At 45.5% G+C, this 72,089-nt stretch overlaps 2 protein-coding genes across 3 annotated transcripts; one reads left to right on the top strand and one right to left on the bottom strand.

Moving 5' to 3' along the window:
• Positions 1-30,945: 30,945 nt before the first annotated feature.
• On the top strand, positions 30,946-49,191 carry LOC122540568 (uncharacterized). 2 transcript variants are annotated; one of them, XM_043676440.2, is made up of 3 exons: positions 30,946-31,077; positions 39,691-39,784; positions 48,086-49,191. In XM_043676440.2, exons 1-3 carry the CDS (start codon positions 31,014-31,016, stop codon positions 48,933-48,935), a joined length of 1,008 nt encoding a protein of 335 aa, XP_043532375.2. In that variant the 5' UTR covers positions 30,946-31,013; the 3' UTR covers positions 48,936-49,191. The 2 variants fall into 2 exon arrangements, with proteins under 2 accessions (XP_043532375.2, XP_043532374.2); XM_043676439.2 differs by lacking the exon at positions 30,946-31,077 and adding an exon at positions 31,901-31,999.
• A 17,173-nt stretch (positions 49,192-66,364) lies between these two features.
• LOC122547750 (uncharacterized) lies at positions 66,365-70,504 on the bottom strand. Its single transcript, XM_043686331.2, has 4 exons — positions 70,351-70,504; positions 69,937-70,036; positions 68,337-68,463; positions 66,365-67,488 (listed from the first exon to the last, which is right to left on the bottom strand). Exons 2-4 carry the CDS (start codon positions 69,983-69,985, stop codon positions 66,582-66,584), a joined length of 1,083 nt encoding a protein of 360 aa, XP_043542266.1. The 5' UTR covers positions 69,986-70,036; positions 70,351-70,504; the 3' UTR covers positions 66,365-66,581.
• Positions 70,505-72,089: the final 1,585 nt, after the last annotated feature.

Below are 72,089 nucleotides of genomic sequence, written 5' to 3'. Positions count from 1 at the left end.
GTCACACAATGATATTTCATGTTATGTGAGGGTACGCTATGTCACACAGTGATATTTCTTGTTATTTGAGGATTTGCCATTCACACAGTGATATTTCCTTTTGTGTGAGTGTACACTGTGTGACTCAGTGATATTTCTTGTTATGTGAGGGTATGCTATGTCACACAGTGATATTTCCTGTTATATGAGGATCCGCTATGTCACACAGTGATATTTCCTGTTATGTGAGTGTACCCTATGTCACACTGTGATATTTCCTGTTATATGAGTGTACGCTATGTCACACAGTGATATTTCCTGTTCTGTGAGGGAGCCCTATGTCACACCGAGATATTTCCTGTTATATGAGTGTACGCTATGTCACACAGTGATATTTCCTGTTATGTGAGGATCCGCTATGTCACACAGTGATATTTCCTGTTATGTTTGGGTACGGTATGTCACACAGTGATATTTCCTGTTTTGTGAGTGTACACTGTGTCACACAGTGATATTTCCAGTTATGTGACGGTACGCTATGTCACACAGTGATATTTCCTGTTATATGAGTGTACGCTGTGTCACACAATGATATTTCATGTTATGTGAGTGTACGCTATGTCACAGAGTGATATTTCCTGTTATATGAGGATATGCTATGTCACATCGTAATATTTCCTGTTATGTGAGATACACTATAACACACAGTGATATTTACTGTTTTGTAAGTGTATGCTATGTCAGACTGTGATATTTCCTGATATGTGAGGGTACGCTATGTCACACAGTGATATTTCCTGTTATATGAGGATATGCTATGTCACATCGTAATATTTCCTGTTATGTGAGGGTACACTATGTCACACAGTGATATTTCTTGTTATTTGAGGATTCACCATGTCACACAGTGATATTTCCTGTTGTGTGAGCGTACGCTATGTCACACACTTATATTTCCTGCTAAGTGAGGGTGCGCTATGTCACACAGTGATATTTTCTGTTATGTGAGGGTACGATATGTCACACAGTGATATTTCCTGTTATGTGAGTGTACGCTGTGTCACACAATGATATTTCCTGTTATGTGAGTGCACGCTGTGTCACACAATGATATTTCATGTTAAGTGAGGATACGCTATGTCACACAGTGATATTTCCTGTTATGTGAGGGTACGAAATGTCACACAGTGATATTTCCTGTTATGTGAGTGCATGCTGTGTCACACAATGATATTTCATGTTATGTGAGGGTACGCTATGTCACACAGTGATATTTCTTGTTATTTGAGGATTTGCCATTCACACAGTGATATTTCCTTTTGTGTGAGTGTACACTGTGTGACTCAGTGATATTTCTTGTTATGTGAGGGTATGCTATGTCACACAGTGATATTTCCTGTTATATGAGGATCCGCTATGTCACACAGTGATATTTCCTGTTATGTGAGTGTACCCTATGTCACACTGTGATATTTCCTGTTATATGAGTGTACGCTATGTCACACAGTGATATTTCCTGTTCTGTGAGGGTGCCCTATGTCACACCGAGATATTTCCTGTTATATGAGTGTACGCTATGTCACACAGTGATATTTCCTGTTATGTGAGGATCCGCTATGTCACACAGTGATATTTCCTGTTATATGGGTGTACTCTGTGTCACACAGTGATATTTCCTGTTATGTTTGGGTACGGTATGTCACACAGTGATATTTCCTGTTTTGTGAGTGTACACTGTGTCACACAGTGATATTTCCAGTTATGTGAGGGTACGCTATGTCACACAGTGATATTTCCTGTTATATGAGTGTACGCTGTGTCACACAATGATATTTCATGTTATGTGAGTGTACGCTATGTCACAGAGTGATATTTCCTGTTATATGAGGATATGCTATGTCACATCGTAATATTTCCTGTTATGTGAGATACACTATAACACACAGTGATATTTACTGTTTTGTAAGTGTATGCTATGTCAGACTGTGATATTTCCTGATATGTGAGGGTACGCTATGTCACACAGTGATATTTCCTGTTATATGAGGATATGCTATGTCACATCGTAATATTTCCTGTTATGTGAGGGTACACTATGTCACACAGTGATATTTCTTGTTATTTGAGGATTCACCATGTCATACAGTGATATTTCCTGTTGTGTGAGCGTACGCTATGTCACACACTTATATTTCCTGCTAAGTGAGGGTGCGCTATGTCACACAGTGATATTTTCTGTTATGTGAGGGTACGATATGTCACACAGTGATATTTCCTGTTATGTGAGTGTACGCTGTGTCACACAATGATATTTCCTGTTATGTGAGTGCACGCTGTGTCACACAATGATATTTCATGTTAAGTGAGGATACGCTATGTCACACAGTGATATTTCCTGTTATGTGAGGGTACGAAATGTCACACAGTGATATTTCCTGTTATGTGAGTGCATGCTGTGTCACACAATGATATTTCATGTTATGTGAGGGTACGCTATGTCACACAGTGATATTTCTTGTTATTTGAGGATTTGCCATTCACACAGTGATATTTCCTTTTGTGTGAGTGTACACTGTGTGACTCAGTGATATTTCTTGTTATGTGAGGGTATGCTATGTCACACAGTGATATTTCCTGTTATATGAGGATCCGCTATGTCACACAGTGATATTTCCTGTTTTGTGAGTGTACCCTATGTCACACTGTGATATTTCCTGTTATATGAGTGTACGCTATGTCACACAGTGATATTTCCTGTTCTGTGAGGGTGCCCTATGTCACACCGAGATATTTCCTGTTATATGAGTGTACGCTATGTCACACAGTGATATTTCCTGTTATATGGGTGTACTCTGTGTCACACAGTGATATTTCCTGTTATGTGTGGGTACGGTATGTCACACAGTGATATTTCCTGTTTTGTGAGTGTACACTGTGTCACACAGTGATATTTCTAGTTATGTGACGGTACGCTATGTCACACAGTGATATTTCCTGTTATATGAGTGTACGCTGTGTCACACAATGATATTTCATGTTATGTGAGTGTATGCTATGTCACAGAGTGATATTTCCTGTTATATGAGGATATGCTATGTCACATCGTAATATTTCCTGTTATGTGAGATACACTATAACACACAGTGATATTTACTGTTTTGTAAGTGTACGCTATGTCAGACTGTGATATTTCCTGTTATGTGAGGGTACGCTATGTCACACAGTGATATTTCCTGTTCTGTGAGGGTGCCCTATGTCACACCGAGATATTTCCTGTTATATGAGTGTACGCTCTGTCACACAGTGATATTTCCTGTTATGTGAGTGTACGCTATGTCACACAGTGATATTTCCTGTTATATGAGGATATGCTATGTCACATCGTAATATTTCCTGTTATGTGGGATGCACTATAACACACAGTGATATTTACTGTTTTGTAACTGTATGCTATGTCACACAGTGATATTTCCTGTTATGTGAGGGTACGCTATGTCACACAGTGATATTTCCTGTTATATGAGGATATGCTATGTCACATCGTAATATTTCCTGTTATGTGAGGGTACACTATGTCACACAGTGATATTTCTTGTTATTTGAGGATTCACCATGTCACACAGTGATATTTCCTGTTGTGTGAGCGTACGCTATGTCACACACATATATTTCCTGCTAAGTGAGGGTGCGCTATGTCACACAGTGATATTTCTTGTTATGTGAGGGTACGATATGTCACACAGTGATATTTCCTGTTATGTGAGTGTACGCTGTGTCACACAATGATATTACATGTTATGTGTGGGTGCGCTATGTCACACAGTGTTATTTCCTGTTATGTGAGGGTACGATATGTCACACATTGATATTTCCTGTTATGTGAGTGCACGCTGTGTCACACAATGATATTTCATGTTAAGTGAGGATACGCTATGTCACACAGTGATATTTCCTGTTATGTGAGGGTACGATATGTCACACAGTGATATTTCCTGTTATGTGAGTGCACGCTGTGTCACACAATGATATTTCATGTTATGTGAGGGTACGCTATGTCACACAGTGATATTTCTTGTTATTTGAGGATTTGCCATTCACACAGTGATATTTCCTTTTGTGTGAGTGTACACTGTGTGACTCAGTGATATTTCTTGTTATGTGAGGGTATGCTATGTCACACAGTGATATTTCCTGTTATATGAGGATCCGCTATGTCACACAGTGATATTTCCTGTTATGTGAGTGTACCCTATGTCACACTGTGATATTTCCTGTTATATGAGTGTACGCTATGTCACACAGTGATATTTCCTGTTCTGTGAGGGTGCCCTATGTCACACCGAGATATTTCCTGTTATATGAGTGTACGCTCTGTCACACAGTGATATTTCCTGTTATGTGAGGGTACATTATGTCACACAGTGATATTTCCTGTTATATGTGGATACACTATGTCACACAGTGATATTTCCTGTTATATGAGGGTGCGCTATGTCACACAGTGATATTTCCTGTTATATGAGTGTACGCTATGTCGCACAGGATATTTCCTGTTATGTGAGGGTACATTATGTCACACAGTGATATTTCCTGTTATATGAGTGTACGCTATGTCTCACAGTGATACTTTCTGTTCTGTGAGGGTATGCTATGTCACACAGTGATATTTCTTGTTATGTGAGGGTACGCTATGTCACGCAGTGATATTTCCTGTTATGTGACGATACGCTATGTCACACAGTGATATTTCCTGTTATATGAGGATACGATATGTCACACAGTGATATTTCATGTTATATGAGTGTGCGCTGTGTCACACAATGATATTTCCTGTTATATGAGTGTACGCTATGTCACACAGTGATATTTCCTGTTCTGTGAGGGTGCGCTATGTCACACAGTACTATTTCCTGTTATGTGAGGGTACGCTATGTCACACAGTTATATTTCCTGTTCTGTGAGGGTACACTATGTCACACAGTGATTTTTCCTGTTATATGAGGATACACTATGTCACACAGTGATATTTCCTGTTCTGTGAGGGTACACTATGTCACACAGTGATATTTCCTGTTATATGTGGATACACTATGTCACACAGTGATATTTCCTGTTATATGAGGGTGCGCTATGTCACACAGTGATATTTCCTGTTATATGAATGTACGCTATGTCACACAGTGATATCTCCTGTTATTTAAGGATTCACCATGTCACACAGTGATATTTCCTGTTGTGTGAGTGTACACTGTGTCACTCTGTGATATTTCCTGTTATGTGTGGGTACGCTATGTCACACAGTGATATTTCCTGTTATATGAGGGTACACTATGTCACACAGTGATATTTCCTGTTATATGAGTGTACGCTGTGTCACACAATGATATTTCATGTTATGTGAGTGTATGCTATGTCACAGAGTGATATTACTGTTATATGAGGATATGCTATGTCACATCGTAATATTTCCTGTTATGTGAGATACACTATAACACACAGTGATATTTACTGTTTTGTAAGTGTACGCTATGTCAGACTGTGATATTTCCTGTTATGTGAGGTTACGCTATGTCACACAATGATATTTTCTGTTATGTGAGGATACGCTATGTCACACAGTGATATTTCCTGTTATGTGAGAGTACGATATGTCACACAGTGATATTTCCTGTTATGTGAGTGTACGCTGTGTCACACAGTGATATTTCATGTTATGTGAGGGTACGCTATGTCACACAGTGATATTTCCTGTTATATGAGGATATGCTATGTCACATCGTAATATTTCCTGTTATGTGAGATACACTATAACACACAGTGATATTAACTGTTTTGTAAGTGTACGCTATGTCAGACTGTGATATTTCCTGTTATATGAGGATACGCTATGTCACACAGAGATATTTCCTGTTATGTGAGTGTACTCCAAGTCACACTGTGATATTTCCTGTTATATGAGTGTACGCTATGTCACACAGTGATATTTTCTGTTATGTGAGGATACGCTATGTCACACAATTATATTTCCTGTTAAGTGAGGGTGCGCTATGTCACACAGTGATATTTTCTGTTATGTGAGGATACGCTATGTCACACAGTGATATTTCCTGTTATGTGAGGGTACGATATGTCACACAGTGATATTTCCTGTTATGTGAGGGTACGATATGTCACACAGTGATATTTCCTGTTATGTGAGGGTACGATATGTCACACAGTGATATTTCCTGTTATGTGAGTGCACGCTGTGTCACACAATGATATTTCATGTTATGTGAGGGTACGCTATGTCACACAGTGATATTTCTTGTTATTTGAGGATTCGCCATGTCACACAGTGATATTTCCTGTTGTGTGAGTGTACACTGTGTGACTCAGTGATATTTCTTGTTATGTGAGGGTACGTTATGTCACACAGTGATATTTCCTGTTATATGAGGATACGCTATGTCACACAGTGATATTTCCTGTTATGTGAGTGTACTCCAAGTCACACTGTGATATTTCCTGTTATATGAGTGTACGCTATGTCACACAGTGATATTTCCTGTTCTGTGAGGGTGCCCTATGTCACACTGTGATATTTCCTGTTATATGAGTGTACGCTCTGTCACACAGTGATATTTCCTGTTATGTGAGGGTACATTATGTCACACAGTGATATTTCCTGTTATATGAGTGTACGCTATGTCTCACAGTGATATTTTCTTTTCTGTGAGGGTACGCTATGTCACACAGTGATATTTCTTGTTATGTGAGGGTACGCTATGTCATGCAGTGATATTTCCTGTTATGTGACGATACGCTATGTCACACAGTGATATTTCCTGTTATATGAGGATACGATATGTCACACAGTGATATTTCATGTTATATGAGTGTGCGCTGTGTCACACAATGATATTTCATGTTATGTGAGTTTACACTATGTCACACAGTGATATTTCCTGTTATATGAGGATACACTATGTCACACAGTTATATTTCCTGTTCTGTGAGGGCGCACTATGTCACACAGTTATATTTCCTGTTATATGGGTGTACTCTGTGTCACAAAGTGATATTTCCTGTTATGTGTGGGTACGGTATGTCACACAGTGATATTTCCTGTTTTGTGAGTGTACACTGTGTCACACAATGATATTTCCAGTTATGTGAGGGTACGCTATGTCACACAGTGATATTTCCTGTTATATGTGTGTACTCCGTGTCACACACTGATATTTCCTGTCATGTGAGAGTTCATTATGTCACACAGTGATATTTCCTGTTATGTGAGGGTAGACTATGTCACACAGTGATATTTCCTGTTATATGAGTGTACGCTATGTCTCACAGTGATATTTTCTGTTCCGTGAGGGTTCGCTATGTCACACAGTGATATTTCCTGTTATGTGAGGGTACGATATGTCACACAGTGATATTTCCTGTTATGTGAGGGTACGATATGTCACACAGTGATATTTCCTGTTATGTGAGGGTACGATATGTCACACAGTGATATTTCCTGTTATGTGAGTGCACGCTGTGTCACACAATGATATTTCATGTTATGTGAGGGTACGCTATGTCACACAGTGATATTTCTTGTTATTTGAGGATTCGCCATGTCACACAGTGATATTTCCTGTTGTGTGAGTGTACACTGTGTGACTCAGTGATATTTCTTGTTATGTGAGGGTACGTTATGTCACACAGTGATATTTCCTGTTATATGAGGATACGCTATGTCACACAGTGATATTTCCTGTTATGTGAGTGTACTCCAAGTCACACTGTGATATTTCCTGTTATATGAGTGTACGCTATGTCACACAGTGATATTTCCTGTTCTGTGAGGGTGCCCTATGTCACACTGTGATATTTCCTGTTATATGAGTGTACGCTCTGTCACACAGTGATATTTCCTGTTATGTGAGGGTACATTATGTCACACAGTGATATTTCCTGTTATATGAGTGTACGCTATGTCTCACAGTGATATTTTCTTTTCTGTGAGGGTACGCTATGTCACACAGTGATATTTCTTGTTATGTGAGGGTACGCTATGTCATGCAGTGATATTTCCTGTTATGTGACGATACGCTATGTCACACAGTGATATTTCCTGTTATATGAGGATACGATATGTCACACAGTGATATTTCATGTTATATGAGTGTGCGCTGTGTCACACAATGATATTTCATGTTATGTGAGTTTACACTATGTCACACAGTGATATTTCCTGTTATATGAGGATACACTATGTCACACAGTTATATTTCCTGTTCTGTGAGGGCGCACTATGTCACACAGTTATATTTCCTGTTATATGGGTGTACTCTGTGTCACAAAGTGATATTTCCTGTTATGTGTGGGTACGGTATGTCACACAGTGATATTTCCTGTTTTGTGAGTGTACACTGTGTCACACAATGATATTTCCAGTTATGTGAGGGTACGCTATGTCACACAGTGATATTTCCTGTTATATGTGTGTACTCCGTGTCACACACTGATATTTCCTGTCATGTGAGAGTTCATTATGTCACACAGTGATATTTCCTGTTATGTGAGGGTAGACTATGTCACACAGTGATATTTCCTGTTATATGAGTGTACGCTATGTCTCACAGTGATATTTTCTGTTCCGTGAGGGTTCGCTATGTCACACAGTGATATTTCCTGTTATGTGAGGGTACGATATGTCACACAGTGATATTTCCTGTTATGTGAGGGTACGATATGTCACACAGTGATATTTCCTGTTATGTGAGGGTACGATATGTCACACAGTGATATTTCCTGTTATGTGAGTGCACGCTGTGTCACACAATGATATTTCATGTTATGTGAGGGTACGCTATGTCACACAGTGATATTTCTTGTTATTTGAGGATTCGCCATGTCACACAGTGATATTTCCTGTTGTGTGAGTGTACACTGTGTGACTCAGTGATATTTCTTGTTATGTGAGGGTACGTTATGTCACACAGTGATATTTCCTGTTATATGAGGATACGCTATGTCACACAGTGATATTTCCTGTTATGTGAGTGTACTCCAAGTCACACTGTGATATTTCCTGTTATATGAGTGTACGCTATGTCACACAGTGATATTTCCTGTTCTGTGAGGGTGCCCTATGTCACACTGTGATATTTCCTGTTATATGAGTGTACGCTCTGTCACACAGTGATATTTCCTGTTATGTGAGGGTACATTATGTCACACAGTGATATTTCCTGTTATATGAGTGTACGCTATGTCTCACAGTGATATTTTCTTTTCTGTGAGGGTACGCTATGTCACACAGTGATATTTCTTGTTATGTGAGGGTACGCTATGTCATGCAGTGATATTTCCTGTTATGTGACGATACGCTATGTCACACAGTGATATTTCCTGTTATATGAGGATACGATATGTCACACAGTGATATTTCATGTTATATGAGTGTTCGCTGTGTCACACAATGATATTTCATGTTATGTGAGTTTACACTATGTCACACAGTGATATTTCCTGTTATATGAGGATACACTATGTCACACAGTGATATTTCCTGTTCTGTGAGGGCGCACTATGTCACACAGTTATATTTCCTGTTATATGGGTGTACTCTGTGTCACAAAGTGATATTTCCTGTTATGTGTGGGTACGGTATGTCACACAGTGATATTTCCTGTTTTGTGAGTGTACACTGTGTCACACAATGATATTTCCAGTTATGTGAGGGTACGCTATGTCACACAGTGATATTTCCTGTTATATGTGTGTACTCCGTGTCACACACTGATATTTCCTGTCATGTGAGAGTTCATTATGTCACACAGTGATATTTCCTGTTATGTGAGGGTAGACTATGTCACACAGTGATATTTCCTGTTATATGAGTGTACGCTATGTCTCACAGTGATATTTTCTGTTCCGTGAGGGTTCGCTATGTCACACAGTGATATTTCCTGTTAGGTGAGGGTACGCTATGTCACACAATGATATTTCATGTTATGTGAGTGTACGCTATGTCACACAGTGATATTTCCTGTTATATGAGGATATGCTATGTCACATCGTAATATTTCCTGTTATGTGGGATACACTATAACACACAGTGATATTTACTGTTTTGTAAGTGTACGCTATGTCACACAGTGATATTTTCTGTTATGTGAGGATACGCTATGTCACACAGTGATATTTCCTGTTATGTGAGAGTACGGTATGTCACACAGTGATATTTCCTGTTGTGTGAGTGTACGCTGTGTCACACAGTGATATTTCATGTTATGTGAGGGTACGCTATGTCACACAGTGATATTTCCTGTTATATGAGGATATGCTGTGTCACATCGTAATATTTCATGTTATGTGAGGGTACACTATGTCACACAGTGATATTTCTTGTTATTTGAGGATTCACCACGTCACACAGTGATATTTCCTGTTGTGTGAGCGTACGCTATGTCACACAATTATATTTCCTGCTAAGTGAGGGTGCGCTGTGTCACACAGTGATATTTTCTGTTATGTGAGGATACGCTATGTCACACAGTGATATTTCCTGTTATGTGAGGGTACGATATGTCACACAGTGATATTTCCTGTTGTGTGAGTGTCCACTGTGTGACTCAGTGATATTTCTTGTTATGTGAGGGTACGATATGTCACACAGTGATATTTCCTGTTGTGTGAGTGTCCACTGTGTGACTCAGTGATATTTATTGTTATGTGAGGATACGCTATGTCACACAGTGATATTTCCTGTTATGCGAGTGTACCCTATGTCACACTGTGATATTTCCTGTTATATGAGTGTACGCTATGTCACACAGTGATATTTCCTGTTCTGTGAGGGTGCCCTGTGTCACACAGAGATATTTCCTGTTATATGAGTGTACGCTATGTCGCACAGGATATTTCCTGTTATGTGAGGGTACATTATGTCGCACAGTGATATTTCCTGTTATATGAGTGTACGCTATGTCTCACAGTGATATTTTCTGTTATGTGAGTGTACGCTATGTCACACAGTGATATTTCTTGTTATGTGAGGGTAAGCTATGTCACGCAGTGATATTTCCTGTTATGTGACGATACGCTATGTCACACAGTGATATTTCATGTTATATGAGTGTGCGCTGTGTCACACAATGATATTTCCTGTTATATGAGTGTACGCTATGTCACACAGTGATATTTCCTGTTCTGTGAGGGTGCGCTATGTCACACAGTGATATTTCCTGTTCTGTGAGGGTGCGCTATGTCACACAGTAATATTTCCTGTTATGTGAGGGTACGCTATGTCACACAGTTATATTTCCTGTTCTGTGAGGGTACACTATGTCACACAGTGATATTTCCTGTTATATGAGGATACACTATGTCACACAGTGATATTTCCTGTTCTGTGAGGGTACACTATGTCACACAGTGATATTTCCTGTTATATGAGGATACGCTATGTCACACAGTGATATTTCCTGTTCTGTGAGGGTGCCCTCTGTCACACCGAGATATTTCCTGTTATATGAGTGTACGCTCTGTCACACAGTGATATTTCCTGTTATATGGGGGTACTCTGTGTCACACAGTGATATTTCCTGTTATGTTTGGGTACGGTATGTCACACAGTGATATTTCCTGTTTTGTGAGTGTACACTGTGTCACACAGTGATATTTCCAGTTATGTGACGGTACGCTATGTCACACAGTGATATTTCCTGTTATATGTGTGTACTCCGTGTCACACACTGATATTTCCTGTCATGTGAGAGTTCATTATGTCACACAGTGATATTTCCTGTTATGTGAGGGTAGACTATGTCACACAGTGATATTTCCTGTTATGTGAGGGTACGCTATGTCACACAGTGATATTTCCTGTTATATGGGTGTACTCTGTGTCACACAGTGATATTTCCTGTTATGTGTGGGTACGGAATGTCACACAGTGATATTTCCTGTTTTGTCAGTGTACACTGTGTCACACAGTGATATTTCCTGTTATGTGAGGGTACGCTATGTGACACAGTGATATTTCCTGTTAAATGAGTGTACTCTGTGTCACACAGTGATATTTCCTGTTATGTGAGAGTTCATTATGTCACACAGTGATATTTCCTGTTATGTAAGGGTATATTATGTCACACAGTGATATTTCCTGTTATGTGAGTGTACACTGTGTCACACAATTGTATTTCATGTTATGTGAGGGTACGCTATGTCACACAGTCATATTTCCTGTTATGTGGGATACAGTACGACACACAGTGATATTTACTGTTTTGTAAGTGTGCGCTATGTCACACAGTGATATTTCCTGTTATGTAAGGGTATACTATATCACACAGTGATATTTCCTGTTATGTGAGTATACGCTATGTCACACAGTGATATTTCCTGTTATGTGAGGGTACGCTATGTCACACTGTGATATTTCCTGTTATATGAGTGTACGCTATGTCTCACAGTGATATCTTCTGTTATATGAATGTACGCTATGTCACACAGTGATATTTCCTGTTATTTAAGGATTCACCATGTCACACAGTGATATTTCCTGTTGTGTGAGTGTACACTGTGTCACTCTGTGATATTTCCTGTTATGTGTGGGTACGCTATGTCACACAGTGATATTTCCTGTTGTGTGAGTGTACACTGTGTCACTCTGTGATATTTCCTGTTGTGTGAGCGTACGCTATGTCACACAGTGATATTTCCTGTTATATGAGGATACGCTATGTCACACAGTGATATTTCCTGTTATATGAGGGTATGACATGTCACACAGTGATATTTCATGTTATATGAGTGTACGCTGTGTCACACAATGATATTTCCTGTTCTGTGAGGGTACACTATGTCACACAGTGATATTTCCTGTTATGTGAGGGTGCGCTATGTCTCACAGTGATAGTTCCTGTTATGTGAGGGTACGCTATGTCACACAGTGATATTTCCTGTTATATGGGTGTACTCTGTGTCACACAGTGATACTTCCTGTTATGTGTGGGTACGGTATGTTACACAGTGATATTTCCTGTTTTGTTAGTGTACACTGTGTCACACAGTGATACTTCCAGTTATGTGAGGGTACGCTATGTCACACAGTGATATTTCCTGTTATATGAGGATATGCTATGTCACATCGTAATATTTCCTGTTATGTGAGATACACTATAACACACAGTGATATTTACTGTTTTGTAAGTGTACGCTATGTCAGACTGTGATATTTCCTGTTATGTGAGGGTACGATATGTCACACAGTGATATTTTCTGTTATGTGAGGATACGCTATGTCACACAGTGATATTTCCTGTTATGTGAGAGTACGATATGTCACACAGTGATATTTCCTGTTATGTGAGTGTACGCTGTGTCACACAGTGATATTCCCTGTTATGTGAGGGTGTGCTATGTCACATCGTAATATTTCCTGTTATGTGAGGGTACACTATGTCACACAGTGATATTTCTTGTTATTTGAGGATTCACCATGTCACACAGTGATATTTCCTGTTGTGTGAGCGAACGCTATGTCACACAATTATATTTCCTGCTAAGTGAGGGTGCGCTATGTCACACAGTGATATTTTCTGTTATGTGAGGATACGCTATGTCACACAGTGATATTTCCTGTTATGTGAGGGTACGATATGTCACACAGTGATATTTCCTGTTATGTGAGTGCACGCTGTGTCACACAATGATATTTCATGTTATGTGAGGGTACGCTATGTCACACAGTGATATTTCTTGTTATTTGAGGATTCGCCATGTCACACAGTGATATTTCTTGTTGTGTGAGGGTACGTTATGTCACACAGTGATATTTCCTGTTATATGAGGATACGCTATGTCACACAGTGATATTTCCTGTTATGTGAGTGTACTCCAAGTCACACTGTGATATTTCCTGTTATATGAGTATACGCTATGTCACACAGTGATATTTCCTGTTCTGTGAGGGCGCACTATGTCACACAGAGATATTTCCTGTTATATGAGTGTACGCTCTGTCACACAGTGATATTTCCTGTTATGTGAGGGTACATTATGTCACACAGTGATATTTCCTGTTATATGAGTGTACGCTATGTCTCACAGTGATATTTTCTTTTCTGTGAGGGTACGCTATGTCACACAGTGATATTTCTTGTTATGTGAGTTTACACTATGTCACACAGTGATATTTCCTGTTATATGAGGATACACTATGTCACACAGTGATATTTCCTGTTCTGTGAGGGCGCACTATGTCACACAGTTATATTTCCTGTTATATGGGTGTACTCTGTGTCACAAAGTGATATTTCCTGTTATGTGTGGGTACGGTATGTCACACAGTGATATTTCCTGTTTTGTGAGTGTACACTGTGTCACACAATGATATTTCCAGTTATGTGAGGGTACGCTATGTCACACAGTGATATTTCCTGTTATATGTGTGTACTCCGTGTCACACACTGATATTTCCTGTCATGTGAGAGTTCATTATGTCACACAGTGATATTTCCTGTTATGTGAGGGTAGACTATGTCACACAGTGATATTTCCTGTTATATGAGTGTACGCTATGTCTCACAGTGATATTTTCTGTTATATGAATGTACGCTATGTCACACAGTGATATTTCCTGTTATTTAAGGATTCACCATGTCACACAGTGATATTTCCTGTTGTGTGAGTGTACACTGTGTGACTCAGTGATATTTCATGTTATGTGAGGGTACGCTATGTCACAAAGTGATATTTCCTGTTATATGAGGATCCGCTATGTCACACAGTGATATTTCCTGTTATGTGAGGGTACATTATGTCACACAGTGATATTTCCTGTTATATGAGGATACGATATGTCACACAGTGATATTTCATGTTATATGAGTGTGCGCTGTGTCACACAATGATATTTCATGTTATGTGAGGGTATACTATGTCACACAGTGATATTTCATGTTATATGAGTATACGCTATGTCACACAGTGATATTTCCTGTTATGTGAGAGTACGATATGTCACACAGTGATATTTCCTGTTATATGGGTGTACTCTGTGTCACACAGTGATATTTCCTGTTATGTGTGGGTACGGTATGTCACACAGTGATATTTCCTGTTTTGTCAGTGTACACTGTGTCACACAGTGATATTTCCTGTTATGTGAGGGTACGCTATGTGACACAGTGATATTTCCTGTTAAATGAGTGTACTCTGTGTCACACAGTGATATTTCCTGTTATGTGAGAGTTCATTATGTCACACAGTGATATTTCCTGTTATGTAAGGGTATATTATGTCACACAGTGATATTTCCTGTTATGTGAGTGTACGCAGTGTCACACAATTGTATTTCATGTTATGTGAGGGTACGCTATGTCACACAGTCATATTTCCTGTTATGTGGGATACAGTACGACACACAGTGATATTTACTGTTTTGTAAGTGTGCGCTATGTCACATAGTGATATTTCCTGTTATGTAAGGGTATACTATATCACACAGTGATATTTCCTGTTATGTGAGTATACGCTATGTCACACAGTGATATTTCCTGTTGTGTGAGTGTACACTGTGTGACTCAGTGATATTTCATGTTATGTGAGGGTACGCTATGTCACAAAGTGATATTTCCTGTTATATGAGGATCCGCTATGTCACACAGTGATATTTCCTGTTATGTGAGGGTACATTATGTCACACAGTGATATTTCCTGTTATATGAGGATACGATATGTCACACAGTGATATTTCATGTTATATGAGTGTGCGCTGTGTCACACAATGATATTTCATGTTATGTGAGGGTATACTATGTCACACAGTGATATTTCATGTTATATGAGTATACGCTATGTCACACAGTGATATTTCCTGTTATGTGAGGGTACGCTATGTCACACAGTGATATTTCCTGTTATATGGGTGTACTCTGTGTCACACAGTGATATTTCCTGTTATGTGTGGGTACGGTATGTCACACAGTGTTATTTCCTGTTTTGTCAGTGTACACTGTGTCACACAGTGATATTTCCTGTTATGTGAGGGTACGCTATGTGACACAGTGATATTTCCTGTTAAATGAGTGTACTCTGTGTCACACAGTGATATTTCCTGTTATGTGAGAGTTCATTATGTCACACAGTGATATTTCCTGTTATGTAAGGGTATATTATGTCACACAGTGATATTTCCTGTTATGTGAGTGTACGCAGTGTCACACAATTGTATTTCATGTTATGTGAGGGTACGCTATGTCACACAGTCATATTTCCTGTTATGTGGGATACAGTACGACACACAGTGATATTTACTGTTTTGTAAGTGTGCGCTATGTCACATAGTGATATTTCCTGTTATGTAAGGGTATACTATATCACACAGTGATATTTCCTGTTATGTGAGTATACGCTATGTCATACAGTGATATTTCCTGTTATGTGAGGGTACGCTATGTCACACTGTGATATTTCCTGTTATATGAGTGTACGCTATGTCTCACAGTGATATTTTCTGTTCTGTGAGGGTACGCTATGTCACACAGTGATATTTCCTGTTATGTGAGGGTACGATATGTCACTCAGTGATATTTGCTGTTCTGTGAGTGTACGTTGTGTCACACTGTGATATTTCATGGTATTTGAGGGTACGCTATGTCACACAGTGATATTTCCTGTTATATGAGGATATGCTATGTCACATAGTAATATTTCCTATTATGTGAGGATGCGCTATGTCACACAGTAATATTTTGTGTTATGTGAGGATCCGCTATGTCACTCAGTGATATTTCCTGTTATGTGAGGGTACGCTATGACACACAGTGATATTTACTGTTTTGTGAGTGTACACTGTATAACACAGTGATATTTCCTGTTATGTGAGTGTACACTGTGTCACACAGTGATATTTCATGTTATGTGAGGGTACGCTATGTCACACAGTGATATTTCCTGTTCTGTGAGGGAGCGCTATGTCACACAGAGATATTTCCTGTTATATGAGTGTACGCTATGTCAGACTGTGATGTTTCCTGTTATGTGAGTTTACACTATGTCACACAGTGATATTTCCTGTTATGTGAGGGTGCGCTATGTCACACAGTGCTTTTTCCTGTTATGTGAGGTTATTCTGTGTCACACAGTGATATTTCCTGATATGTGAGGGTACGCTATGTCACACGGTGATTTTTCCTGTTATGTGAGTGTACGCTTTGTCACACAGTGATATTTCCTGTTATGTGAGTGTACACTGTGTCACACAGTGATATTTCCTGTTATGTGAGTGTATGCTATATCACACAGTGATATTTCCTGATATGTGAGGGTACACTGTGTCATACAGTGATATTTCCTGTTATGTGAGATTACTCGATGTCACACAGTAATATTTCCTGTTGTGTGAGGGTATGGTGATGTCACACAGTGATATTTCCTGTTATGTTGGGGATCGCTTTGTCACTCAGTGATATTTCCTGTTATGTTAGAACATAGAACGTAGAAGAATACAGCACAGTACAGGCCCTTTGGCCCTCGATGTTGCGCCGATCCAAGCCCACCTAACCTACACTAGCCCACTATCCTCCATATGCCTATCCAATGCACGTTTAAATGCCCATAATGAAGGAGAGTCCACCACTGCTCCTGGCAGGGCATTCCATGTACTCACGACTCGCTGAGTAAAGAATCTACCCCTAACATCTGTCCTATACCTACCCCCCCTTAACTTAAAGCTATGCCCCCTTGTAATAGCTGACTCCATACGTGGAAAAAGATTCTCACTGTCGACCCTATCTAAACCCCTGATCATCTTGTACACCTCTATCAAGTTACCCCTAAACCTTCTTTTTTCCAATGAAAACAGCCCCAAGTGCCTCAGCCTTTCTTCATACGATCTTCCTACCATACCAGGCAACATCCTGGTAAACCTCCTCTGCACCCGTTCCAGTGCCTCCACATCCTTCCTCTAGTATGGGGACCAAAACTGCACACAATACTCCAGAAGCGGCCGCACCAGAGTCTTATACAACTGCAACATTACCTCAGTACTCCGGAACTCAATTCCTCTACCAATAAAAGCCAGTATGCCATATGCCTTCTTCACCGCACTATTTACCTGTGTGGCAACTTTCAAAGATTTGTGTACATGGACACCAAGATCTTTCTGCTCATCCACACTACCAAGTATCCGACCGTTAGCCCAGTACCCTATCTTTTTATTACTCTTACCAAAATGAATCACCTCACACTTAGCTACATTGAACTCCATTTGCCACCTTTCTGCCCAGTTCTGCAGCTTATCAATATCCCGCTGTAACCTGCCACATCCTTCCTCACTGTCTACAACTCCTCCGACTTTCGTATCATCCGCAAACTTGCTCAACCAACCTTCTAACCCCTCCTCCAGGTCATTTATAAAAATGACAAACAGCAATGGTCCCAAAACAGATCCTTGCGGAACACCGCTAGTGACGGCACTCCAAGATGAACCTTTGCCATCAACTACTACCCTTTGTCTTCTTCCATCCAGCCAATTCCTAATCCAAACCTCCAACTCACCCTCAATGCCATACCTCCGTATTTTTTGCATTAGTCTACCATGGGGAACCTTATCAAACGCCTTACTAAAATCCATATACACCACATCTACTGCTTTCCCCTCGTCCACCTCCTTAGTCACCTTCTCAAAGAATTCAATAAGGTTTGTGAGGCACGACCTGCCCTTCACAAAACCATGCTGACTATCCTTGATCACATTATTCCTATCCAGATGTTCATAAATCCTATCCCTTACAATTCTCTCTAAGATTTTACCCACAACAGAAGTGAGACTCACCGGCCTATAGTTACTAGGGTTATCCCTACTCCCCTTTTTGAACAAGGGAACCACATTTGCTAGCCTCCAATCTTCTGGCACTACTCCTGTAGACAACGAGGACATAAAAATCAAGGCCAATGGCTCTGCAATCTCCTCCCTTGCTTCCCAGAGAATCCTAGGATAAATGCCATCAGGCCCAGGGGACATATCTATTTTCACCCTTTCCAGGATTTCCAACACCTCTTCTCTACATACCTCAAAGCCATCCATTCTACTTAATTGTGACTCGGTACTCACATCGACAACAATGTCCTGTTCCTGAGTGAATACTGACGAAAAGTATTCATTCAGTGTCTCCCCAATCTCTTCAGCCTCCACACGCAACTTCCCACTACTATGCTCTTAGCTCTCTCTTCAGGTCCTTCCTGGCTACCTTATAACTCTCAATCGCCCCAATTGAACCTTCACGCCTCATCTTTACATAGGCCGCCCTCTTCCATTTAACAAGGGATTCCAATTCCTTATTAAACCACGGCTCCCTCACACGACCCTTTCCACCCTGCCTGACGGGTACATACTTATCAAGGACACTCAATAGTTGCTCCTTGAACAAGCTCCACATATCAATTACACCCTTGCCTTGAAGCTTACTTTTCCAGGCCACACATCCTAAGTCATGCCTCACCGCATCATAATTTCCTCGCCCCCAGCTATAACTCTTGCCCTGGAGTGCACTCTTATCCCTCTCCATCACTAGAGTAAAAGTCACCGAATTGTGGTCACTGTCCCCAAAGTGCTCACCTACCTCTAATTCTAACACCTGGCCTGGTTCATTATCCAGAACCAAATCCAGTATGGCCTCACCTCTTGTTGGCCTATCTACATATTGTGTCAGGAAACCCTCCTGCACACATTGGACAAACACTGACCCATCTAACGAACTTGAGCTATAGCTTTCCCAATCAATATCAGGAAAGTTAAAGTCCCCCATAACAACCACCCTATTACTTTCACTCTTCTCTTGAATCATCCTCGCAATCCTTTCTTCTATGTTTCTAGGACTATTAGGGGCCCTGTAAAAAACACCTAACAGGGTGACCTCACCTTTCCTATTCCTAACCTCAGCCCAAACTACCTCAGATGGCGAGTCTTCATCCATCGTCCTTTCCACAGCTGTAATACTATCTTTGACAAGCAATGCCACACCTCCCCCTCTTTTGCCCCCACCTCTGACCCTACTAAAACATTTAAACCCTGGAACTTGCAACAGCCAATCCTGTCCCTGTTCTACCCATGTCTCCGTAATAGCCACAACATCGAAGTCCCAGGTACCAACCCACGCTGCAAGTTCACCTACCTTATTTCGTATACTTCTTGCATTGAAGTATACACACTTCAAGCCACTTTCCTGTTTACAGGCACCCAACTTTGAAAATGATGCCAAGTTCCTAACCTCCCTACACTCCAGGTCCTGCACCCTAAAGCTACAGTCTGGGTTCCCATGCCCCTGCAGAGTTAGTTTAAACCCCCCCCCCCCCCCCCAAGAGCACTAGCAAACCTCCCACCAAGGATACTGGTGCCCCTCAGGTTCAGGTGTAGACCATCCTGTTTATAGAGGTCCCACCTTCCCCAGAAAGAACCCCAGTTATCCAAATACCGGAATCCCTCCCTCCTGCACCATCCCTGTAGCCACGCATTTAACTGTTCTCTCTCCCTATTCCTCGACTCTCTATCACGTGGCACGGGTAACAAACCAGAGACAACAACTCTGTTCGTTCTAACTCTGAGCTTCCAACCTAGCTCTCTGAAAGCCTGTAAACATCCTCAGCGCTCCTCCTAGCTATGTCATTGGTGCCAATGTGGACCACGACTTCAGGCTGCTCCCCCTCCCCCTTAAGGACCCGGAAAACACGATCAGAGACGTCACGTACCCTTGCACCTGGGAGGCAACATACCAAATGTGAGTCTCTCTCGTTCCCACAAAACCGCCTATCTGTGCCCCGAACTATTGAGTCCCCAATTACTATTGCTCTGCTCTTCTCCACCCTTCCCTTCTGAGTAACGGGGACAGGCCAGAGGCCTGAGCCCCGTTACTTACCCCTGGTAAGTCGTCCCCCCCACAAGTATCCAAAACGGTATACTTGTTCTTGAGGGGAACGGCCGCAGGGGGTCCCTGCACTGGCTGCTTCCTCCCAGTCCCCCTCACTGTCACCCATCTATCTGCCATCTTTGGAGTTACTACTTCCCTAAAGCTCCGATCTATGACCCCCTCTGCCTCCCGAATGATCCTAAGTTCATCCAACTCCAGCTCCAGTTCCCTAACACGGTCTTGGAGGAGCTGGAGATGGGTGCACTTCCTGCAAGTGTAATCAGCAGGGACGACCATGGCATCCCTCACCTCAAACATGTTGGGGATCGCTATGTCACACAGTGATATTTCCTGTTATTTCAGGGTGCCCTATGTCACACAGTGATATTTCCTGTTGTGTGAGGGTACGGTGATGTCACACAGTGATGTTTCCTGTTCTGTGAGAGTACGGTGATGTCACACAGTGATATTTCCTGTTGTGTAAGTGTGCGGTGATGTCACACAGTGATGTTTCCTGTTGTGTAAGGGTGCGGTGATGTCACACAGTGATGTTTCCTGTTGTGTAAGGGTGCGGTGATGTCACACAGTGATATTTCCTGTTGTGTAAGGGTGCGGTGATGTCACACAGTGATATTTCCTGTTGTGTAAGGGTGCGGTGATGTCACACAGTGATATTTCCTGTTTGCTCCAGGGCCTTAGTCTGGAAAACAGTAAAATGTTTTGCCAAATTTTCCTTTCATGATGATGTGCCCTTTCAGCAGCCAATCACCTTCAGCTCAGAAATGCAACCGACAAACATTGTAAAGAGACAAGGAGCACTCAGTCCATAACTGTCCCCTGGCTCCACCCTGCAGGCCTCAGCTGCCTTCACTCTGACCACGTCACTTTTCCACTTATTAGATTAGATTACTTACAGTGTGGAAACAGGCCCTTTGGCCCAACAAGTCCACACTGACCCAGCGAAGCGCAACCCACCCAAACCCATTCCCCTACATTTACCCCTTACCTCACACTATGGACAATTTAGCATGGCCAATTCACCTCACCAGCACATTTTTCGACTGTGCGAGGAAACCGGAGCACCCGGAGGAAACCCACGCAGACATTTGGTGCATGAAATATTTTTTATTTCCTGTAAATCGATCTGGCTGGCTGATTAACAGGTCTCCGAGCACTGATTATTCCAAAAGTCACTTTCTGCTTCACTCCAGTCTGGGAGACAACCCATTTCCAGTAATAAAGACAAAGAATCCCAGCAGGTCTGGCAGCTTCTGGGGAGAGAGAAACCGAGTGAATGTTTCTGGTCCAGTGTGACTCTTCCTCAGTACTGAAGAACTTCTCCTGACTCTGACTGCTTTTAATTGGCTGCTGTTTGACCCAATCGACTGCATGGTCTCACCCTCACCGGCCTTGTTCTCGATGGCAGGCTGAGCCTTGTCTCCACCATCTGTCAGCCGCTTCAGACCAGACTGTTGCTGTGATTCACTCTCCCAGCTTTAGGTCTGCACTGCAGATAGCTTCTCACTTTCTTAAGACAGGTCAGTGATGTCAATGTGCCTCTACACTCGCCTCTCTGGCACCACCCTATCAATGTGCAAAACCCCCACTCTTGCAATCGCAGTTAGTGTATTTGCAGATGATTCCAAAATTGGAGCTGAAATGGACAATGAAGAAGGTTATCACAGAGTACAACACGACTTGATCAGATGGGCCGATGGGCTGAGGAGTGGCAGGTGGAGTTAATTTCGATAAATGTGAGGTGCTGCATTTTGGAAAGGCAAATCAGGGCAAGACTTATACACTGAATGGTAAGGGAGTGTTGCTGAACAAAGAGGCCTTGCAGTGCAGGTTCATAGCTCCTTGAAAATGGATTCATAGGTAGATAGGATAGAGTAGAAAGTAGTTGGTACAAAGTTACAAATCACACAACGCCAGGTTATAGTCCAGCAGGTTTAATTGGAAGCACTAGCTTTCAGAGCGCTGCTCCTTCATCAGGTGGTTGGTATGTTTGTTTTTATTGGTCAAGAGTATTGAGTACAGGAATTGGGAGATCATGTTGTAACATAACAGTGGTTCAGCCACCTTTGAAATATTGCGTGCAGTTCTGGTCTCCCTGAGATAGGGAGAATGTTGTGAAACTTGAAAGGATTCAGAAAAGACTTACAAGGATGTGGCCAGGGTTATAAGATTTGAGCTAGAGGGAGAGGCTGAATAGACTGGGGCTGTTTTCCCTGGAGTGTCAGAGGCTGAGGGATGACCTTATAGAGGTTTATAAAATCATGAGGAGCATGGATAGGATAAATAGGCAAAGTCTTTTCCCTGTGGTGGGGGAGTCCAGAACTAGAGAGTGTAGGTTTAAGGTGAGAGGGGAAAGATATAAAAGGGACCCAAGGGACAACATTTTCACACAGAGGGTGGTACGTGTATGGAATGAACTGCCAAAGGAAGTGATGGAGACTGGTACAATCGCAACATTTAAGAGGCATCTGGATGGGTATATAAATAGGAAGGGTCAAATATTGGGAAATGGGATGCGATCACTTTGGGATATCTGACATGAACGAGTTGGATCGAAGGGTCTGTTTCTGTGCTGTATGACTCTATGACCTCTTAATTCCAGATTTTTATTCAATTCAAATTCTACCATCTACCATGGTGGGATTTGAACCCAGGTCCCAGAATTTACCAAAAGAGAAAATGCTGGAAAATCTCAGCAGGTCTGGCAGCATCTGTAAGGAGAGAAAAGAGCTGACGTTTCGAGTCTAACTGACCCTTTGTCAAAGCTTTGACAAAGGGTCAGTTAGACTCAAAAAGTCAGCTCCTTTCTCTCCTTACAGATGCTGCCAGACCTGCTGAGATTTTCCAGCATTTTCTCTTTTGATTTCAGATTCCAGTATCCGCAATGATTTGCTTTTACCCAGAATCTACCAGCTGTCTCGATTAATGATCTAATGATAATCTGACCATCAACTCTCCTGATACAAACCACCAGGGAACTGTCATCCTGCAAGTTTGTGGGGAAGTTTTGTAATTGAGAGAAACCTGAACTCCAGAGATTCCTTTAACGAGAGAGAATCCTGATAACAGATCATAAAGGAACAATAACCATCACCTTCCCAAGGTAACGCTCCCCGAAACCCTCATCATTGTCACTGCAGCCTCCAGCAGATGCTGGACACAGCCCTGAGGGTAAACTCAGTCCCTGACCATTCCTTGCTATGGACAAGCTCTGCTCATGCAGCGAGCCTTACAGACACGCAGCCAACCATTCAAACCGACTGGAACTCAGCACCAGACCTCACCTTCGGTCAAATGGCCATGGGATCAGCTCCCTCCAACAGGAAAATCCCAACATTTAACACACAGTGCAGTGCTGAGGGAGTGCCATACTGTCAGAGGGTCAGTGCTGAGGGAGTGCCATACTGTCAGAGGGTCAGTGCTGAGGGAGTGCCGCACTGTCGGAGGGTCAGTGCTGAGGGAGTGCCGCACTGTCAGGGAGTCAGTGCTGAGGGAGTGCCGCACTGTAGGAGGATCAGTGCTGAGGGAGTGCCGCATTGTCGGAGGGTCAGTGCTGAGGGAGTGCCGCACTGTCAGGGGGTCAGTGCTGAGGGAGTGCCGCACTGTCAGGGAGTCAGTGCTGAGGGAGTGCCACACTGTAGGAGGATCAGTGCTGAGGGAGTGCCGCATTGTCGGAGGGTCAGTGCTGAGGGAGTGCCGCACTGTCAGGGGGTCAGTGCTGAGGGAGTGCCACACTGTAGGAGGATCAGTGATGAGGGAGCGGCGCACTGTCGGAGGGTCAGCGCTGAGGGAACGCTGCAGTGTAGGAGGATCAGTGCTGAGAGAGCACTGCCCTGACAAATATTCATATCTCAATTCATGTCATTAATAATAAGGTATTAAGCTGGCGAAGCTACCAAGCATGACTATTTGCATGGCAACTGCAAAAGCAGCAAGTGATAGACAGAGCTCAGTGAATGGTAGTGGACCATTAACCAACTCACTGGAGGAGACATCTCCATAACTATCCCCATCCTCAATGATGGAAGAGCTCAGCACATCAGCGCAAAAAGCCAGGCTGAAGCCTTCGCAGCAATCTTCACCCAGGAGTGTCAAGTGGATGATCCATCTCAGCCAGATACCGGTCTTCAGCCAACTTGATTCACTCCACATGATATCAAAAAACAGTTGTGGACACTGGATACTGCTAATGCTATGGGCCCTGACAACATTCTGGCAATAATACTGAAGACCGTTATTCCCGAACCTGCTGCAGCCCTAGCCAAGCTGTTCGGTGCAGTTACAACACTGACATCTATCTGATAATGTGGAACATTGCCCAGGTATATCCTGTAAATAAAATGCAAAACTTATCCAACCCAGACAGTTACTGCCCCATCCGTCTTCTCTCGATCATCAGTAAAGTGATATCAAGATTAGATTCCCTACAGTGTGTAGACAGGTCCTTCAGCCTAACCAGTCCACACCAACCCTCCAAAGAGTAACCCACCCAGACCCATTTCCCTCTGATTAATGCACCTAACACTATGGGCAATTTAGCATGGTCAATTCACCTGGCCTGCACATTTTTGGACTGTGGGAGGAAACCGGAACAAACCCACGCAGACATAGGGTGAATGTGCAAACTCCACACAGACAGTCACCCAAGGCTGGAATTGAACCCATGTCCCTGGCGCTGTGAGGCTGCAGTGCTAACCACTGAGCCACCGTGCCACACCTGCTCAGTGACGCCCAGTTTGAGTTCCCTGGGGCCACTCTGCTCCTGTCCTCATTACAGCCTTGCTTCAAACATGGACAGAAGAGCTGGATTCCAAAAGGGATGGGGGAGGGACAGCCCTTTACATCAAGGCTACATTCAACAAACTGGGATCAATGAGTATCAGGGGGCAAACTCTCTGCTGGTTGGAGTCATACCTGGCACAAAGGAAGATAGTTGTTGGAGGTCAGTCATCTCAGCTCCAGGACATTTCTGCAGGAGTTCCTCAGGGTACTGTCCTAGGGCCAGCACGGTGGGCGGCACGGTGGCACAGTGGTTAGCACTGCTGCCTCACAGCGCCGGAGACCCGGGTTCAATTCCCGCCTCAGGCGACTGACTGTGTGGAGTTTGCACATTCTCCCCATGTCTGCGTGGGTTTCCTCCGGGTGCTCCGGTTTCCTCCCACAGTCCAAAGATGTGCAGGTCAGGTGAATTGGCCATGCAAAATTGCCCGTAGTGTTAGGTAAGGGGTAAATGTAGGGGTATGGGTGGGTTGCGCTTCGGCGGGTCGGTGTGGACTTGTTGGGCCGAAGGGCCTGTTTCCACACTGTAATGTAATGTAATGTAATCTAATCTAATCTAATCTAATCTTCAAAGCAGCAGATATGTAGGAACACTACCAAGTACAAGTCTGTCTGAGCCAGTCACATTGAAAATGGGAGCAGGAGTAGTCCATTTGGCCCTTCGAGCCTGTTCCACCATTCAATATAGTGGCTGATCATCCAACTCAGTCCCTTGTTCCCACTTCTCCCCCGTACCCTTCGGTGTCTTTAGCCCGAAGAACTGTATCTAACTTCTTCTTCAAAACGTTCAATGTTTTGGCCTCAGCTGCTATCTGTAGCAAAGAATTCCAAAAGCTTCCCACTCTCTGGATGAAAAAATTAAACTAATTTCAGTCCTAAATGGTCATGACCCCGGTTCTGCACTCACTGGTCGTCATGAACATCCTGCATTTACTTTGTCTAGTCCTGTTAGAATTTTATAAATTTTTATGAGATTCCTCCTCATTCTTCTAAACTCCAGTGAATATGATCCTAAATGTTCCAATGTCTCTTCATACATCAGTCCTGCCATCCAAGGAACCAGCCTTGGAAACATTCATTGTTGCCTCACAAGAACATACTTTGTGAGTTAAAGAAACCAAAACTGCACAGAATACTCCAAGACCCTGTACCATTACAGCATGGCATCGCTGCTCCTGGACTCGAACCACCCAGTGTGGAGACTGAGATACCAACTCCCTCCTTCACTGCCCCCTCAACCTGCGCTTACAAGGACACTCAGGTTTTGTTGCATGTCTCCCTTTCCCAATCTAACACCATTCAGATAATAAGCTGCCAAAGTGGATAATCTCGCATTCATCCCCATTATATTTCACATGCCATGCATTTGCCCACTCACAATGATGGTCACATCAGCATCTCTGCAATTCCTATACAGTTCACTATTCCACCCAGCATTGACTTGGTCTACATACTTGGAGATATGACAATTATTTCCTTTATCTAAATCATTAATATATATTGTGAATAGCTGGGGTTTGAGCACTGATCCTTGTATCCACTGGCTGCCACTCGGAAAAAGACCCATTTGTTTCCTGACTGCTAAACATTTCTCTATTTGTGCACATTGTATATTATACCTGATCTCATCCTGACTTGGAAAGATACTGCTGTCCCTTCACTGTCACTGGGTCAAAGTCCTGGAACTCCCTTCCTAAGGGCTATGTGGTTCAATCTACAGCGGTTCAAGAAGGCAGTTCATCCCACCTTCTCAAGAGGGGCAATTAGGGATAGGCATTGAGTCCAGCCAATGACACCCATACTCAATGAATGAATAAATATTAAAAGGTTATTGCTTTCAGATGAAGTCAGGACGTTGCTGAATGTGAGGAAGTGCAGGGATTGGGGGTGGGGGGGGGGGGGGGGGGGAGACGGTGACCTGTTCTAATTGGAATTTGGCCGCTCATTGGAGTTGGGATCACATTTGAACAAATGTATCACAGTTCACAGCGACAGAGATGTTGGAAGTTCCACGTTTTTTTGGGATCAGTGGAGGACGATGAACCTGCACAAACAGACCAACTCCTTATCGACTGCTGATAAGATTCCGCTTTTGTAAAGCAAGAGCCAGTGAGGCTGGGAGACGGAAACAGGTGAGAGAAACACTGGCTCAACTGCAGCCCGGGGTTTAAACAAGGTTCACACATTATCTTTATTCTGCCATTTGTGGGTGTCAGTGTAACTGGCTCCATTCGCATTTTCTGCCCATTCCTAATTCCCCTTGAGAAGTTGGTGGTGAATCATGATCCAGGGGTTAAGTAGAGATACTTACAGTGAATATTTTTAACAGGTTGGGATACTTTAATAATTCCATTTGAAGACTATTATGTTAATGTATGATTAAACAGAATTCCTGGGTGCCTGTGGGGCCCCAGGAGGAGGAGACTGGGGGATAAAGAATCTGGGGACTGTAGATGGTGTTCCCAGGGATGGGAGCCTCAGTGGAGGGGTGATGAGTGAGGTCGAATACAGTAGTGAGATATAATTTAATTTAAGTAATTTGAATTTAGTTTAAGTTAGTATTTATTGAATGTGTTTGTAGTTTAGTTTAAGGTAAGTAGATATGTTTGTTCTGGTAGAATAGTAGGTCGTTTATTAACAATGGTGCTGTGTTCTGGCTTTGTTATACTGCCTTTTTTTCTGTTTTGATGGTGTTGTTTTTTTTAATATATAAATGTTTTGTAAACGATTTAAAAAGGTTTTCAATAAAAATATTTGTAAAAGAAACACAATTCCCAGGAAAGTTTGTGAAATTATTTTGAAATGAAGTAACAGCTCCAAGTCCTGTTGAATCGACACATATTGCCTCCCAGCTTGGAAAGGTGATGGATAAAGGATAGTGACACTATCCCTTTAACAGACTGAGGAGGCTGTAGCAGAGATTACAGAGAAAGAAAACTCCTTTACAAAGCTATTGTCAGGGTCTGATAGCAATGGGAGGCTCTAGAATGAAGGGAAAGTGTGGTTGGGTCAATTGTGTTTTTGTGGAGTGAGGAACTGGGGAACATTCCTCAAGGTTACCCATGACATCAGGAGCAGCTTGGTTCACTGGGAGTGAATCAGGAATTTATATATCCTCTCCAGGATTACACATCCAACTAGCAGACATGTTTCAGAAAAATTCAATATTTTCACCCCTTTAACATCCAGGCATTGTTCAAAATGTGCAAGATCTGCTGCATGTACACCACTGGGTACCCCCCAACATGAATAGGAACATTGAAGTTGTTAGTTTAAGAATAGCCCTATGATGTTTGCAGTGATTTTTCGAATCCCGACAGGGTAGAAACAGGCCCTTCAGCCCAACAAGCCCACATTGACTCTCCAAAGAGTAACCCACCCAGACCCATTCCCCTACCCTGTTACTCTACATTTACCCCTGACTAATGCACCTCAACCTACACACCCCTTAACACTCTGCGACAATTTAACATGCACATTTTTGGACTGTGGGAGGAAACTGGAGCACCCAGAGGAAACCCACGCAGACACGGGGAGAATGTGCAAACTTCACACAGTCAGTCACCCAAGACTGGAATCAAACCCGGGTATCTGGTGCTGTGAGGCAGCAGTGCTAATCTCTGAGCCACCATGCCACCCTAATCCCTGAGAGTTTGAGTTATTTGTCACTTCCTTGGCTCCACTCTGTCCTGAATGGGCTTGACCTGTGGGTTGTTCTTTCAGAAATCTGCATTGTTCTTCTCCAGGCTTTGGTCATCCACTAGTAATGTCTACCATTTACTTAAAGGGAGACAATGGCCTAGTGATATTATTGCTGTGCTGTTAATCCAGGGACTCAGGTAATGTCCTGGGGACATGTGTTTGAATCCTGTCATACTACATGGAACTTGAATTCAATAACAATCTGGAATTAACAGTCTTAATGATCATTCATCAATTGTTGGAAGGAAACTGCCCTCCTTACCTGGTCTGGCCTACATGTGACTCCAGACCCAAAACAACATGGTAGACTCATCACTGCCCTCTGGGCAATTAGAGATGGGCAATAAATGCTGGTCTAGACGTGTTTCATGAATGATTTAGAAAAACTTCCCTGCTGCTGCCAGCTGTGAAATCTTTAGGATGTTTGCCTGAACTCTGAGGGCAGTTTGAGGTGGAGGTTTTGTGTTCGAATTTGTTACTGAAGTTAGTGTGTTGTACGCCAGTCAACTGAAGCTTATTTCTCGCCATCAAGCAGGATCTTTTTAGATGTTGACCTGACTGTGCCTACATTTATATAACATTTTCTGTGAGATGTTTGTGAAATTATCTGCAGATTTTCCGATTCTGAGATTGCAACTCATTTTTTTTTCCCCTCAAGTATAAAATCTGTGAATTTCTTACTGTGTGCATAATGTTTTCAAAAGAGTCAGTGACAGGGAGCAGTGTCTTTGCCTTCATTGCTTCATCACACTGATCGAACATCAGATGCTGCAGGATTCAAGCTCCTTCCTGTTGGTGCTGGGAGGGAGGGAGTGCGGGAAGGATTGATTTTTCTTTTGTGCTAACACAGACTTGGGACTCACCATCACTGGGTGCTATATAAATTCACCCTCCACCTTCTCAAGTTGATCTCGAGCCTGAGTGCTTGCTGTGAGTAGTTAGAATAAAATAAAAACACAACATGCTCTTCAGAGAGTCACACCAGACTCGAAACATTAGCTCTGTTTCTCTCTGTCTTCACAAATGCTGCCATTTCTGTTTCTATTTCTGATTTCCAGCATCCACAGTATTCTGCCTTTATTTGAGTGAGTGGCTGGTTAACAATTCAGACCGGTGGGATGGATGGTCTGTTCTCCTGGAAGTGTGACTGGTGGCCATAATGACAGAGAGAGATGTTCCCTAACATGGCCCAGCAGGTCTGCCCACTCTGCAGCTCTCACTCTTGTCTGTCTGTTTGAAAAATATTAACCTGGAGAACAAACATTCACCAGGACCCACCCTGAAGTTTACTACTTTACATGCACAATGAACAATTAATTAATTCTACGTAAATGCGAAACTATTGCCAGTAAAGTGAGGGGGTTAGCTGTCTCTCTTGGCTACAATTGTTTGGACATCAGCGTTTGAGAATCTCCTCCTGGATTTCAACACTCGAACTTTCACAGAAATATTTCTCTCCAGTGATTTGATGACTGATAGTTTGCTTTGAATGATAATTAAACAACATAGAAAGGACACAATATTCTCACTAACAAAGTCAAAAACATAAAGCTGTGAATGAATAACTTTCCTCCAAACAGAGAGCTGACTCTGGGAGTTAAATATGAGTCAGGTCATGTTGTTTTCTGAGATGAATCGAAGATGCTAGTATCAACCATGTTTCTTAAGACAACAGCTTCAATTTTAATCATCCTCGCAGTTTCAGGTTTGTGATTTATCGAACTGTGGTCATTGATGAGATGCCTGTTTTGGGGGTCACTTTTGTTCCTTAGTGAGAATTATGATTAATTAATTGTTATTAATTAACCTGACTCCACCCTGTTCCCATTGCCCATTCTGCATTATCTGCTGGGTAATAAAATGGGTGTGCAATGCTGAGTGTAAAAAGGGCTGGTGTATAACAGCATGTGTGCAATATGTGGGTGTGTAAGGAGGAAGTGAGTGTGCAATGTACAGGTGTATAACAGACTGTGTGTAATTGGAGCAGGGTATAACAAACAGGTGTGAATATATAACCAGGAGGGTGTGTAACAGTTGGGTATAACAGTGAGGCTTTTAACAGGTGGTATGTAACAACTGAGGGTGTAATAGCAGGTGCATAATGAGCTGGTGTGTAATGGGAGGTGGTTGACAGGCTGCTGGGTCAGATTATGTTTGAAATGAGAGATGTGTTAAGGGATGATGTAAGAGCTGTAGGGGGTGGGGGTTTAACAGTAGGTTTGTAACAGTTTCTGTGTAACAGGTGACTGTCTGTTAAGGGATGGTGGGTAATTGGCAATTGTAGACCAGGATAGTCTGTAATGTGTGGGTGAGTAACAGAATGGAGTGTAATGGACATAGAGTCATACAACACAGAAACTGACTCTTCAGTCCAAATCGCCCATGCCAACCAAGTTTCCCAAGCTACATTAATCCCACTTGCCTGGGTTTGGCCCATATCCCCCTAAACCTTTCCTATTCATGTACCTGCCCAAATATCTTTTCAATGTTGTAACTGTACCTGCATCTACCACTTCCCTTGGCAGGAGCGTCAGGAGTAAGAGTGATGAACTTCAAGCATGAATCAGTACTTGGAACTACGATGTTATGGACACAATGGAGACATGGATTTCACAGGCGCAGGAATGGTTGCTGGATGTTCCAGGGTCTAGATCTTGTAAAAAGAAAGGGGTGGGGGGATTGGCGCATAAAAGAGGAGGGGGAGTAGCATTGTTAATTACAGAGTGCATCACAGCTGCAGAAAAGGAGGTTGCTGAGTCAGTATGGGTGGGAGTCTGTAACAGGAAAGGAGCAGTCAGTTTATTGGGTGTTTTCTATACACCCTCCCCCCCCCCCCCCCCCCCCCCCCCCCCCTCCTATAGCAGCAGAGAGATGGAAGAACATATTGGATAGCAGATCTTGGAAAGGTGCAGGTGTAACAGAGTTGGTGTTATGGGTGACTTCAACTCAATATTGATTGGAACCACCTTAGTGCAGATGGTCTGGATGGAGCTGATTTTGTCACATGTTTCCACGAAGGATTCCTGGACTCAATATGCCGATAGGCCAACTAGGGGAGACGCCAAATTGGATTTGGTGCTAGGCAATGAACCATGCCAGGCCAGGTTTCAGAACTCTCAGTGCGAGAGCATTTCAGTGACAGTGACCACAACTGCCTCACCTTTCCCATAACCATGAAGAGGGATAGGAGCATACAGTATGGGAAGGTATTTAATTGGGGGAGGGGAAATTATATTGTTATTAGACAGAAGCTGTGGAGCATAAGTTGGGAACAATTGTTCTACCGGAAATGCACAACAGAAATATGGAGGCTGTTTAAGGAGCATTTGTTGCAAGTGTTGAATAACGTTGTCCCACTGAGACAGGCAAGGATTGGGAAGGTGAAGGAGCCTTGGATGATAAAAGAAGAGGAGCTTCCCATTAAGTGGAAGAAGGAAGCTTACTTAAGGTTGAGAAAGCAAGTATCTGGTACAGCTTTAGAGGGTCACAGGGCTGCTAGGAAAGAACTCAAAACTGGACTGAGGAGAGCTTGGAGGGGGCAGGAGAAAGCTATGGCAGGAAGGATTAGGGAAAACTCAAAGGTGTTCTACACTTACGTGAGGAATAAGAGAATAATCAGAGAGAGGGTAGGGCCGATCAGAGATCGTGGAGGGAATTTGTGTCTGTAGTCTGAAGAGGTAGGGGAGGCCCTAAATGAGATTTTTGCTTTAGTATTCACTAGAGAGAGGGACCTTGTTGACAGTGAGAATACAGTGGACCAGATTAATAGGCTTGAACAGATGGATATTAAGGAAGTGGATGTGCTGGAAATTCTGGGCAGCATCAAGATAGATAAGTGCCCAGGGCCGAACCAGAAATATCCAAGGTTACTGCGGGAAGTGAGGAATGAGATTGCTGCACCTTTGGCAATGACCTTTGCATCCTCACTCTCCATGGGAGTAGTATTGGATAATTGGAGGAAGGCGAATGTTGTTCCTCTGTTCAAGAAAGGGAATAGGGAAATCCCTGGGAATTACAGACCAGTCAGTCTTATGTCTGTGGTAAGCAAGGTACTGGAAAAGATTCTGAGAGATAGGATTTATGACCTTTTGCAAAAACATAGTTTGATTAAAGACAGTCAGAATGGCTTTGTGAGGGCAGGTCAGGCCTCACAGGTCTTATTGAGTTCTTTGAGGGTGTGACAAGACAAGTTGACGGAGGTAGAGCAGTGGATATGGTGTACATGGATTTCAGTAAGGCATTTGATAAGATTCCCCAGAGTAGGCTCATTTAGGAGGTATGGGTTATAGGGAAATCTGGCTGTCTGGATACAGAATCGTCTGGCCGAAAGAAGACAGCGAGTGGTGGTGGATAGAAAGTATTCCGCCTGGAGGTTGGTGACCAGTGATGTCTCACAGGTATCTGTTCTTGGGTCACTGCTGTTTGTAGTTTTTAAAAATGACTTGGTTGAGGAGGTGGAAGAGGGCATTAGTAAGTTTGCCGATGACACATAGGTCGGTGGTGTTCTAGATCGTGTCGAGGTCTATTGCAGGCTACAACAGACATTATGTAATAGAAAGTGAGGACTGCAGATGCTGGAGATCAGAGTGGAGAGTGTGGTGCTGGAAAAGCCCAGCAGGTCAGGCAGCATCTGAGGAGCAGAAAAATCGACGGCTTGAGCATAAGCCCTTCCTGATGTTGAAACATTGATTCTCCTGCTCCTTGGCTGCTGCCTGACCTGCTGGGCTTTTCTAGCAACACACTCGACTACAACAAGTCATTGACAGGATGCAGAGCTGAGCTGAGAAGTCGCAGACGGAGTTCAACCTGGGTAAATGTGAAGTGATTCATTTTGGAAGGTCGAATTTGAATGCTGAATACAGGGTTAAACGCAGGATTCTTGGCAGTGTGGAGGAACAGAGGGATCTTAGGGTCCATGTCCATAGATCCCTCAAAATTGCCACCCAAGTTGACAGGGTTGTTAAGAATGCGTATGGCATATGGCATATTGGCTTTCATTAGCAGGGGGATTGGGTTGAAGATCCACAAGGTTATGCTGCAGCTCTATAAAACCCTGGTTACATCACACTTAGAATATTGTGTCCAGTTCTGGTGGCCTCATCATAGGGATGATGTAGATGCTTTAGAGAGAATGCAGAGAAGATTTACTAGGGTGCTACCTGGATTGGAGGGCTTGATATATGAAGTTAAAAATCACACAACACCAGATTATAGTCAAACAAGTTTAATTGGAAGCACTAGCTTTCTAAGTGCCTTTCTGAACCATTGTCTTATGAAGAGAGATTGAGTGAGTGCGGGCTTTTCACACTGGAGAGAAGAAGGAAGAGAGGTGACTTGATAGAGGTGTACGAGGTAATGAGAGGATATCCAGAGACTTTTCCCCAGGGCAGAAATGGCTGTCATGCGGGGTCATAATTTTAAGGTGATTGGAGGAAGGTTTAGGGGAGAAGCCAGGGGTTGGTTCTTTACACAGAGAGTGGTGGGTGTGTGGAATGCACAGCCAGCGGTGGGAGTAGAGTCAGAGACATTAGGGACATTAAAGCAATGGCTGGACAAGCACATGGACAGCAGTAAACTGAGGGGTGTATAGGTTAGATCTTTGATTAAGTTAAATGCACTGCACAACATCGTGGGCCGAAGGGCCTGACCGTGCTGTACTGTTCTATGTTCTATATTCTATACTCTATGTTCTGTGTTCATTCCACTTACGAATGACCCTCTGTGTGAAAAAGTTGCCCCTCAGATTCCTTTTAAATCTTTCTGTTCTCATCTCAAAAATATGTCCTCTCGTGTTGAACTCACCTGCCTTCGGGAAAAGACCTTTGCTATTCACCTTAATGTGTCCCTTATGATTTTATAAATCTCTATAAGGTCACCCTTCAACCTCCTACTCTCCAGTGAAAAAAGTCCCAGCGATCCAGCCTCTCCTTATAGCTCAAACTCTCCATTCCCAGCAACATCCTAGTCAATCTTTTCTGACTCTCTCCAATTTAATAATATCCTTCCTATAGCAGTATGACTAGAACTGGTCCACAGTACTCCAAAAGTGTGCTCATCAACGTCCTGTAATAATCTCAACATAACGTCTCAACTCCTATACTCACTGGTCTGAGTAATGATGGCAAATATGCTAAATGCTTTCTTAACCATCCTGTCTACCTGTGGTGGAACTTTACGTGGAACAAAGACATTGCAGCGCAGAACAGGCCCTTCGGTCCTCGATGTTGCACCACTTAAGCCCACCTGAAGTCCATCTAACCTGCATTATTCCATGTTTATCCAATGACGGCTATAATGCTCTTAAACTTGGCGAGTCTACAACTGTTGCAGGCAGGCCATTCCATGCCCCTACTACTCTCTGAGTAAAAAAACTACCTCTGACATCTGTACTGTATCTATTGCCCCTCAATTTAAAGCTATGTCCCCTCGTGCTAGCCATCACCATCAGAGGAAAAAGGCTCTCACTGTCCACTCTCTCTAATTCTCTGATTATCTTGTGTGTCTCAATTAAGTCACCTCTCAACCTTCTCGCTAATGAAAACAGCCTCAAGTCTCTCAGCCTTTCGTTGTAAGACCTTCCCTCCATACCAGGCAACATCCTGGTAACATCCTGGTAAATCTCCTTTGAACCCTTTCCAAAACTTCCACATCCTTCCTATAATGTGGTGACCAGAATGATACTCAATACTCCAAGTGCGGCTGCACCAGAGTTTTGTACAGCTGCAGCATGACCTCATGGCTCCGAAACTCAATCCCTCTACCAATAAAAGCTAACACACTGTATGCCTTCTTAACAACCCTGTCAACCTGGGTGGCAACTTTCAGGGATCTATGTACATGGACACTGAGATCTCTCTGCTCATCCACACTACCAAGAATCTTACCATTATCCCAGTACTCTGCATTCCTGTTGCTCCTTCCAAAGTGTCTCACCTCACACTTTTCCACATTAAACTCCATTTGTCACCTCTCAGCCCAGCTCAGCAGCTTATCTATGTTCCTCTGTAACCTACAACATCCTTCAGTACTACCCACAACTCCACCAACCTTAGTGTCATCTGCAAATTTACTAACCCATCCTTCTACGCCCTCATTCAGGTCATTTATAAAAATGACAAACAGCAGTGGCCCCAAAACAGATCCTTGCGGTACACCACTAGTAACTCCAGGATGAACATTTCCCATCAACCACCACCCTTTGTCTTCTTTCCGCTAGCCAATTTCTGATTCAAACCACTAAATCATCCTCAATCTCATGCCTCCATATTTTGTGCCTACCATGGGGAACCTTATCAAACACCTTACTGAAATCCATATACACCACATCAACCGCTTTACCCTCATCTACCTGTTTGGTCTCCTTCTCAAAGAACTCAATAAGGTTTGTGAGGCACAACCGACCCTTCACAAAACTGTGTTGACTATCTCTAATCAATGTGATCCTTTCTAGATGATTATAAATCCTATCTCTTATACCTTTTTCCAACTCTTTACCCACAACAGAAGTAAGATTCCCTGGTCTCTCATTACAGGGTTGTCTCTACTCCCCTTCTTGAACAAGGGGACAACATTTGCTATCCTCCAGTCTTCTGGCACTATTCCTGTTAACAGTGATGACACATGTTGTTCCCCTGTACAAGACGGGTAGTAGGGATATTGTGGGTAACTACAGACCAGTGAGCCTGACGTCGGTGGTGGGAGAGTTGCTGGAGAGGGTACTGAGGGATAGGATCCATTTATATTTAGAAAAGAATGGGCTTATCAGTGATAGGCAACATGATTTCGTGCGGGGGAGATCATGCAGTACCAACTTAATAGAGTTCTTCGGGAAAGTGACCAAGTTGATAGATGAAGGAAGGGCTGTTGATGTCATATACATGGCCTTTAGTAAGGCGTTTGGTAAGGTTCCCCATGGTAGACTGATGGAGAAAGTGAAGTCACATGGTGTGCAGGGTGTTCTCGCTCGGTGGATAAAGAACTGGTTGAGCAACAGGAGACAGAGATTAGTAGTTGAAGGGAGTTTCTTCAAATGGAGAAAGGTGACCAGTGGTGTTCCACAGGGATCAGTGCTGGGGCCACTGTTGTTTGTAATATACATAAATGATCTGGAAGAGGGCACTGTTGGTATGATCAGCAAGTTTGAAGATGACACAAAGATTGGTGGAGTAGCAGAAAGCATAAGGGACTGTCAGAGAATACAGGAGGATATAGACAGACTGGAGAGTTGGGCGGAAAAGTGGCAGATGGATTTCAGGCCAGACAAATGTGTGGTGATGCATTTAGGCAAGACTAATTCTAGAGCGAATTATACAATGAACGGAAGAGCCTTGGGAAAAGTTGATGGGCAGAGAGATCTGGGAGTGCAGGTCCATTGTACCCTGAAGGTTGCTGCACAGGTGGATAGAGTGGTCAAGAAGGCATATAGTATGCTTGCCTTCATTGGACGGGGTATTGAGTATAAGAGCTGGCACGTCATGTTAAAATTGTACAAGACATTGGTTCGTCCGCATTTAGAATACTGTGTACAGTTCTGGTCGCCACATTACCAAAAGGATGTGGACGCTTTGGAGAGGGTGCAGAGAAGGTTTACGAGGATGTTGCCTGGTATGGAAGGTGCTAGCTATGAAGAGAGGTTAAGTAGATTAGGATTGTTTTCATTAAAAAAAAGGAGATTGAGGAGGGACCTGATTGAGGTTACAAAATCATGAAGGGTGTAGACAGGGGGGATACAGACAAGTTTTTTCCCAGGTGAAGGATGCAATAACAAGAGGTCACGCTTTCAAGGTGAGAGGTGGAAAGTTTAAGGGGAATACACGCGACAAGTACTTTACACAGAGGGTGGTAGGTGTTTGGAACATGTTGCCAGCAGAGGTGGTAGAGGCAGACACAGTAGATTCAATTAAGGTGCATCTGGACAGGTGCACAGGTAGGTGGAGAGGAGAGGGATACAGATGCTTAGGAATTGACCGGCAGGTTTAGACAGTGCATTTGGATCGGCTCAGGCTTGGAGAGCTGAAGGGCCTGTTCCTGGGCTGTAAATTTTCTTTGTTCTTTGTTCTATAAAGATCAATGCCAAAGGCTCTGCAATCTCCTCCCTGGCTTCCCAGAGAATCCTCGAATAAATCTCATCCGACCCAGGGGACTTATCTATTTTCACACTTTCCAGAATTGCTAACACCTCCTCCTTATGAACCTCAATCCCATCTAGTCTAGTAGCCTGTATCTCAGTGTTCTCCTCAACAACATTGTCTTTTTCCAGTATGAATACTGACGAAAAAAACTATGTACCTGAACTCTTAGGTCTCTCTGTTCTACAACACTCTCCAGGTACGTCCTGCCCTTGTTGGTTTTGCCAGAATGCAACACCTTGCATTTATCCAAATTCAAATCTTTTTGCCAATCCTCACCTATATTGGCCCAATTGATCAAGTTCCCTTTGTAATCTTAGATAACCTCCTTCACTGTCAACGATATCAGCAATTTTGGTATCATCTCCAAACTTACTATGTCTCCTAAATTGTCATCCAAATCATTTATATAAATGACAAACAAAAGTGGACCCAACACCGATCTCTGTGGAACAGCACTGGTCACAGGCCTCCAGTCTGAAAAACAACTCTCCACCACCCTCTGTCTCCTAACTGTCAAGTCAATTTTGTATCCAATTTGCAAGCTCTTCCTGAATCTCATGTGATCTAACTTCACTAATTAGTCTACTATGCAGAACCTCATCAAAGGCTTTTTTTAAATCCATGTAGACAATGTCTAGCGCTCTGCCCTCATCAATCCTTTTGGTTACATGCTCAAAAAACTCAAGTCAAGTTTGAGCGAGATGCTTTCCCAAGTACACAGCTATGTTAACTGTCCCTAATCAGTCCTTGTCTCTCCATGTAAATCCTATCTCTCAGAATCCCCTCCAACAAATTACCCACCTCTGATGTCAGATCCATAGGCCTATTATTCCCAGGCTTCTCCTTACAGTCTTTCTTAACTAAAGGCATAGCAAGTGTGTAAAGGCTGAGTGTGTAAATGGGGGTATGTAATGGGTCACTGTGAGCTGAGTCTATCAGTTGATTCTGCGGAATGTGGTGGGGAGCTGTTTCTTATCTGATAGGTGGGCGGTGATGGGAAGCAACTGACATGAAGTGGTTTCCCTGAGCTCAGGACTTTCAGATATTTCCCAACGAAAACACAAACATATCATCAGGAGCAGATTCAAACAACAACCTCGCAATGACAAGCTGTTTGTTGAGGAATTGAGCAACAGATAATTGAGTGCTCTTTGGTATTCCCATCCTCATCCCCTTGTTTCCTACAGATTCTCGAACAAGGCTGGGTGTGGGAGACTCTCACAAATACGTCTTCAAAAAAGCCAGCGAATCCCAACATCTGAAAACCAAGGAGCCTTTCAGGTGAGTATTGGGTGCCAGTGCACATCCGCAGGGTTCAGGGCCAGAACAGGAATGGCTGAACCCACAATGAACAAAGGCGACTGAAACATTTCCCTCCTTATTCTACAACAACAACGGTGATGAGGTGACCACATAGTCAGTGGTCAGTCACTGATCAGCAATTTCTGTTTTTGTCTTTAATGTTATTTGTGGCAAGTCAGTTATAAGGCCATAGTTATAGGAGCAGAATTAGGCCACTCAGCCCATTGAGTCTGTTCCAACATTTGATAATGGCTGATATATTTCTCAACCCCATTCTCCTATAACCTTCGATCGCCCACTAATTAGGAACCTATCTGTCTCTATCTTAAATACACTCAATGACTTGGCATCCACAGCCCTCTGTGGTAATAAGTTCCACAGCTTCCCTACCCTCTGGCTGACCAGATTCCTCCTTATTTCAATTCTAAAGGTCATCCCTTCACTCTGAGGCTGTGCCCTTGGGTCCTAGTCTCTCCAACTTGCATCCAGGCCTCCCAGTATTCTGTAAGTTTTGATCAGATCCCACCCCATCCTTCTAAACTCCATCAAGTTTAGGCCCAGAGTCTTCAACCTCTCCTCATATGGCAAGCAATTAATTCCTAGGATCATTCTTATAAATCTCCTCTGGACCGCCTCCAACACCAGCACAATGTTCTTTCAATATGGGGCCCAAAACTGCTCACGATATTCCAAATGCAGTCTGACCAGAGCCTTACACAGCCTCAGCAGTACATTCCTGCTCTTGTATTCTAGCCATTTTCAAATGAATGCCAATGTTGTATTTGCCTTTCTAACTGCCAACTGAACCTGCATGTTAACCTTAATGGAATCCTGAACTAAGACTCCCAAGTCCCTTTGTGCTTCAGATTTTGAAGCCTTTCCCCATTAAGAATATAGTCCATGCCTCTGTTCTACTCACCAAAGTACATGATCTCACACTTTCTCATGTTATACTCCATCTGCCACTTCTTTGCCCACTCTCCGAACCTGTCCAAACCCTCTGCAGCCTCCCCGCCTCCTCAATGCTACCTGTCCCTTACTTATCTTGTGTCATCTGCAAACCTAGTAACAATGTGCTCAGTTCCTTCATTGTGTAATGTGAAGAGTTGTGACCCCTGTGGAACTCCACTAGTCTCTGGCTGCCATCCTGAAAAAGACCCCTATATCCCTACTCTCTGCCTTCTACCAGAAACCAATCCTCTATCCACACCAGTACCTTGTCCTAACACCACAGACTCCTATCTTATTTAGCAGCCTCCTCTGTGACACCTTACCAAAGTCCATCTGGAAAACCAAATAAATCACTGGCTCACCTTTGTGTAACTTGCTCATTATCTCCTCAAAGAATTCAAACAGATTTGTCAGGCACGACCTCCTCTTGATGAGGCTGTGCTCACTCAGTCCTGTTTTACCGTGCACTTCCCAGTGCTCTGTAAACCCATCTTTAATTCTGGACTCCAAAATCTTACCATTGACCGAGGTCAGGCTTACTGTCTGAGGGCAGTGAACAGAAAGTGGACAGTCGGTGGATGATCTGAAGATTCTGAGTCAAGAGGACTAAAGAATTACAGCAAAACAGGGGCCGACTGAAGCAGAATCTGTCCAGGGAGCTTCATGTGAAATCAGTCCCTCCAGTCATGTTGGATTAACACTATCAATGGAATCTGCACTTTCAGAGTTTGTGGTTCTGTTTGAGATGGACACTAACAGAAAACAGAAACTGACAAAGGAAATCAAGAAAGGAAACAGATTCTTCCTGTTTCTAAGAATACGGAAACTGAGATTTTGAAATTGAATGATGGGACAGGCTGAAACAGAGCGGGAGAGCCATTGGATGTGGTTAGTGCAGTTGATGAGTCTCGTTACTGGGAGACAGTGATGTGGTGGTAATCCCAAGGCCCAGTGTAATGCTGTGGGGGCGCAGGTTGAAGTGTCTAATATTAGGGGGCATTCGTTTGAAGTGAGGGTGAAAGTTCAAAGGAGATGTGAGGGGCAAATCTTTACACAGAGAGTGGTAGGAGTCTGGTGTACACATCCAGGGATGATAGTGGAGGCAGATACAATAGGGGCATTTAGGGGGCTTTTAAATAAGCACATGAATATGGAAGGAATGGAGGGATATATGAACCATAGAGTCACAGAGCCATAGAGATGTACAGCATGAAAACAGACCCTTCGGTCCAACCCATCCATGCCACCAGATATCCCAATCCAATCTAGTCCCACCTGCCAGCACCCGGCCCATATCCCTCCAAACCCTTCCTATTCATATACCCATCCAAATGCCTCTTAAATGTTGCAATTGTACCAGCCTCCACCACTTCCTCTGGCAGCTCATTCCATACACATACCACCCTTTGCGTGAAAACGTTGCCCCTTAGGTCTCTTTTATATCTTTCCCCTCTCACCCTAAATCTATGCCCCCTAGTTCTGGACTCCCCAATCCCAGGGAAAAGACTTTGTCTATTTACCATATCCATGCCCCTCATAATTTTGTAAACCCTGATAAGGTCACCCCTCAGCCTCCGACGCTCCAGGGAAAACAGCCCCAGCCTGTTCAGTCTCTCCCTATAGCTCAAATCCTTCAACCCTGGTAACTCAATTCCTTGTAAATCTTTTCTGAACCCTTTCAAGTTTCACAACACCTTTCCGATAAGAAGGAGACCAGAATTGCACACAATATTCCAACAGTGGCCTAACCAATGTCCTGTACAGCCACAACATGACCTCCCAACTCCTGTACTCAATACTCTGACCAATAAAGGAAAGCATACCAAACACCTTCTTCACTATCCTATCTACCTGCGACTCCACTTTCAAGGAGCTATGAACCTGCACTCCAAGGTCTCTTTGTTCAGCAACACTCCCTAGGACCTTACCATTAAGTGTATAAGTTCTGCTAAGATTTGCTTTCCCAAAATGCAGCACCTCGCATTTATCTGAATTAAACTCCATCTGCCACTTCTCAGCCCATTGGCCCATCTGGTCAAGATCCTGTTGTAATCTGAGGTAACTCTCTTTGCTGTCCACTACACCTCCAATTTTGGTATCATCTGCAAACTTACTAACTGTACCTCTTATTCTCACACCCAAATCATTTATGTAAATGACAAAAAGTAGAGAGCCCAGCACCGATCCTTGTGGCACTCCACTGGTCACAGGCCTCCAGTCTGAAAATCAACCCTCCACCACCACCCTCTGTCTTCTACCTTTGAGCCAGTTCTGTATCCAAGTGGCTAGTCCTCCCTGTATTCCGTGAGATCTAACCTTGCTAATCAGTCTCTCATGGGGAACCTTGTCGAACGCCTTACTGAAATCTATATAGATCACATCTACCGCTCTGCCCTCATCAATCCTCTTTGTTACTTCCTCAAAAAAACTCAATCAGGTTTGTGAGACATGATTTCCCACACACAGAGCCATGTTGACTATCCCGAATCAGTCCTTGCCTTTCCAACAGGATTCCCTCCAACAACTTGCCCATCACTGACAACAGGCTCACCGGTCTACAGTTCCCTGGCTTGTCTTTACCGCCCTTCTTAAACAGTGGCAACACGTTTGCCAACCTTCAGTCTTCCAGCACCTCACCTGTGACTATCGATGATACAAATATCTCAGCAAGAGGCCCAGCAATCACTTCTCTAGCTTCCCACAGAGTTCTCGGGTACACCTGATCAGGTCCTGGGGATTTATCCACCTTTATGCGTTTCAAGACATCCAGCACTTCCTCCTCTGTAATATGGACATTTTTCAAGATGTCACCATCTATTTCCCTACATTCTATATCTTCCATATCCTTTTCCACAGTAAATACTGATGCAAAATACTCGTTTAGTATCTCCCCCCTTTCCTGCGGATCCACACAAAGGCCGCCTTGCTGATCTTTGAGGGGCCCTATACTCTCCCTAGTTACCCTTTTGTCCTTAATATATTTGTAAAACTCTTTGGATTCTCCTTAATTCTATTTGCCAAAGCAATCTCATGTCCCCTTTTTGCCCTCCTGATTTCCCTCTTAAGTATACTCCTACTTCCTTTATACTCTTCTAAGGATTCACTCGATCTATCCTGTCTATACCTGACATATGCTTCCTTCCTTTTCTTAACCCAAAACCTCAATTTCTTTCGTCATCCAGCATTCCCTATACCTACCAGCCTTCCCTTTCACCCTGACAGGAATATACTTTCTCTGGATTCTTGTTATCTCATTTCTGAAGGCTTCCCATTTTTCAGCCGTCCCTTTACCTGCGAACATCTGCCCCCAATCAGCTTTCGAAAGTTCTTGCCTAATACCGTCAAAATTGGCCTTTGTCCAATTTAGAACTTCAACTTTTAGATCTGGTCTATCCTTTTCCATCACTACTTTAAATCCAATAGAATTATGGTCACTGGCCCCAAAGTGCTCCCCCACTGACACCTCAGTCACCTGCCCTGCCTTATTTCCCAAGAGTAGGTCAAGTTTTACACCTTCTCTAGTAGGTACATCCACAAACTGAATCATAAAATTGTCTTGTACACACTTAACAATTTCCTCTCCATCAAAACCCTTAACACTATAGCAGTCCCAGTCGATGTTTGGAAAGTTAAAATCCCCTACCATAACCACCCTATTATTCTTACAGATGGCTGAGATCTCCTTCCAAATTTGTTTCTCAATTTCTCTCTGACTATTAGGAGGTCTATAATACAATCCCAATAAGGTTATCATCCCTTTCTTATTTCTCAGTTCCATCCAAATAACTTCCCTGGATGTATTTCCAGGAATATCCTCCCTCAGCACAGCTGTAATGCTATCCCTTATCAAAAATGCCACTCCCTCTCCTCTCTTGCCTCCCTTTCTATCTTTCCTGTAGCATTTGTATCCTGGAACATTAAGCTGCCAGTCCTGCCCATCCCTGAGCCACGTTTCCGTAATTGCTATGATATCCCAGTCCCATGTTCCTAACCATGCCCTGAGTTCATCTGCCTTCCCTGTTATGCCCCTTGCATTGAAATAAATGCAGTTTAATTTATTAGTCCTACCTTGTCCCTGCCTGTCCTGACTGTTTGACTCACTTCTGTTCTCAGCTGTACCCGTCTCAGATCGATCTATTTACTCACTATCTCCCTGGGTCACACCCCACCCCACCCCCACCTTACTAGTTTAAATCCTCCCAAGCAGCTCCAGCAAATCCCCCTGCCAGTATATTAGTCCCCTTCCAATTTAGGTGCAATCCATCCTTCTTATACAGGTCACTTCTACCCTAAAAGAGATTCCAATGATCCAAAAATGGTGAATCCTTCTCCCATACACCAGCTCCTCAGCCGTGCATTCATCTGCTCTATCCTCCTATTCCTGCCCTCACTAGCTCGTAGCCCTGGGAGTAATCCAGATATTGCTACTCTCGAGGACCTCTTTTTTAAATTTCTGCCTAACTCTGTAATCTCCCTTCAGAATCTCAACCTTTTCCCTTCCTATATCGTTGGTTCCAATGTGGACAATGACCTCTTGCTGGCCCCTCTCCCCCGTGAGAACATTATGCACCCTCTCTGAGACATCCTTGATCCTGGCACCAGGGAAACAACACACCATTCTGCTTTTTCGCTGCTGGCCACAGAAACGTCTGTCTGTACCTCTGACTACAGAATCCCCTGGCACAATTGATCTCTTGGAAGCCGACATACCCCTTGTTGCATTAGAGCCAGTCTCAATACCAGAAACTTGGCTGTTCGTGCTACGTTCCCCTGAGAATCCATCACCCCCTACATTTTCCAAAACAGCATACCTGTTTGAAATGGGTATATCCACAAAAGACTCCTGCACTAGCTGCCTACCTCTCTTACCCTTCCTGGAGTTAACCCATCTATAGGGACTGTATCTGAGACTTTCACCCCTTCCTTTAACTGCCATCCATCACAAACTGTTGTTGTTGCAAATTCCTCATTGTTTTTACCTGGCTCTCCAACCAATCCATTCAATCCATTCGATCTGATAAGATTCGCAACCAGCAGCATTTATGGCAGATATAATCCCTAGTAACCCTTAAACTCTCTTTAAACTCCCACATCTGACAAGAAGTACATTTCACTGTACTAAAGGTCATTTTTGCTTCTTCACAATCTATAGACCCAGAAAATAACACTGTCTTATTCCTCTACAAACACTGACCCAGGTTAAATTAATAATTATGGTGTATATTTTAAGTTTAATCAAGAGATATATCTCCAAAAACATATAATCTACTCACTACTGCAGCCTTTCTGGAGGTCACACTTAAACCAACAATACACTTATTTGCTTCTGTGCTGTGAACTTCGCCCAACGGTTCCTCCAAGATCAGTTGTGAATTTCACAGTTTGTTTGTTAATTTTCCCAGATGAACTCCGATGTCCAGTGATCCATGAATTCAAACAGCAAAGGCAGTGTCAGTTTCTCTCTCTCTCTCTCCTGCACTGACCTCCCCATGTGCTTCCTTTGTCTGCTCTTCTCCCTTTTAAAACTGCTGTACTTTTGACTCAGGGCAAGCAAAAGGGATTAGTTTAATTTGGCATCATTTTGGCACAACGCAGTTGGTCAAAGAGCCTGTTACTGTGCTGTACTGTTCCATGTTCTCTGTTCAAATTCCACCTGGCAGCTGGGGGAATTTAAATCCAATGAATAAAATCTGGAATTGAAACCTCATCTCAGTGATAGTGACAGTAAAACAATCATCTGGGGAAGGAATTCTGCTCTCCTTACCTGGTCTGTCCTACATGTGACGCCTGCAATGGGGATGGCTCAACTGCTCTCAGAAATGGCTGAGAGAGTGTGTGAGGGCAGCTGACAAAGGCTGGGCTGGCCCACATGCCCCATGCCATGGGGGAGCAAAACTCTTGGTGGGTTTATACTGTGCAGACTGAGTTGATCTGGTTCTGCAGACACTTGGTCGTGAGTTCCTGTCTACTCAGGATCAGACTATACCTAGAAATTGGGGAAGGCATGAGTTTGAAAGGCTTTGTAACTGAAGGTTATGAACTGTTTGCTGTGTGGGTGGCTGAGCCAATTCATAAGATCTGATATTTAATGTGTGATGTGAAGTTTGTAATCAACCACAATATGCCTGAGAGTTCACATTTAATTTATGTTGATTCTTGATGTCAGGCACGCATAGTTAGCTAAGGTACTATTTAGGATTTTGTACATTATTTTTAAATAATTTTTTTGTTTATAGCGAAATCTCAAGAAATTACACCAACTAATTCTGGAATTTGAGCTTTACTGAGAAAAAGACATGACCAACAGTATTTCAACTGCCCGTAACATTCGAGTCAATAAAGCCAAGTGCTGCAGAGGAGGCCTAGAGTAGATTTAGTGTATTTTTGGTGCTACAGACTTAACGGCTTGAAGGGCCTCTTTACTGAATGTTTCTGTGTTCACAACAAACAAGGTACTGACTGTACCCAACCAGATTCTGATTACAAAATTCAAAAGAAATTGTTGAACTTTACATATGATTCTGCAATTGGACAACATTTGCCAGATAACCCTGAGTGTGAGAAGAATTACACTGTCAAGTAGTTTAGTATCTTCAATCAGGCTCACATTGTGGTGAACGTGTGTACCCTGTTCTTTGCAAATAGAAAGAACACATACATTCACTGATCGTATGCTCATTCAACAAAATAGATGACAGCCATTCACTGGCTCATTTTACAGGGCAAAGCCCTGCTCAATCAGAGTTGACTTGTCTAGATTAAAATTTAACCAAGATGTGGCAGTTAATTGTCAGTCATCATTAATTGATGCGTTCTCCATAGCAATGTCTCCAGCAATGGGAATCCACTGGCCAACCAATAAACACACACCTTTTATAAAGTAGAAATGTTATTTCTTGCTAATTGCTCTAATGAGGGCAAGATGAAACCTTCCACAAAATGAGTCTTTTTAGCATCACTCAGGCTTTGTAAGATCAAGTCGGCATTTTGCCTGTGTAAGTGTTGATCCATTTTGCCTGTACAAAGTTAAAAATCACACAACACCAGGTTATAGTCCAACACCTGATGAAGGAGCGACGCTCTGAAAGCTAGTGTGCTTCCAATTAAACCTGTTGGACTATAACCTGGTGTTGTGTGATTTTTAACTTTGTACACCCCAGTCCAACACCGGCACCTCCAAATCATTTTGCCTGTGGAATTGTTGATCCACTGAGCTCAGCTTCTTAGCCAGACTTCACAAACAGTGTGTTTACAGTTCCCTGTCAGATGATCATTACTTTCTATTCTGTCCAGGTGAGGTAGTCACCTTTTCTCTGTTTACACTTCCAGTTATCTTCTGAAGGATGATGCTACGCATGTCCACAAGCTCACTGACAGTCTCCATCAGAAACTTGTTCCCATCACAGAGGAGCTTCGTCTGAAGATGACGCTTGACACAGAGAAGCTGCGGCAGTTGATCAGGCACGAGATGCAGGAACTGAGCAGGAAAATTGATCCTTTTGCTGATGAACTCCACCAGAGGCGCAGTAGAAGCCTCACGGAATTGCATCAGATGCTGACTCCTTTCATTGAGCAGCTCCGCATTGCCCCGTTAATTCACAGCAGGAGAACACTTTTACGTAAAGTGAGAGCTGATACAAAAACTCAAAGGCAAATCATGGTCTCACTGACTGAAGCAGTGCAGAGTCAGATCGAGGACAACATTGCCAAAGTAAACCAGGGCCTCCCACCCAGTTCATCCCTGCTCCAGCTCGATAAAGGAATCCAGAAAATTCTGGGTAAGCTCCTTCCTGATGTTGACAAAGGATTTGCAAGTGTCCTCCATCAGGTTGGCACTGTTCCCCAGCACATGGAGAACATCAGTATCCTTGAGTCAAAGATTAATAGCAATGTGGTAAAACTGGCCCCTTACGCTTCAAACAAAACCGGGATTCTGACTGGCAACATGAATGATGCAAATCTGACTTGGCAGATGAAAGATCTCAGCAGAAACCTCGACCAAGTAGCCAAGATTTTCCTGCAGAACACAAACTCCTTCACAGTTAATAAAAACCTCACAGTCAAACTGAAGAATATGAAAGACAGACTCACTCCATATGCTGACAGCTTAAAGCAAGCTCTTCAAAACCAGCTTTCAAATATGTCCGAATATATCCGCGATGAAGTGAATAACTTTTGAGAAAGAGAAGGAAGTTAAACTGAATTTTGGGAGTGGGGAGTCTTGAAGTATGAAGAACTGTGTCATTGATTGTAATGATTCTCAACACATTGAATTGGTGTCAAAAGGAATAATTGTCAACATCACTTGATAAAGATTTTAGAGTGCACTGTCGTTTACTCATGGGCTTTTTAAAGAACTTTAGAATTTATAATGTTTCATTGTGTTTTCACTCCTTAGAAATAATCTTCATTAAATATCAAGCTTCTTTATTGCTCCTCATGGTATCCAACTCTTCAATTGTGATGATGGCAGTTCCTTTGGAAGCCTGTTTTACTAAGTACATACTCCTGTCTCCCTTCCTTGTTTAGCTGTTTCTGATTTCCATGTCTCCCTGTCTGTTCTCCATCTCTCGTTCCTTTTGACACACACACACACACACACACCTCACCCAAACCCTCTTTGTTCCTGGAGATCTGGTTCTGGCATCTAACCCAGTCAGTGGCCAGCACTGTCCTTGTTCACAAACAGCAGGCATCAGTGCAACCACCTGAGGAAAGTCCAGCAACTCCCAGCTCCTTCAATTGCTCATCCCAGATCACATCATATTCCACATCACAATCCTAGATCACACCATAATTCCAGATCACAATATGATCCCAGATTGCAAAACAACTCTCGATTAAAACATGATCCCAGATGATGAGGACAATCCATTTGATGTGGTCCACCTGGACTTCAGCAAGGCCTTTGGTAAGGTCCCACATGGGAGACTGATAGTGAAGGTGAGAGCCTATAGGATTGAAGGAAGTTTAGCTAGATGGGATGCAGAATTAGCTGAGTGACAGGAAGCAGAGGGTGATGGATGAAGGATGTTTTTGTGATTGGAAGCCTGTGTCCAGTGGGATTCTGTGGGGATCAGTGTTGGGCCCTTGCTGTCTGTGACATATATAAATGATTTAGACTTGAATGTCAGAAGATGTTCAATTGATAAGTTTGTGGATGATATGAAAACTGGTGGAGTGGAAAATAGTGAGGAGGATAGCCAGAGATTGCAGGAGAATATAGGTGGGCTGCTCAGTAACAAATGGGACTCAGTCTGGTATGTGTGAGGTGATGTACAAGGGCAGGGTGACAAACAAAGTAAATGAATAAACGATGAACAGTTAGAACCCTGGGAAGCACTGAGGATTAAAAGGACTATGGTGTGCAGGTCTATTGGTCCCTTAAGGCAGTGGGATGGGTAGAAACAAAATGTGGTTAAGAAGTCATATGGGATACTTGCCTTTATTACCCGAGACGTGTAATTTAAGAGCAGGGAGGTGATGCTGGAACTGTATAAAATGCTGGTTAGACTATAGCTAGAGGATTGTGTGTAGTTCTGAAATTCACATTATAGGAAGGATGCGATTGCACTGGAGAGGGTACAGAGGAGATTTACCAGGATGTTGCCTGGCCTGGAACGACTCAGTTATAAAGAGAGATTGGTTAGACTAGGCCTGGTTTCATTGGAGCAGGAGAATCTGAGAGGGGACATGACTGAGATGGACAAGATTGTGAGGTACATAGACCTTGTGGATAGATGGGAAGAAACCTCCCTCCTCCTTTGGTGGAAGGATCAATGACCAAGGAGCGTGGATTTACGGTAAAGGGGCAAGGGGTTTTGACAGTGATAGGAATCTGGAACTCACTGCCTGTGAGTATGGGAGAGACAGAAACTCTGAGAACAGTGGAGAAGGATTTCTGAGACAGTTGGGGACAGAGGTGAGGGTAGTGGCCATCACTCAGGAGAAGGTGCTGGGGAAGCTGAAAGGTCTGAAGGTGGATAAACCATCAGACCCAGGTTGACTACACCACAGTTCAGAAGGAGATGTGAACCTTGCAATGTCAGGGGTATGGGCCAAGTGCTGGGAAATAGGACTGAAACAATTAGCTGGAGGCTCAATGGGCTGAAGGATCTTTTCCTGCACAATCCCAGCCGACATGTCTCATTCTGAAACAGCATCCCGGGTCAGATATCCAGTCTGTAACCCACATGAGTTAATGAATAACTGGGCCAATCAGGAGGTCATAGAGTCATAGAGATGTACAGCATGGAAACAGACCCTTCGGTCTAACCCGTCCATGCCGACCAGATATCCCAACACAATCTAGTCCCACCTGCCAGCAAGGGAGGAGGGGAAATCAACAAATGAAAAAAGTCAGATTCAATGAAAAAAATTCAAATGAAGCGAAAACATAGAACACTACACCCAGGGAACGAAATTAAATGAAAAGGAAAATGAAACGAAACAGTTTTTAGAAACCAGGTGAAGAAATGAGGAATTAGAACAGACAGGAACCCAGTGAAAGATGGTGCCTGAAGATGGGCAACTTTATCATTGGTTGGGCCTGGTGCAGGCAGCGGACGGAAGGGCATCACAATGGCATTGAGGAGGTGGGCCCAGCGATGAGGGATATGTCTCTGACGTTGGGGGCCCTGGCAGTGAGGTACTGATGGATGAGAATCAGCCCAGAGGCGAAAGCTGGTGCGTGAAGAGTGACAACTTCAACGTTATTTGGGTCTGGTGTAGACGGTGGGAAAGGGGTGGAGGAGGGATAGGGGAGCAGGCAGCATTGACGATGAGCTAACTCAGGACTGATCAACTCTACTTAAGCTTTATCTTTCCGTTTTTTTTCTTATTCTTAAACTATTCAAAATAGGGCCAGATCATGGTGACAGTGGAAAAGCTTTTCACTGTATTTTACTGTTTTTCTCACAGTAAAATATACATCTCAATAAAATCATTCAAATGGTCATATCCTTCAGACAAAACATAGCACAGGTTCAACATGCCCTCAGCACTGACCCTCCAACAGTGCGGCGCTCCCTCGGCACTGGCGCTCCCTCAGCACTGACCCTCCGACAGTGCCCACTCCCTCAGCACTGACCCTCCGACAGTGCGGCACTCCCTCAGCACTGACCCCACTCCCTCAGCACTGACCCTCCGACAGTGCGGCACTCATTCAGCACTGACCCTCCGACAGTGCAGCATTCCCTCAGCACTGACCCCTGACAGTGCAGCGCTCCCTCAGCACTGACCCTCCGACAGTGCGGCGCTCCCGCAGCACTGACCCTCCGACAATGCGGCACTCCCTCGGCACTGAGCCTCCGACGGTGCGGCACTCCCTCAGCATTGACCCTCCGACAGTGCGGCGCTCCCTCAGCACTGACCCTCCAACAGTGCGGCGCTCCCTCAGCACTGACCCTCCAACAGCGCTCCCTCGGCACTGACCCTCCAACAGTGCGGCGCTCCCTCAGTACTGACCCTCCGACAGTGCGGTGCTTCCTCAGCACTGACCCTCCGACAGCGCTCCCTCGGCACTGACCCTCCAACAGTGCGGCACTCCCTCAGCACTGAGCCTCTAACAGTGCGGCACTCCCTCAGCACTGACCCTCCCACAGTGCAGCGCTCCCTCAGCACTGACCCTCTGACAGTGCGGCGCTCCCTCGGCACTGACCCTCCGACAATGCGGCACTCCCTCGGCACTGACCCTCCGACAATGCGGCACTCCCTCAGCACTGACCCTCCCACAGTGCAGCGCTCCCTCAGCACTGACCCTCTGACAGTGCGGCGCTCCCTCGGCACTGACCCTCCGACAATGCGGCACTCCCTTGGCACTGACCCTCCGACGGTGCGGCACTCCCTCAGCACTGAGCCTCCAACAGTGCGGCACTCCCTCAGCACTGACCCTCCCACAGTGCAGCGCTCCCTCAGCACTGACCCTCTGACAGTGCGGCGCTCCCTCGGCACTGACCCTCCGACAATGCGGCACTCCCTCGGCACTGACCCTCCCACAGTGCAGCGCTCCCTCAGCACTGACCCTCTGACAGTGCGGCGCTCCCTCGGCACTGACCCTCCGACAATGCGGCACTCCCTCGGCACTGACCCTCCGACAATGCGGCACTCCCTCAGCACTGACCCTCCCACAGTGCAGCGCTCCCTCAGCACTGACCCTCTGACAGTGCGGCGCTCCCTCGGCACTGACCCTCCGACAATGCGGCATTCCCTTGGCACTGACCCTCCGACGGTGCGGCACTCCCTCAGCACTGACCTTCCGACAGTGCGGCGCTCCCTCAGCACTGACCCTCCGACAGTGCGGCGCTCCCTCAGCACTGACCCTCCGACAGCGCTCCCTCAGCACTGAGCCTCCGACAGTGCGGCACTCCCTCAGCACTGACCCTCCGACAGTGCGGCGCTTCCTCAGTACTGACCCTCCGACAGTGCGGCACTCCCTCAGCACTGACCCTCCGACAGTGCGGCGCTTCCTCAGTACTGACCCTCCGACAGTGCGGCACTCCCTCAGCACTGACCCTCCGACAGTGCGGCGCTTCCTCAGTACTGACCCTCCAACAGTGCGGCGCTCCCTCAGCACTGACCCTCCGACAGTGCGGCACTCCCTCAGCACTGAGCCTCCGACAGTGCGGCGCTCCCTCAGCACTGACCCTCCGACAGTGCGGCGCTTCCTCAGTACTGACCCTCCGACAGTGCGGCACTCCCTCAGCACTGACCCTCCGACAGTGCGGCGCTCCCTCAGCACTGACCCTCCAACAGCGCTCCCTCGGCACTGATCCTCCAACAGTGCGGAACTCCCTCAGCACTGAGCCTCCAACAGTGCGGCACTCCCTCAGCACTGAGCCTCCGATACTGCGGCACTCCCTCAGCACTGAGCCTCCGACAGTGCGGCGCTCCCTCAGCACTGACCCTCCGTCAGTGCGGCGCTCCCTCAGCACTGACCCTCCAACAGCGCTCCCTCGGCACTGACCCTCCAACAGTGCGGCGATCCCTCAGCACTGACCCTCCGACAGTGCGGCGCTCCCTCAGCACTGAGCCTCCAACAGTGCGGCACTCCCTCAGCACTGAGCCTCCAACAGTGCGGCACTCCCTCAGCACTGAGCCTCCGATAGTGCGGCACTCCCTCAGCACTGAGCCTCCAACAGTGCGGCACTCCCTCAGCACTGAGCCTCCAACAGTGCAGCGCTCCCTCAGCACTGAGCCCCCAACAGTGCGGCACTCCCTCAGCACTGAGCCTCCGACAGTGCGGCACTCCCTCAGCACTGACCCTCCGACAGTGCGGCACTCCCTCAGCACTGACCCTCCGATAGTGCGGCACTCCCTCAGCACTGACCCTCTGACAGTGTGGCACTCCCTCAGTACTGACACTCCGACAGTGTGGCACTCCCTCAGCACTGACCCTCCAATAATGCAGCACTCCCTCAACACTGAGCCCCCAACAGTGCAGCACTCCCTCAGCACTGAGCCCCCGACAGTGCGGCACTCCCTCAGCACTGACCCTCCGACAGTGCGGCACTCCCTCAGCACTGACCCTCTGACAGTGCGGCACTCCCTCAGCACTGAGCCTCCGACAGTGCGGCACTCCCTCAGCACTGACCCTCCGACAGTGCGGCGCTCCCTCAGCACTGAGCCCCCAACAGTGCGGCACTCCCTCAGCACTGAGCCTCCGACAGTGCGGCACTCCCTCAGCATTGACCCTCTGACAGTGTGGCACTCCCTCAGTACTGACACTCCGACAGTGTGGCACTCCCTCAGCACTGACCCTCCAACAGTGTGGCACTCCCTCAGCACTGACCCTCCGACAGTGTGGCACTCCCTCAGTACTGACCCTCCGACAGTGCGGCACTCCCTCAGCACTGACCCTCCGACAGTGTGGCACTCCCTCAGTACTGACCCTCCGACAGTGCGGCACTCCCTCAGCACTGACCCTCCGACAGTGTGGCACTCCCTCAGTACTGACCCTCCGACAGTGCGGCACTCCCTCAGTACTGACCCTCCGACAGTGCGGCACTCCCTCAGCACTGACCCTCTGACAGTGTGGCACTCCCTCAGTACTGACCCTCCGACAGTGCGGCACTCCCTCAGTACTGACCCTCCGACAGTGCGGCACTCCCTCATCACTGACCCTCTGACAGTGTGGCACTCCCTCAGCACTGACCCTCTGACAGTGTGGCACTCCCTCAGCACTGACCCTCTGACAGTGTGGCACTCCCTCAACACTGACCCTCCGACAGTGCGGCACTCCCTCAGTACTGACCCTCCGACAGTGCGGCACTCCCTCAGCACTGACCCTCTGACAGTGTGGCACTCCCTCAGCACTGACCCTCCGACAGTGCGGCACTCCCTCAGCACTGACCCTCCGACAGTGCGGCACTCCCTCAGTACTGACCCTCCGACAGTGCGGCACTCCCTCAGCACTGACCCTCTGACAGTGTGGCACTCCCTCAGCACTGACTCACCGACCACATGTAAGTGAAGACAGTTTTAGTATGGAAGAGCAAAATGTGTCAGGACAGGCTTGGAGGGCCGAAGGGCCTGTTCCTGTGCTGTATTGCTTTTTGTTTTTTTGTTCATTGGACATCCTGCTATTCCCGGTATTAGTCCAGTGAGCCTCTGTTCCACTGTCTCTGTGGTAAATATATCCTTTCTTAGTTAGAGCTTGCCTTCTGAGTCAGCAGCCTCCATTTTTGCAGCAAGTGCAGAGGGAGCGAGGAGCAGGGGACTGTTGAGAAGATAAATAATTCATATAAAGCTTATCTCGTGAATAGGTGGAGCACACGCTGAGCAGGGGCGGACGTGGGACTGCTGGGTAAGTGAGGCTTTATGTTTGGATGTTGCTCGGGTAGTGTCTCCCACCCATCCTCCTCCTCTAACCAAAACAGAAAGCTCTCTGCCCCGGATTGGTAAGGGAACATGTTTTTTTTTCATTAGTCTCTTTGAGAATTCAGAATATTGGGACTGGAGGTTCAGGCAGTTGAAAGTTCCCCCTGCAGAATGTCTGCGGGGTGTGCATCCAACTCCAGCTCCTTGAAAACCACATTAGGGAACTGGAGCTGGAACTGGATGAACTTGGGATCATTTGGGACGTGGAGAGGGTTATTGAGAGGAGTTACAAGGAGGTAGTCACTCCTCAGGTACAAGAAAAGGGTAGATGGGTTACCATCAGGGGATGGAAATGGAACCAGCAGGCAGTGTAGGGATCCCCTCTGGCTGTTCCCCTCAACAGCAAGAATACCATTTTGGATACGGTTGGGGGGACGACTTACCAGGGGTCAGCTATGTGATACAGGACTCTTGTACAGAGTCTGTCCCTGCTGCTCAGAAGGGAAGGGGGAAGAGGAGCAGAGCATTAGTCATTGGGGACTCCATAGTTAGGGGGATTGATAGGAGGTTCTGTGGGAATGAGAGAGACTCACGGTTGGTGTGTTGCCTCTCAGGTGCCAGGGTTTTTGATGTCACTGATCATGTTTTTGGGATCCTTGAGGGGGAGGGGGAGCAGCCCCAAGTCGTGGTCCACATAGGCACCAACGACACAGATAGAAAGAGAGATGGGGATTTAAGGCAGTAATTCAGGGAGCCAGGGTGGAAGCTCAGACGAACAGAGTTGTTATCTCTGGTTTGTTGCCCATGCCATGTGAAGCAAGGTGAGGAGCAGGGAGACAGAGGAGTTGAACACGTGGCTACAGGGATGGTGCAGGAGGAAGGGTTTTGGATTCCTGGATAATTGGGGCTCATTCTGGGGAAGGTGGAACCTCTACAAGCAGGATGGTCTTCACCTGAACCAGAGGGGTACCAATATCCTGGGGGGGGAATTTGCGAATGCCTTTCAGGAGGATTTAAACTCATTCAAAGGGGGATGGGAATCTGAATTGTAGCTCCAGTGTACAGGAGGTTGAGAGTAGTGAGGTCATGAATAAGGTTTCAAGGTCGCAGGAGTGTACCAGCAAGCAAAAAGTTGGTTTGAAATGTGTCTACTTCATCCGGAATTAGATGGGTGAGCTTGCAGCATGGGTTGGTACCTGGGACTTTGGTACCTGTGGCCATTTCAGAGACATGGATAGAGCAGGGACAGGAATGGTTGTTGCAGGTTCCAGGATTTAGATGTTTCAGTAAGAACAGAGAAGATGGTAAAAGATGTGTGGCATTGTTAGTCAAGGACAGTATTACAGTGGCAGAAAGGACATTTGAGGACTCGTCTACTGACATAGTATGGGCTGAGGTTAGAAACAGGAAAGGAGAGGTTGCCCTGTTGGGAGTTTTCTATAGGCCTCTGAGTAGTTCCAGAGATGTAGAGGAAAGGATTACAAAGATAATTCTCAATAGGAGCGAGAGTGACAGGGTAGTTGTTGTGGGGCTTTAACTTTCCAAATATTGACTGGGAATACTATAGTTTGAGTACTTTAGATGGGTCAGTTTTTGTATGTTGTGTGCAGGAGGGTTTCCTGACACAGTATGAGACAGGCCAACAAGGGGCAAGGCCACATTGGATTTGGTACTGGGTAATGAACCAGGCCAGGTGTTAGATTTGGAGGTAGGTGAGCACTTTGGTGATAGCGACCACAATTTGGTTAAGTTTAGTTTAGTGATGGAAAGGGATAGGTATATACTGCAGGCCAAGAGTTATAGCGGGAAAAGGCAATTACAATGCGATTAGGCAAGATTTAGGATGGGGAAGAAAACTGCAGGGGGTGAGCACAATTGAAATGTGGAGCTTGTTCAAAGAACAGCTACTGTGTGTACTTGATAAGTATGTACCAATCAGGCAGGAAGGAAGTGGTTGAGTGAGGGAACCGTGGTTTACTAAAGAAATTGAATCTCTTGTCAAGAGGAAGAAGGCGGCTTATGTGAGGATGATATGTGATGGCTCAATTAGGGCGCTTGTGAGTTACAGGTCAGCCAGGAAAGACCTGAAGAGAGAGCTAAGAAAAGCCAGGAGGGGACATGAGAGGTTGTTGGCGGATAGGATCAAGGAAAACCCTAAAGCTTTCTGTAGGTATATCAGGATTAAAAGATTGACTGGAGTAAGATTAGGGCCTGTCAAGGGCAGTAGGGGGGAGTTCTGTGTAGAGTCTGAAGAGATATGAGAGGCACTAAATGAATATTTTTCATCAGAATTCACACAGCAAATTGACAATGCTGTCAAGAAGAATACTGAGAACAGACTGTTACATTAGACAGGATTGAGGTTCACAAGGAAGAGGTGTCAACAATTCCGGAAAGTGTGAAAATAGATATGACCCCTGGGATGGATGGGATTTATCCTCTGATTCTCTGGGAGGCCAGGGAGGAGATTGCAGAGCCTTTGGCTTTGATCTTTATGTTGTCATTGTCTACAGGAATCTTGCCAGAAGACTGGAGGATAGCAAATGTTGTTCCCTTGTTCAAGAAGGGGCATAGAGACATCCCTGGGAATTATAGACCAGTGAGCCTTACTTTGGTTGTGGGTAAAGTGTTGGAAAAGGTTATAAGAGATAGGATTTCTAATCATCTAGAAAGGAATAATTTGATTAGGGATAGTCAGCACGATTTTGTGAAGGGTAGGTCGTGCCTCACAAACCTTACTGTTTTCTTTGAGAAGGTGACAAAACAGGTGGATGAAGGAAAAGTGGTAGATGTGGTGTACAGACGAACCTCAATTATCTGCATACCAATTATCCAAAAATCGGATTATCTGAAGGAGATCTCGAGGTCTTGATAGAGACATTACATCAAAGACGTGTTTCTAAAGCTGATCGTGTCTTTTGTTTACAGTGAATAAACAGGCACTGTCTTCAAATGACTGACCTCCCGCCCTCTCTCTCCCCACACTTTCCCTGAAGTTATACAGAGGGGTGGACCCTAACATCCCCTCCCTCAGATAATCTCTCCAACATTGTCCTGTAAAGGGCAAAGGTGGAACCTGTCAAAAAGTTGTAGTAAAATGTTGTGTGCGGCTGTGTGTGTGTGTTTGTGCTATTTGGAAACTTACCCTGCAAAGCCAACAGCAGCATCAGTCTTGTTGTTGGTGTACAGCCCAGCTGCCCTGGAGAGGGGGCGGTATTGGACGGGGTTGGGGGAGCAGGGGTGGGATTAGATACAGTTGGGGCAGGGGCAGTGTTGGATGGGTTTGGGGGCGGGGGTAGGGTTGAAGGGTTGGAGTGGGGGTGTGGTTGGATGGGTTGGGATGGGGTGGGGTTGGATATGTTTGGGAGTGGGGGTGGAGTTGGATGGGTTGGGGCGGGGGTGGGGTTGTATATAGTTGGGGCAGGCGCGGGGTTGGATGGGTTGGGGCAGGGGCGGGGTTGAATGGGTTTGGGGGGGACGGGGTTGGATGGGTTGGGGTGGAGGCGGGGTTGGATGGGTTTGGGGCGGGGTAGGGTTGGATGGGTTTGGGGGGACGGGGTTGGATGGGTTGGGGTGGAGGCAGGGTTGGATGGGTTGGTGGACGGGGCAGGGTTGGATGGTTGAGGTGGGGGCGGGGTTGTATGGGTTTGGGGGTGGGGGCAGGATTGAATGGGTTGGGGTGGGGGCGGGGTTGGATGGGTTGTGGCGGGGGTGGGGTTGGATGGGTTGGGGGGTGGGGTTGGATGGGTTTGGGGCGGGGGTAGGGTTGATGGGTTTGGGGAGCAGGGGCAGGTTTGGATGGGTTGGTGTGGGGGTGGGGTTGGATGGGTTGGGGTGGGAGCGGGATTGGATTGGTTGGGGCGGGGTTGGGTGGGTTGAGGTGGGGTAGGTGATGGGTTGGGAGTAAGGGCGGGGTTGGATATGGTTAGGGCATGGGCGGGGTTGGATGGGTTGGGGTGGGGGCTGGGTTGGATGAGTTGGGGGCAGGGCAGGGCGGGATTGGATATGGTTGGGGCGGGGGTGGGGTTGGATGGGTTTGGGGGGGCAGGGGCAGGGGCGGGGTTGGATGGGTGGGGGGGCGGGCTGGATGGGTTTGGGGGGTGGGAGTGCTGTTGGATGGGTTTGGGGTGGTGGGGGTGATGTTGGAGGGGGTGAGGCGGGGGTTGGGTTGGATGGGTTTAGGGGGTGGGGGCGGGGTTGGATGGGATGGGACGGGGGCGTGGTTGGATATGGTTGGGGGCAGGGGTGGGGTTTGGGGGGCGAGGTTGGATGGGTTGGGGGTGGGTTGGATTGCTGGGGGCAGGGGCGGGGTTGGATGGGTTTGGGCAGGGCGGGGTTGGACATGGTTGGGGTGGGAGTTGGGTTTGATGGGTTGGGAGGGCGGGGGACGGGTTGGATATGGTCGGGGTGGGAGCGGGGTTAGATGGGTTGTGGGTGGGGGTGGGGTTGGATATGGTTGGGGGTGGCGGCGGGTTGGATATGGTTGGGGCAGGGTTGGATGGACTGGAGTGGGGGCGTGGTTGGATGGGTTTGCGGGGCGAGGGCGGGGTTGGATGGGTTAAGGTGAGGGCGGGGTTGGATGGGTTGGTGGGCGGGGGCGTGGTTGGATGGTTTGGGGCAGAGGCAGGGTTAGATGTGTTTGGGGTGAGGGTGGGGTTGGATGGGTTTGGATGAGGAAAGGCATTTAATCAATTCAGAGCTGAAAAATGTGTTGCTGGAAAAGCACAGCAGGTCAGGCAGCATCCAAGGAACAGGAGAATCAACGTTTCGGGCATAAGCCCTTCTTCAGGAATGAGGAGGGTGTGCCAAGCAGGCTAAGATAAAAGATAGGGAGGAGGGACTTGGGGGAGGGGCGTTGGGAATGTGATAGGTGGAAGGAGGTTAAGGTGAGGGTGATAGGCCGGAGTGGGGGTGGGGGCGGAGAGGTCGGGAAGAGGATTGCAGGTTAGGAAGGCGGTGCTGAGTTCGAGGGTTGGGACTGAGACAAGGTGGGGGGAGGGGAACGGAGGAAACTGGAGAAATCTGAGTTCATCCCTTGTGGTTGGAGGGTTCCTAGGCGGAAGATGAGGCGCTCTTCCTCCAACCGTCGTGTTGCCATGGTCTGGTGATGGAGGAGTCCAAGGACCTGCATGTCCTTGGTGGAGTGGGAGGGGGAGTTGAAGTGTTGAGCCACGGGGTGGTTGGGTTGGTTGGTCTGGGTGTCCCAGAGGTGTTCTCTGAAACATTCCGCAAGTAGGCGGCCTGTCTCTCCAATATAGAGAAGGCCACATCGGGTGCAGTGGATGCAGTAAATGATGTGTGTGGAGGTGCAGGTGAATTTGTGGCGGATATGGAAGGATCGCTTGGGGCCTTGGGGGGAAGTAAGGGAGGAGGTGTGGGCGCAAGTTTTGCATTTCTTGCAGTTGCAGGGGAAGGTGCCGGTTGGTGGGGGGTGTGGACCTGACGAGGGAGTCACGGAGGGAGTGGTCTTTTTGGAACGCTGATAGGGGTGGGGAGGGAAACATATCCTTGGTGGTGGGGTCCGTTTGGATAGTCAATTATCCGAACAAAATAGCGCCCACCCATCTCATTCGGATAATCGAGGTTCCCCTGTATATGGATGTCAGTAAGGCGTTTGATAAGGTTCCCACAGTATGCTATTGCACAAAGTATGGAGGCATGGGATTGAGGGTGATTTAGCGGTTTGGATCAGGAATAAGCTAGCGGAAAGACAACGGAGTGGTGGTTGATGGGAAATGGAGAAAGTGAGGTCTGCAGATGCTGGAGATCAAAGTTGAAACTTTATTGCTGGAACAGCACAGCAGGTCAGGCAGCATCCAGGGAACAGGAGATTCGACGTTTCGGGCACAGGCCCTTCTTCAGGAATGAGCAGAGAGTGTTCAGCAGGAGAAGATAAAAGGTAGGGAGGAGGGACTTGGAGGAGGGGCGTTGGAAATGTGATAGGTGGAAAGAGGTCAAGGTGAGGGTGATAGGTCGGAGTAGGATGGAGGCGGAGAGGTCAAGAAGAAGACTGCAGGTCAGGAAGGCGGTGCCGGGCTGGAGGGATTCGGCTGAGACAAGGTGGGGGGAGGGGGGATGAAGAAACTGGTGAAGTACAAGTTCATCCCCTGTGGTTGGAGGGTTCCCAGTCGGAAGATAAGACGCTCCTCCTCCGACCGTCGCGTTGTTGTGGTTTGGCGGTGGATGAGTCCAATGACCTGCATATCCTCGGTGGAGTGGGAGGGGGAGTTGAAATGCTGTGCTACAGGGTGGTTGGGTTGGTTCGTCCAGGTGGCCCAGAGGTGCTCTCTGAATCGCTCCGCAAGTAGGCGGCCTGTCTCCCCAATATAGAGGAGGCCACACCGGCTGCAGCGGATGCAGTAGATGATGTGGGTGGAGGTGCAGGTGAATCTGTGGCGGATATGGAAGTTTCCTTTGGGCCTTGGAGAGAAGTGAGGGGGGAGGTGTGGGCGCAAGTGTTGCACCTCCTGCGGTTGCAAGGGAAATGTTCATCCTGGAGTTTGATTACTCGTGGTGTACTGCAAGGATCTGTTTTGGGGCCACTGCTGTTTGTCATTCTTATAAATGACCTGGATGAGGACATTGAAGGTGTGTTAGTAAATTTGCGGATGACATTAACGTTGGTAGAGTTGTGAATAGTGCTGAAGGATGTTGCAGGTTACAAAGGGACATAGATAGACTGCAGAGCTGGGCTAAGAGGTGGCAAATGGAGTTTAATGTGGAAAAGTGTGAGGTGATTCACATTGGAAGGGGTAACAGAAATGCAGAGTACTGGGCTAATGGTAAGATTCTTGGCAGTGTGGATGAACAGAGAGATCTCAGTGTCCATGTGCGTAGATCCCTGAAAGTTACCACCTAGGTTGATAGGGTTGTTAAGAAGGTATATGGTGTGTTAGCTTTTATTAATCGAGAGATTGAGTTTCGGAACCATGAGGTCATGCTGCAGCTTTACAAAACTCTGCAGTTTGTGTATTATGTACATTTCTGGTCACCATGTTATAGGAAACATGTGGAATCATTGGCAAGGTTCAGAGGAGATTTACTATGATTAGATTACATTACAGATTACATTACAGTGTGGGAACAGGCCCTTCGGCCCAACAAGTCCACACCGACCCGCCGAAGCGCAACCCACCCATACCCCTATATTTACCCATTACCTAACACTACGGGCAATTTAACATGGTCAATTCACCTGACCTGCACATCTTTGGACTGTGGGAGGAAACCAGAGCACCCGGAGGAAACCCACGCAGACACGGGGAGAACGTGCAAACTCTGCACAGTCAGTCGCCTGAGGCGGGAATTGAACCCGGGTCTCAGGCGCTGTGAGGCAGCAGTGCTAACCACTGTGCCACCGTGCCGCCCCGTGATCTTGCCTGGTATGGAGGGAAGGTCTTATGGGGAAAGGCTGAGGGACTTGAGGCTGTTTTCGTTAGAGAGAAGAAGTTAAGAGGTGACTTAATAGAGACATACACCTTTACACCGCTGAGGCTAAATGCCAGCTCGCAGATACCTCCTCCTACTGCCCCCTTGACCATGACCCCACCCCCCACCACCAAACCATCATCTCCCAGACCATCCATAACCTCATCACCTCGGGAGATCTCCCATCCACCGCCTCCAACCTCATAGTCCCACAACCCCGCACCGCCCGTTTCTACCTCCTGCCCAAAATCCACAAACCTGACTGCCTCGGCCGACCCATTGTCTCAGCCTGCTCCTGCCTCACCGAACTCATCTCTGCATACCTCGACACGGTCCTGTCCCCCTTAGTCCAAGAACTCCTCACCTACGTTCGTGACACCACCCATGCCCTCCACCTCCTCCATGATTTTCGCTTCCCCGGTCCCCAACGCCTTATCTTCACCATGGACATCAATCCCTATACACCTCCATCCCCCATCAGGAAGGCCTCAAAGCCCTCCACTTCTTCCTTTCCCGCCGTACCGACCAGTACCCTTCCACTGACACCCTCCTTTGACTGACTGAACTGGTCCTCACCCTGAACAACTTCTCTTTCCAATCCTCCCACTTCCTCCAAACCAAAGGAGTAGCCATGGGCACCCGCATGGGCCCCAGCTATGCCTACCTGTGGAACAGTCCATCTTCCGCACCTACACTGGCACCACCCCCCACCTTTTCCTCTGCTACATCGATGATTGTATCGGCGCTGCCTCGTGCTCCCACGAGGAGGTTGAACAGTTCATCCACTTTACCAACACCTTGCACCCCGACCTCAAATTCACCTGGACCATCTCAGACTCCTCCCTCCCCTTCCTAGACCTTTCCATTTCTATCTCGGGCGACCGAATCAACACAGACATTTACTACAAACCGACCGACTCCCACAGCTACCTAGACTACACCTCCTCCCACCCTGCCCCCTGTAAAAACGCCATCCCATATTCCCAATTCCTTCGTCTCCGCCACATCTGCTCCCAGGAGGACAAGTTCCAATACCGTACAACCCAGATGGCCTCCTTCTTCAAAGACCGCAATTTCCCCCCAGACGTGATCGACGATGCCCTCCACCGCATCTCCTCCACTTCCTGCTCCTCCGCCCTGGAGCCCCACCCCTCCAACCGCCACCAGGACAGAACCCCACTGGTCCTCACCTACCACCCACCAACCTCCATGTACAGCGTATCATCTGCCGTCATTTCCGCCACCTCCAAACGGACCCCACCACCAGGGAGATATTTCCCTCCCCTCCCCTATCAGCATTCCGAAAAGATCACTCCCTCCATGACTCCCTCGTCAGGTCCACACCCCCCACCAACCCAACCTCCACTCCCGGCACCTTCCCCTACAACCGCAAGAAATGCAAAACTTGCGCCCACACCTCCCCCCCTACTTCCCTCCAAGGCCCCAAGGGATCCTTCCATATCCACCACAAATTCTCCTGCACCTCCACACACATCATTTACTGCATCCGCTGCACCCGATGTGGCCTCCTCTATATTGGGGAGACAGGCCGCCTACTTGCGGAACGTTTCAGAGAACACCTCTGGGACACCCGGACCAACCAACCCAACCAACCAACCAACCCAACCACCCCGTGGCTCAACACTTCAACTCCCCCTCCCACTCCACCAAGGACATGCAGGTCCTTGGACTCCTCCATTGCCAGACCATAGCAACACGACGGTTGGAGGAAGAGCGCCTCATCTTCCGCCTAGGAACCCTCCAACCACAAGGGATGAACTCAGATTTCTCCAGTTTCCTCATTCCCCCTCCCCCCACCTTGTCTCAGTCAAATCCCTCGAACTCAGCACCACCTTCCTAACCTGCAATCTTCTTCCTGACCTCTCCGCCCCCACCCCACTCCGGCTTATCACCCTCACCTTGACCTCCTTCCACCTATTGCATTTCCAACGCCCCTCCCCCAAGTCCCTCCTCCCTACCTTTTATCTTAGCCTGCTTGGCACACTTTCCTCATTCCTGAAGAGCTTATGCCCGAAACATCGATTCTCCTGTTCCCTGGATGCTGCCTGACCTGCTGCGCTTTTCCAGCAACACACTTTCACCACATACAAGATGATCAAAGGATTAGATAGGGTTGACAGTGAGAGCCTTTTTCCAAGGATGGTGATGACTAGCATGAGGGCACGTAGCTTTAAATTGAGGGGTGATAGATATAGGACAGATGTCAGAGGTAGTTTCTTTACTCAGAGAGTTGTAGGGGCATAGACCTGACAACTTTAAGGGCATTTAAGTGGTCATTGGATGAATATATGGATGATAATGAAATAGTGTAGGTTCAATGGAGTTCAGATCAGTTTCCCAGGTCGATGCATCATCAAGAACTGAAAAGCCTCTACTGCGCTGTATCGTTCTATGTTCTGTACACAGCCCTCCAGTTGTGCTGTCATGCCACACCTGCAGATGAAGTCAGAGGTTGATGGTGGTTTTATTGAGAAGGTTTGGAGTGGGAGGAGCAGTTGAGGGATAGATGGTGTTGGTGAGGGACTTGGGTTGAGAGGGGATTGACTGAGTGAAGCTTATGGAGAGGGGGCTGAGAGGATTGGGTAGTTTGGCACTTTGCTGCTGAGAGGTTATGGAGCTAGAAACTGAGCTGGAAAATCATCACTCAAAATCCAGTTCCTAGTCAGTCACCCTTTAAGTTTCATCACATGAGATAGATACAGGGGACACAGGAGCAGCAGTGTGTATCATTGACCAGATACACTGCAGAAATTCACCAAAAATCCTGAAACAGCACCTTACAAACCCACAATTTCTTCCATTCAGAAGGACAAGGGCAGCAGATTCATGGGATTACCATCCCCTGGAAGATCCCCTCCAGGCCACTCACCATCTTGACCTTGAAGTATATGGGTGTTCCTTCACTGTCACTGGGTCAAAATCCTGGAACTCACTCCCCAAGGTCATTGTGGGTTTTTTACTGTAGCAGTTCAAAATGGAAGCTCAACCTCACCTTCTCAAGGGGCAACTAGAGATGGGCAATAAATGCTGGCCACCAGCAATACCCATGCATACGAATGAAAAATGGCTAGTGAGATACTGAAACTGTCCAGTGTGGGTCACGGTGAGATACCGAAACTGTCCAGTGTGGGTCACGGTGGGATACCGAAACTGTCCAGTGTGGGTCACGGTGGGATACTGAAACTGTCCAGTGTGGGTCACGGTGAGATACTGAAACTGTCCAGTATGGGTCCTGTGCTATTGTTCCTTGTGTCTCCCATCAGGAAAGAGCTGTGACTGAACTCATAGGGATCACCAGGCGAAATTCTAAAATCAGGAACTTTGCTGATGAATAAATAGTCTTCCAAAAAAAGATATTTATTAATTTGAACTTCACAAGGAACGGAAACATGAAAATATTATCAATACTGAAGTAATTTCAAGACATTTCATCGATAATTTAACATGCCATTAGTGGTTTAAATACATGGTAATATTTATAATCAAACAGTTCTCTGTCCTCCAACAAGGTTTTGCATTCCTGATACACAGTCTGATGGAATAACTTTCCATTTCTCAATCAGTTCTCCTTGTTCTGACGGAATTTGTCCCATAAAGCTGAAAGTCGGATTTGAAGATCCTGGTGAATTTCTGCGTATGGTGCGAGTCTGTCTTGCATCTCCTGGACATTCTGACTGATTATTTGATGCAGCTCCTCTGAATAGGGGGTGATGTTCTGGTGGAACTCTTCAATGTTCTGGTTAATGATGCTGTTGAGATCTTCAATGTATGGAGCCAGATTTTGGTTCATGCTTCCCAAGTTCTCATTGAGTTTCACTTTCAGTTCTGCAATGTAAGGGACTAGCCTTTGCTTCAGAACTTCCACATTCTCATCCAGCTTTGTCTGCAGCTCCTCAGCATAAGGTGCAACCCTCTGAGTCATTTCACTGATCTGTTGGTTCATCTTGTTCTGGACATCACTGGCGTAAGGACTCAGGCTATCGCGGAGCTCCTGCACTTTCTCATCTAGCTGGCTGCGGAATTCCCTCGCATTTACACTCACCTTCTGCCTGAGATTATTGACATTGTCCTGAATCTCCAGCTGGAGCTGCTCAGCGTAGGGAGTGAGAACACCCCTCAGGTTTTCAGCATTCTCGCTCAGTTTGTCCTGAAGAGCTTTGGTGTAGGGAGCCACTGTCTGGCGAAGTTCCTCAGCATTATTCCTCAGCTGCTGTTGGAGTTGCTCATTGTAAGGTGTCAGCTTACGGTGGAATTCTGCAAGGTTTCTACTCAGGCTCTGGTGGACTCCATCAGCAAAAGGAGCAAGTTTCCTGCTCAGGTCCTGCAGCTCGTGCCTGATCGTCTGCCGAAGTTTCTCACTGTCAAACGTCACCTTCAGACGCAGCTCGTCTGTGAGGGGAGCCAGTTTCTGGCGGAGATTCTCAGTGTAGTCTTGGACAGCCTCCACATTATCCTTTAGGAAATCACTGGAAAAGAGAGAGACATTTTGAACACATTTTGTTGGATTTGCTCCTGCTTATTTCAAGAGGGAATACTGACCAAGTGCAATTCTCTGACAGCTATTACACAGGAGTAAAGATGTTACACTGAATTATCTTGTGGAAGACAGAGCACAATTCCTACATCCTTCAATCCTTCCCTTGCTGTTAGCATCAACAATCAAGAGGGGACAGACATAAGATTGGGCAATGTGGCCTCCTATGTGTATGGGACTCAAAAAGGATATTCATACTGGACATATAACTTGACATGAAGCAGAGCAAACAGGAGATATACAAATCTTTAACAGAGTTCTGGTGTTTGGGTGGATTCCAAAAATTTGGGTTATTTGTCAAAGATATTGGTTCAAGTGTAACAAATAGTTGATCAGAACAGTATTCCAAATAACTTGTTAACCACTTTTTATCGACAATATCTTATTTATTGGCTGTCCTTAAGGATGTATGAACTTGCACACTAAGCAACCTGATCCTCTCTACTTCCTAGGGTTCTACTATTCAATGTGCTCCCCCTGCCTTGTTAGTCCTCTCAAAATCCACCACCTGACACTTTTAATTAAATCATTAGATTAACTTCCATTCACCATTGTTCAATCCACATGACCAACCAATCTATAATCTCATTCCTGATTGGTTAGAAATCCTCACTCTAATTGCTCCCAAGATTCAAGTAAAATGTGTTTGCATCAGTCTCCAGCTTTCCTGAAGAAGGGCTTATGCCTGAAATGTCGATTCTCCTGCTCCTTTGATGCTGCCTGACCTGCTGTGCTTTTCCAGCAACACATTTTTAATGCTACCAAACATTCCAAACTCACCGGAGCTGATCGCTGATTTCTGAGCCCTGGATCTGGTCAATATTGTCCTTGGCATTGTTGGTCAACTGACTGATGTAGTCCCAGAAAGCATCCTGGACCTCATCTCCGTGGACCTGAACCTGGGAGCCTGGGGGAGGAAAGAAATAACAATTAAAATGGGAGTTTTTCTTGGTTATTCCCGAGACAACAGCTTGTGAAAGAGTAACCTCAATGCAGCCTGCCTACTGCTCGCTCATCACTGACTGCACACATAAACAGGTCATTGTGTTAAACCATTATTTTTAACTACTTAAGATGAGATTAAAATGAATCCAAATAAACAGGTGATGCAAGTTTGCCCTCAACAACCAATAACCCTGGGGGTTACCATTAACCAGAAACTGGACTAGACCAGCCATGTAGACACAGTGGCTGCAACAGCAAGTCAGAGGTAGGAATATTACAGCAAGTAACTCATCTCCTGACTCCCCAAAGCCTGCCCATCGGGACACAAGGCCGGAGTGTGATGGAATAGTCCCCACTTGTTGGATGGGTGCAGCTCCAACAAAACTCCAGAAGCTTGACATCCTTCAGGAGAAAGCAGTGAGGTTTTCCACATGAAACTGAAGCAGTTAAGGGACTATTCAGCACTTCGATCTTCCTCTGCCGGCCAGTTAGATAGATCACCATGTCTGTGTTTTGTAATCCTCATTTCTATCTATCCTGATAAATTTTGATTCCTTTGCTACCAAGGATCTATCATCTCTGCCTTTAAAGATGTTCAGTGACACTGCTTCCACAGCCTTCTGAAGGAACAGAACGCTCTGAGAAATAATATTTCTCCTCCCCTGTCCTGAAAGAGCAAATGTTAATGTTTATTCAGTGCTGCCTAATTCTGGACTCACTCACATAAAGAAACAGGCTTTCCATGCCCAATCAAGATCCAATATACAAGAAAAGTTACTCCACACACTTTTCTAAATTCCAATGGAAATAATCCCAGCCTGTCCAACCTATCCTCAAGAGCCAACCCACTCATTCCCAGGTATCAATCATGTATACTTCCTCTGAATTGTCTCCCAATGTATTTACATCCTTGTTTAAAAAAAAGGCGAGACCAAAACGACACTGTATTTGAGAATGTGGTCCCCATCAATGCCCTGTATAAGCATAACGTCCCCACTTTTATGTTCAATTCCTCCTGTAATAAAGAACAGCATTCCACTGGCCTCCTTGATTACGTGCTGTATCTGCTAACTAGCACTAGAATAACTAGATTCCTCCGCACCTCCCAATCTGCGGTCCTTTTCTATTTAAGCAATAATTTACTTTATTATTCTTTCTGTAATTCTACATTCTTCCACATCTGCCAGATGTTTACCCACTGACTGAAACCTAACCGTATCCTAGTCTGCACTATCCTGATGTCTTCTACACAACATACTCTCTGACCTATCTGTGTGTCAGCTGTGCATCAATTTAGAATGCCTCTGCTTCCCTCTAATCTCAGTCAAAGATATAAATTGTAAAAGTCTGAGATGCAGCACAGACCCCAGTGAGAGACAGAAAAAACCTCTAGCACAAAATATTCCAAACACAGCAGAAAATATAAAATATTTACCTAACACCAAGAAAGCAGTTAGAAGCACAAGGATTGCTCTGGGAAACATCCTGGATTTTGTGCAAATTAATTACAATTTCTGTTCTTCTTTACAGCTGGTCTGTGAAAAGACAAATATCAGAGTTAGGCTGAGGTTTAAATCTTTAAGTGCCATTTATTGCTTCCAGGAAGCAACTTTGCTCCAGTGAACAATCTCCTTCATATGTTTGCAGCACAATCTGAGTGTTATTAACTACATACAAACCGCAACATTATTTACAAACACAGTATTCTCATCATTTGTCAGTGCTGACCACTGGTTGATGTATGTACTGTACTACCTGACACAGATACATCTGCTGAGCCATTGTCCCTGTTTAAACCCCAGGCTGCAGTGTTGAGAATAGCAGCTGCTTGAGCCAGTGTTTCCCTCACCTGCTTCTACTGATCCTAGAGCTCCGTGTCCCAGTCTCACCGGCACTTGCTCTATATAAGCCGAATCTTATCAGCCGTTGATAAGGAGTTGGTCTGTTTGTGCAGGTTCATCATCTTCCACTGATCCCAAGAAAACGTGGAACTTCCAACATCTCTGTCACTGTGAACTGTGATACATTTGCTCAAATGTGGTCCCAACTCTAATGAGAGGCCAAATTCCAATTCAGATAATTTTTTTAGAGCAAAGGTCATAATTTAATAACATGTGTAGTGTCAAGAGACAGATGATAAAGAGCTTCATAGAGAAAACACTGAGAAACTGTTTCAGTGGCAGGATGGTCAGTAACCAGAGGGGCACAGAGTGAGGGGATCTGAGAAAGGATGGCGGAGTGGTTAGTGGGGTGCAGTTTACAGCTAGTGACTGTGATCTGGGGACTCTAAGAGGCTGAGAGTGAGGTGGAAGCAGATTCAATGGGAACTTCCAAAAGGGGAAATGGATAAGTTTTTGAGGACAGAACTGTGAAGGCCCTGAGAAAAACGCTGTGGGCATGGGGAGACAGGGTGTGGATGAACTTTCAGTGAGTTAGACATGATGGGCCAAATGGTCACATTTTGCATTAAGCTTTTTTGAGATAAGGTCCCTTAGCATCTAAACAAACAACATCTTATAAACCGACTGAAACTTCAGTGTAGCCCACCAGATACTGTCCTCAGAGATACTTCCCACAGTGTTTCCTGCTACATTAAAGACACTTCAGTAGCTGAGAGATCTTTGGGACATTTTGAGGTGATAAACAGCCTGTCTGATCATTGTGTGTTGTATTGAATATTGAGAGAGGCTGGAGCAGGTGGGTGAACATGACCTGCTGCTTCTATTGGAAAATGAATAGTCTTGCTTCCCAAGGCTGGCTGATTCGGGTACAGGTTATGTTTCAGGCTGTGGATTTCTGGTGGCTGTTTGCAGCAGCAATTAGTATCTGTCCAGGCCACTAGGAGATGAGAACCACATTCCCAGAGGATGTGGAATACCCTCAGGAACCAGTCAATGCCTCTGTCACTCACATACTTACTCATTTATTTTATCTCTCTATCTATCTCTTTTACTTTTTCTTTCTCTCTATCTACCTATTTCTGTCTGTCTTTCTGTTTTTCTCTCTCTCTCTCTATATATATATATATATTTCTGATGGAGCGGTAATGTCACTAAACCAGGAACCCAGAAGCCCAGGCTAATGCTCTGGGTCACAGAGTCAGTCCCACCATAGCAGTTGCTGAAATTTAAATTCAATAAATAAACTTTGGAATTCAAAATTCGTCTCAATGATGGTTGATCATGAAATCACTGTGATGGTTGTAAAATCTCACTGATGGACTACCCCGTGGAAAACTACAGGAAATGGTCCAGGAAAGATCAGATGCATTGTTGGTCATCTTCCAAAATGTACAGACTCTGGAGCAGCTCCTACAGACTGGAGGGTGGGGAATGCACTATTTAAAAAGGGAGGGAGAGACCAGTGAGTGTCACCTTTATAGGGGGAAAAGGTAAGAGTCCATTATAAAAGATGTCTCAGCAGCAATGGGATTGCAGAAAGCCAGAATAGTTCTATAAATGGCAAATCATATTTAACAAATTTACTGGAGTTTTCGAGAATGTAACTAGTGGAACTGATAAGGGAGCACCAGTGGATGTGGTGTATTTGGATTTTCAAACGGCTTTTGATAAAGTCCATCTTAGGAGA

The sequence above is a fragment of the Chiloscyllium plagiosum genome, unplaced genomic scaffold (assembly GCF_037043375.1).
Source record: "Chiloscyllium plagiosum isolate Xiang-an unplaced genomic scaffold, Cpla_swu_hap1 HiC_scaffold_29, whole genome shotgun sequence".
NCBI classification, from domain to species: domain Eukaryota; kingdom Metazoa; phylum Chordata; class Chondrichthyes; order Orectolobiformes; family Hemiscylliidae; genus Chiloscyllium; species Chiloscyllium plagiosum.
The sequence above is the reverse complement of the archived record's forward strand: the minus strand, read 5'-3'. Positions and strand labels throughout refer to the sequence as shown.

What these genes read in the sequence shown, in the direction of transcription:
- LOC122540568 (XM_043676439.2), top strand. Translation starts at nt 31,918, where the DNA reads ATGAACTTCAAGCATGAATCAGTACTTGGAACTACGATGTTATGGACA. An exon ending in ATTTCACAGGCGCAGGAATG is followed by an intron (nt 32,000 to 39,690) that starts GTTGCTGGATGT and finishes TGTTTCCTACAG; the next exon opens with ATTCTCGAACAAGGCTGGGT. An exon ending in AAAACCAAGGAGCCTTTCAG is followed by an intron (nt 39,785 to 48,085) that starts GTGAGTATTGGG and finishes TTACACTTCCAG; the next exon opens with TTATCTTCTGAAGGATGATG.
- LOC122547750 (XM_043686331.2), bottom strand. Translation starts at nt 69,985, where the DNA reads ATGTTTCCCAGAGCAATCCTTGTGCTTCTAACTGCTTTCTTGGTGTTA. An exon ending in AACTGCTTTCTTGGTGTTAG is followed by an intron (nt 68,464 to 69,936) that starts GTAAATATTTTA and finishes TTCCTCCCCCAG; the next exon opens with GCTCCCAGGTTCAGGTCCAC. An exon ending in GAAATCAGCGATCAGCTCCG is followed by an intron (nt 67,489 to 68,336) that starts GTGAGTTTGGAA and finishes TCTCTTTTCCAG; the next exon opens with TGATTTCCTAAAGGATAATG.